A 71,749-nucleotide genomic window follows, 5' to 3' on the forward strand; every position below is an offset into this window, starting at 1 on the left:
CTGGTGTATTTGGGCTTACATCTGTCATGATCCTATGTGTTATCTATTTGTCTTGCCTATTTATATTCTTTTTCCCTTGCCTTCTTTGAGATTAATCAACAATTTTATTTATTTATTTATTTTTTTTTTTGCGGTACGCGGGCCTCTCACTGTTGTGGCCTCTCCCGTTGCAGAGCACAGGCTCCGGACGCGCTGGCTCAGCGGCCATGGCTCACGGGCCCAGCCGCTCCGCGACGTGTGGGATTTTCCCGGACCGGGGCACGTACCCGCGTCCCCTGCATCGGCAGGCGGACTCTTAACCACTGCGCCACCAGGGAAGCCCTAATCAACAATTTTTATTTCTCCATTTTACTTTTTGTTAATTTGTTAGTTATATTCCTCTTTTACTCTAGCGATTACAACATGCACCCTTGGTTTATTAGAACCTAATATAAATTAGTACTTCTACAATCTCTCTGAGAATGTATTTAGTTCCTAACTTTAGGCATTATTATCTTTTCTTACAGTTAATATTCATTTACATTTACCTTCAGATTTACACTTTCCATGGCTCTTCATTTCTTCCTAAACTGTTTTTTCCTTGTGCCTGAAGAACTCCTTTTAGTATTTTTTGTTTGAGTATGTGGGCAATGAATTCTCTCATTTTTGTTTGTCTGGAAATGTCTTCATATTGTCTTTGCTTTTGAAAGTTATACTTCCAAGATATTTCATTATCTTCTGACTTTATGTTGAGAAGTTAAACCTCAGTCTATTTGTTGTTTATTTGAATATAATGTTTTTTCCCTTTTTTTCGATTTTTCTCTTTTTCTTTGCTTTTGTTAGGTACTATGATGTCCCCAGGTATACTTTTCTTTGTAGTTTTTGTTGTCTGTGGTGCTCCTTTAATGCATGATTTGATTATTCATGAGAGTTGGAAAATTCTTGACCACTCTTTCTTTAAATATAGCCTTTGTTCCATCATCTCTTATTTCATTTTGAGACTCAGATATGTGTATGTTAGGCCTTTTTTTCCGTATCAGATATGATTCCTAGGCTCTTTGCTGTAGCTTCTTCTATAATTTTGTTTCCCTCCATGTTTCAGCCTTCATGTTTTCTACTTACGTAGCTTTCACTAACTCCCATTTCAGTGTATCCAAGCTGCTAGGTACTTCATGTAAGTGGGATCATAAGATATTTGTCCTGTGCCTGGTTTATCTCACTTAGCATGATGTCTTCAGTGCTCCTCCATGATGTAGTGTATGTCAACATTTCTTTTCTCTGTAATGCTGAGTAATATTCTATTGTATGTATACACCACATTTTGTTTATCCATTTATCTGTCAATGGACATTTAGGTTGCTTTCAGCTTTTGGCTATTGTGAATAATGCTGCTATGAACATCAGTGTACACATATTTGAGTCCCTTCTTTCAATTATTTTGGGTATACACCCAGAAGTGGAATTGCTGGATCATATTGTAATTCAATGTTTACTTTTTTTTTTTTTTTTTTTTTTTTTTTTTTGTGGTACGCGGGCCTCTCACTGTTGTGGCCTCTCCCGTTGCGGAGCACAGGCTCCGGACATGCAGGCTCTGCGGCCATGGCTCGTGGGCCCGGCCGCTCCGCGGCATGTGGGATCTTCCCGGACTGGGGCACGAACCCGCGTCCCCTGCATCGGCAGGCGGACTCTCAACCACCGCACCACCAGGGAAGCCCTCAATGTTTACTTTTTAAAAAATAATTAATTAATTAATTTTTGGCTGTGTTGGGTCTTCGTTTCTGTGCGAGGGCTCTCGAGCGAAAGCGGCAAGTGGGGGCCACTCTTCATCGCGGTGCGCGGGCCTCTCACTGCCGCGGCCTCTCTTGTTGCAGAGCACAGGCTCCGGACGCGCAGGCTCAGTAGTTGTGGCTCACGGGCCCAGTTGCTCCGCGGCATGTGGGATCCTCCCTGGACCAGGGCTCGAACCCGTGTCCCCTGCATTTGCAGGCAGAGTCTCAACCACTGCGCCACCAGGGAAACCCTATGTTCACTTTTTTGAGGAACCACCATACTGTTTCCTACAGTGGCTGCAACATTTTACATTCCCATCAGCATTGTGCAAGTGTTCCAACTTCTCCACTTCCTCACCAACAATATTATTTCCTTACTTCCTTCCATCCCTCCTTCCTTTCTTTCTTAAATAATGGCTATCCTGGGCTTCCCTGGTGGTGCAGTGGTTGAGAGTCCACCTGCTGATGCAGGGGACACGGGTTCGCGCCCCAGTCCAGGAAGATCCCACATGCCGCGGAGCGGCTGGGCCCGTGAGCCATGGCCGCTGAGCCTGCGCGTCTGGAGCCTGTGCTCTGCAACGGGAGAGGCCACAACAGTGAGAGGCCCGCGTACCGCAAAAAAATATAATAATAATAATAATAATAATGGCTATCCTAATGATTAGTGATGTTGAACATCTTTTTATGTGCTTTTTGACTATCTATATACCATCTCTGGAGAAATGTCTATTCAAACCATTTGACCAATTAAAAAATCTGGTTAGTTTTTGCTGTTGTTGAGTTGTAGGGGTTCTTTATATATTCTGGATATCAATCCCTTATCTGATATCCGATTTTCAAATATTTTCTCCCATTCCATTGATTGCATTTTCATTCTGTTAATAGTGTCCTTTGATGCACAAAAGTTTTTAATTTTGATGAAGTCCAATTTATCTATTTTTTCTTTTGTTTCCTATGCTTATGTTGTCATATCCAAGAAATCACTGACAAATCCAATTGCATGAAGATTTCTTTAATGTTTTCTTCTAAGAGTTTTGTAGTTTTCCTCTTATGTTTAGGGAAGTCCCCTTTGATCCACTTTGAGTTAATTTTTGTATATGATGTAAGGCAATGGTCAACCTTCATTCTTTTGTATGTTGATATACAGTTTTCCCGATACCATTTACTGAGAAAACTGTCTTTTACCCATTGAATGGTCTTGACACCCTTGTTGAAAATCATTTGACCGTTTATGGGTGGGTTTATTTCTGGGCTCTCTATACTATTCCATTGGTTTATACATTTGTCTTTATGCAAGTATCACACTGTTTCTATTACTGTAGCTTTGTAAGTTTTGAAATCAGGAAGTGTGAGATTTCCAACTTTGTTCTTTCTCAAGATTGTTTTGACTATTGAGGGTCCCTTGATATTCCATATCAGTTTAAGGATGGATTTTTCTGTTTCTGAAAAAAATTGTGGGGGTTTTGATAGGGATTTCACTGAATCTGTAGATTTCTTTGGGTAATATTAAACATGGGATATCTTTTCACTTATTGGTGTCTAATTTCTTCCAGAATGTTTTGTAGTTTTTAGTGTTGTTGCCTTGGTTAAATTTATTCTTAAGTATTTTATTATTTTTGATGCTATTTTAAATGGAATTGCTTTCTTAATTTATTTTTCAGGTTGTTTATTGTTAGTGTATTAAAACACAACTGATTTCTGCCTATTGATTTTGTATCCTACAACTTTGCTGAATTGATTTATTAGTTCTAAGAAGTTGTGTGTGTGTGTGTGTGTGTAATTTTAAGGATTTTCTACATATAAGATCATGTTATCTACAAAGAGAGATAATTTTACTTCCTGTTTTCCAATTTCAAGGCCTTTTATTTATTTTTCTTGCCAGTTGCTCTGGCTAGGAATTCCAGTACTACGTTAAAGTGGCAAAAGCAGGCATTCTTGTGAGGAGAAGTTTTCAGTATTTCACCTCTGAGTAGATGTTAACTGTGAGTTTTATTTATATGGACTTTATTATGTTGAGGTACTTTCCTTTACTATGTTGAAGTACTATTCCTGGATTGTTGAGTGTGTTTTTAACTTTTTAATCATGAAAAGGTGTTGAATTTTGTCAAAAAAAATTTTTTTCTGCACCAATTGGGATGATCATGTGGTTTTTATCCTTTACTCTGTTAATATGATGTATTACATTGATTGACCCATCCTTGAATTTCAGAAATAAATCCCACTTGGTCATGGTGTATAATCCTGTTAATATGTTGTTGAATTCTGTTTGGTAATTTTTTTTTTTTTTTTTTTTTTTTTTTACTGCTGTGGCCTCTCCCGTTGCGGAGCACAGGCTCCGGACGCGCAGGCTCAGCGCCCATGGCTCACAGGCCCAGCCGCTCCGCGGCATGTAGGGTCTTCCTGGACCGGGGCGCGAACCCGTGTCCCCTGCATCGGCAGGCGGACTCTCAACCACTGTGCCACCAGGGAAGCCCTGTTTGGTAATATTTTGCTGAGGGTTTTTGCATCAATATTTATAGGAGATACTGGTGTGTAGATTTCTTCTCTTGTAGTGTCTTTGTCTGGCTTTGGTGTCAGGTTAATTCTGGCCTCATCAAATGAGTTTGAAAACATTCCCTCCTCTTTAATTTTTTGAAGTAGTTTGAGAAGGATTGGTGTTTCTTCTTTAAATGTTTGGTAGAATTCACCAGTGGAGCCATCTGGTCCTGGGCTTTTCTTTGTTGGGAATCTCGTTACTAGCTATAGTTCTATTCAGGTTTCCTATTTTTTGATGATTCACTTGGTAGGTTGCATGATTCTAGGAATTTGTCCAGTTTATCCAATTTGTTGGTGTACAACTGTTCCTAGTGCTCTCTTATAATCCTTTTTAATTCTATAATATTCACAATAATGTGCCCTCTTTCATTTCTGACTTTAGTTATTTTGAGATTATACGTTTTTGGAAAGAATATACAGAGCTGAAGTGACCTTATTACATCATACCAAGTGGTTCATGATATCCACACATCACTGGTGCTGTTAAACTTTAAGCAGTGCTTCTCTGGCAGGTGTAATTTTTGCCCTCAGGGGACATTTAGCAATGTCCATTTTTGGTTGTTGTAACTGGTGGGGCAGGGGGAGGATTGCTACTGGTATTTAGCGGAGAAAGGCCAGGAATGATACTTAAAATCCTATAAGCAGAAAAAATAGCCCCCATCCCCAGCAAAGAATTATCTGGCCCCAAATGTCAATAGTACTGAGGTTAAGAAAACTTAGGTTAAAGTAGTTTTTGCCAGGTTTCTCCACTGTGGTTACTATTTTTCCCTTCCCATACTCTATTCCTTGGAAGCAAGTCAACAGGTCCAGCCTCTTCTAGGAGTGGGAGGTGGGGATTAAACTTCACATCCTGAGGGGGGAAAATCTACATATATTATTTGAAATTTTTCCATAAGGAAGATTTGTCTCTTCTGCCATATTTATTTATATCAGTATGGACCCATGTATATTTATTTGGCCTTGGGAACACTTTCACGTTGGCTCCTATGCTCCTTTGACCTGCTCCCAGTGTTTTGTTTCTTGAGTTCTTGCTTACTTTCTGATGCTATAACATGCTCCTGGCTCATCTTGTATTTTCCCTGCCCTAGCCCTAGAATCAGCCATTTCTCAAAGGAGCACTGGTTCCTTTTATTTGTAGAATGCTATCTACAAACCATGATCTAGGTATGCCTATTGATACTGGAGTATCATTGCCCTGGATCCTCTCAGAGAACAGAGCTATGTTATATATGTATGTATATGTGAGATATATATATATATATATATATATATATGTTTACTAATCCATGTATACACACATTCTATAACTGTTTCTGGTCTATCCATCTGTGTGGGTGTGTAAATGTATATTAATGTCTATGACTCTAATGATTCTGGTAGTTTTTGATTTGAACACTGGACATTGTGCATGAAAAGTTATAGTCTCTGGATGAGGTTGTCATTCTCCAGACAGGATTCACCCTCTTCTCTTCTTGTTGGCAGCTAGATTAGGAGTAGATAACTTAATTCACTAAAAGGCTGACCTGACTTGAGATTGCATTTCAGACTTTTTTTAGACTTGGTTCACACATATTTCATTCTTATTCTGAGGGTATATATAGCCTTTTAATGTTTATCCTGAAATTGTGGGGTGTTTATAAGAACACCTCCTACTTGGCATGTCTTGTATTCCCAATTTTTATCCACTATCAAAGTGAGTCTGCTGAATTCCACTTAACCTTCCAGTGTCCTTTGGTTAGATTTCTTGGCCTTTTGCCCTGCCAGTTTGAGAATCAGCAAATAAATGCCTGGGGGAAATCAACTGGCATAAAATGTCAGGTCCAATTCTCTGTGTTTCTCTTCCCATTTTACTCTGTATATTTCACTACTGTTTAAATTTTTACAGTAGGTAGTGTTATTTTTTTAACTCAGAAATGACCTAGTGAGCAAGTAGATTTAGAAAACAGGAGGAGAGTGAGGAGTGTAGGATAGCAACCAGTTATTTTATCTGGATGGCAAGGTGTTTAGTAGGGGATTCAGGAGGAAGATATCATGGGTGTGTGTCAACTTCATGAATTTGAGTTTACCTGTAGGACACTAGATAGTAACGTGTAGTAAGCAGTTGGTTCTTAACGTTTATTCTCAGGAAAGATGGCTAACCTTCAGACATAAATTTGATCATCTTATTTTTTCTTCTTCACTTTTAAAATTCCCTGGGCTTCCCTGGTGGCGCAGTGGTTGAGAGTCCGCCTGCCGATGCAGGGGACACGGGTTCATGCCCCGGTCTGGGAAGATCCCACATGCCGTGGAGCGGCTGGGCCCGTGAGCCATGGCCGCTGAGCCTGCATGTCTGGAGCCTGTGCTCCACAACGGGAGAGGCCACAACAGTGAGAGGCCTGCGTAACGCAAAAAAAAAAAAAAAAAAATTCCCTAAGGAACAGACGATAATTGATTGTACACTTTTTTTCCCTACTCACTTCTCAACCTATCATCATGTCTATGCATTTTAGCTCCTGTACTTCTGGACCTTGTGATTTTATTTCCAGACTTCCCAAATAGTTTTCTTTTCTGCTCCTCCTTTTAATTTTAGACTCTTCTGAAAGCAGGAAGATGATCATGCCATTCCCTGGTTGAGAGATCTTAATGGCTTCTCATTACCTTGAGAATAAAATGCAGAAATATGAAATCTATTCCAACCATACCTAGTACTTTTCTGTTTTACACATAACACTAAACCCCAGAAAGTTGAAGTGTCTGCTTGTTTAGCATCACATTTCTTATATTTTTAATTTTTAAAAAAATTTATTTATTTTTGTCTGCGTTGGGTCCTCGTTACTGTGTGTGGACTTTCTCTAGCTGTGGCGAGCGGGGCCTACTCTTCGCTGCGATGTATGGGCTTCTCATTGCAGTGGCTTCTCGTTGTGGAGCACAGGCTCTAGGTGCACGGGCTCTAAGCGCACGAGCTTCAGTAGTTGTGACACACAGGCTCAGTAGTTGTGGCTTGAGAGCTCTAGAGTGCAGCCTCAGTAGCTGTGGCACATGGGCTTAGTTGCTTCCCAGCATGTGGGATCTTCCCAGACCAGGGCTCAAACCCATGTCCCCTGCATTGGCAGGCGGATTCTTAACCACTGAGCCACCAGGGAAGCCCTAGCATCACATTTCTTAACTGTCTTTTCTCCTTCATTTTAATTTCCACTTTATTCTTACTCTTTTAAGTACATGCTTCAGTCATTATTTTCCTAAACACTTAAGCATGAGGGCAGGAATCATTTTTTCTTCAGCAGCACTCAGTACAGTGCCTGACACTGAATATTTATTGAATTAATGACTAAGCACCATACTCTACATCACTTCTTATATTTTCTTGCTTCTGTGCCTTTGTTGATTATTCCCTCTGCCTTTATGCCTCTACTCCCATCCTTCAAAACTCAAATCTCAGGAGCTCCACAAAGCTTTTCCTTTTCTTTCCAATCAGAATTGAACCCTACCTCCTGTGAGCTCTTATAAGCGTCTTGCCTAACTTTATGATTATATTGAGCCATATATTTTCTGTATACATCAGCCTTTATCACTGTACAGTACATGTTTTTTGGGGACAGTATATTCTTCGTGTATACTACAAAACCTAAAAAAATGCCTTGCACATAATAATTTAACAATGTATGTTAAATTAAAATATTAATTGGATAATTATGGGGGATAGTCAAAGTAAATGACAGTAGCAGGATTTTAACAAATGGTTAATACCACAAAGACAATTTTTCTTATTTTTAAAAACTATTTGTTTTTCAGTTGAAAACATTGTGTACACATGGCATATTATCAATATATATGTCAGAAATCAACAAACAAAACAAAGTCTGATGAATGTTGCCATTAAAAAAAAGATCAATAGGTCTTTTTATTTTTAGACAGAATATGCAATATCAATTAGTCATGTGGGTGTTACTTTAGCTAACATTTTTGTTCAATCTATAGATGACAGACAGGATAAACATAGTAGTAGAGAAATATTCACACTTTAACATATGGAATTATTTTTTAAAAAATTGTTTCACATATTTAGAAACTGTAATTAAATGGTAGTGTTGAAGAAGTAATTCCAAACCACTAAAGTTTATGGATGGGCTACATTATTAAGGCAAAATAAATTCATGTTTGCTGTGAACACCACAGGAACTTGAAAACTCATGCTCACTAGGAAGACCAAAACTTGGCCACCCCCACAAAAAAAAGGATATTTCAGAAAATGGGGCACTAGAGTTATGCAGTTAATAAGTTTAATTCCAGAATAGCATAGCATGTTCACACAGAGGGAATTTAATAACTAATGTTTGCATAAGGTAGGATTCTCCAGCTTTCAGGAGATAAGTGGTATGCGAATTATCAGAGTGAATGCCAATTAAGATATGGGAAGGGTTTAAATTTTCCCTACATTCGCTAAAATAACTTCTGTGATATGCAATAGGTGATCTGGGCTCACAAAAGGTTTGAGATTATAACACTAATACATTTCCTTCTGATTGCACACAACACCACACTGGTTTTTACAATATCTGATAAGGTTCTGCATTAATTTGGTTAGACATTTCTTATAATGATAAAACTTTCCTCTTGTGCAGTATTTGAATAAAAGACTAGAGCTTTTCTTACATTACAGCAGATAGAATTTTTTTCCATTGTTTCTGACATTCAGTAAAAATTTTTTCACATTGAGGGTTTTTCCAACAACTCACAGGATTCCTCCTCAGAATTTTTCTTTAGTAATGTCTGAGCTCTGAGTTAAACTTTCATTATAAAAATTGAATTAATATGTTTTCTCTCTAGTGTGTGTGGTCTTTTTTAATGTAGCACAAGAGTTGAGCATTGATTAAAACCTTTTTCATAATCATCCATAGCGTTCATAAGATTTTTTTCTGGCAGAGTGTCTCTGGTACTGAATAAAGTTGGTGTATACACTAAAGGTTTTCCCATATTCATCACATTTAGAGTGTCTTCCCCAGAATGGACTTTCTCATGATTAATAAGATCAGAGAGTTGGCTAAAATTTCTGCTGCACTGAACACACCTGTGGGGTTTCTCTCCAATGTGGATTCCCTGGTGTTCAGTAAGATCAGTGCATGCGCTAAAGGCTTTCCCAGACACATCACATTTATATGGATTTTCATTAGTGTGGCTTCTTTGATGGTTAATAAGATCAGAGCGTCGACTAAAGCTTTTGCCACATTGATCACATGGATATGGTTTCTCCCCAGTGTGGATCCTCTTATGTAGGACAAGAGCTGAGCACTGACTGAAAGCCTTCCCACATTCATTACATTTATATGGTTTTTCCCCAGTGTGGATCCTCTGGTGCTTGATAAGGTCAGAGTTCTGACTGAAACTTTTGCTGCACTGTGTGCATGGATATGGTTTTTCTCCAGTGTGAATTCTCTGATGAAGAATAAGGTCAGAACTCTGACTGAAGGCTTTCTCACAACAATCACAATGATAGGGTTTTTCCCCAGAGTGTACTCTCTGATGTTTAGTGAGGTCTGAGCTTTGACTAAAACTTTTATTGCACTGATTACATGCATACGGTTTCTCTCCAGTGTGTATTCTCTGATGTTTCACAAGGTCTGAACGACGACTAAAACTTTTAGTACAATCGCTACATGGATAGGGTTTCTCTCCAGTGTGGATTCTCTGATGCAGAATAAGGTTTGAGCTTTGACTAAAGGTTTTCCCACACTCATCACATTCATAGGGTTTCTCACCTGTATGAATTCTATGATGTTTAATAAGGTCTGATCTTCGACTAAACATTTTATTGCACTGGTTACATGGGTAAGGCTTCTCTCCAGTGTGAATTCGTTGATGATTAACAAGATCTGAAAGTCTACTGAAGGTTTTGCTACACTGATTACATGGATAGGGTTTCTCTCCAGTGTGAATTCTCTGATGCAGAATAAGGACTGAGCTCTGATTAAAAGCTTTCCCACATTCATTACATTTATAGGGTTTCTCTCCAGTGTGGATCCTTCGATGTTTAATAAGGTCTGAGTTCTGACTGAAACTTTTGCTACACTGATTACATGGATATGGTTTCTCTCCAGTGTGGATTCTCTGATGTAGAATAAGATCTGAGCTCTGACTGAAGGCTTTTCCACACACATCACATTTATATGGTTTCTCACCAGTATGGATTCTTTGATGTTTTATAACATCAGAACTCTGACTAAAATGTTTGTTACACTGGTTACATGTATAAGGCTTCTCTCCAGTATGTATTCTTTGATGTTTAACCAGGTCTGAGCGCTGGCTAAAACTTTTACTACAATGACTGCACTGATAGGGTTTTTCTCCTGTATGTATTCTCTGATGTATAATAAGATCAGAGCTCTGACTGAAGGCTTTCCCACATTCATCACATTTGTAAGGTTTTTCACCAGTGTGGACTCTTTGATGTTTAATAAGGTCTGAGCTCCGACGGAAACTTTTAATACACCAATTACAAGGATAGGGTTTCTCCCCAGTATGGATTCTCTGATGCAGAACCAGGGCTGAGCTCACATTAAAGGCCTTTCCACACTTATCACATTCATAGGGTTTCTCCCAATGGGTTCTTTGATGCCTAATAAGGCCTGTACTACAAGCAAAGTTTTGCCCACATTCATCACAGTTATATTGTCTTCTTTTGAAGAGGTTCTGATCCTTTTCATTGAATTTATCCCCAAATCCACAGAATTCCCTGCATTCAGAATCCTGGAGAACATCATCTCTGGGGTTACCAGACTCTTCAGTCAATGGTTCAATTTTTGCTGTAATTTCCTCCTCGGAAGCCAGCTCTCCAACCTTGGCCTTAGTCTCACCATCTAGAACAATAAAATATAAATGGAATATGTTCTCCATACTGTAAGAAAGTTTCAGGTGAAATATATTAGTATTTTCCTATGAAAATACTGAAAATTATCTTCTGAGAGGGAAACTAAGAAGAATCAACAAGTAATGGATAATCGTCTATTGAAGTGGCTTATCAGATATGTTCTGTATATGTCTGTCACAGGAGATCTGGGAATACTGAAACCTAATTACAGTGATTAGGAAAGTTTGACTATATTAGAGCTAACACATAAACAACTTACTGACATATATAAAGTAGGCAGTATGAATGAATACTTGGGTGAAGGAGTGGGGGAGGAGGTGAAAGGGAGGGAGAGGAGGAGGAGGCAGTGGCAGCCAGGCTGTCACTGTGAGTGTATACCAACCAGGCTGGTCACATGTTGTCATTAGTGGAAAGAAAGAAGCATTAAGCTCAGGAATGGTTAGAAAAGAAGCCTGAATTTTCAAAAAGAGGTCTACATAGTCCTCCACCTCTTTTGCCCTGATTATTAGAAAGAAGTGGCCTAGAAAACATGATCCTTTTGGGAACAGCCATATTCAGTGACCAAACTTCCTTACTAAGGTATGTGGACCAGAAAAAGGTTAGGGAGGTAGGATCAGAAATCTCTTTTGAGTTGATTTTTGAGGAGATTATTCCTCTGCTCAACAATACCAGAGGCCTGTAATGGTAGAGAACATGGGCGCTCCATTGAAATTCTTGAGACTATCAGTCCATTATTAAGTGGTGTTTACTATAAAAGGCACACCATTCTCAGACTGCAAATGGTCTAGAGAGCTGAAAACATGACAAAGATTAATTTCAAGGGCTAGAGTCCAAAATCCCAAGCCTCCAAGTGGAGGCTTATCCTCTTTGCCAAAGGCAAAGGGTACTGGAAAAAGTAAAGTATTGCGGTAAATCTAAATGTGTATGTACTGAATGATATAAGCAATATGAATGTCTCATGGATTTTACAATATATATGTAGAGTTAAAATATATGGCAAAAATAGCACAAGAGGAGGGAGGTAAATAGAACTATAATATTACAAGGTCTTTGGGTTATCCTAGAAATAATAAATTAAGATAAACTGTAATAAATCAAATGTGTATGTTGTAACTTCTAAGGCAGCCTTTTTCAACTAGGGTTCCACAAGAAAATAAAAAGAAAATAATTTGCCTGACTGTTTTCTTAATTCTCCCAAAGATGGTAGATAGCAAGTAAATCAATAGATGTACAGAAGAAACATTAACATGTAACTTACAGTGGATGCCTCAGAGCATTTTGGCTTAATTCTCTCACAGAATCACATTTGAGAAAGGCTGCTATTAGGTGACAATTAAATAACAATAAAAGGATGTATAAACAATAAGCTAATAGAGAAAAAAACAGAAAAATAAAAAACTTGATAACATAATTAAATTAGGCACAAGGGGAGAAAAAAGAAAAACAAAAAAGAAACAAAATATGGGAAAATAACAAAAAATAAGATGGCACATTTAAATCCAAACATCAACTATGTTACATGTAAATTAACTACTTCAATAAAAAGCAAAGAAAGACCAACAGCTAACATCATACTTAATGGTTAAACATTAAATGCTTTTGTCCTAGGAACAAGGGAGGAAAATAAGGATGCCCTCTCTTAACTACATTTATTCAATATTGTACAACTTTTACTCAATATTCATAGTAAATGCAATATGACATGAAAAATAAATGAGGCATACAAGAAGTCAAACTGTCTTATAGACTATGCAGTCACGTATACAGAAAATACTAAAGTGTCTTTAAAAAGTTATTAGAACTCGTAAATGGTTTTATTAGTGCAATACACAAAACCTGATTTTATTTCTGTATACTAGCAATGAACAATTAGAACCTAAAATTAAAAACAATTTTTTTCAATTGCACCAAAAAAATGAAATAATTAGAAACAAATTCAATGAAATATGTGCAGTATCTGCATAATGAAAACTACAAAATGTTGCTGAGAGAAATTAAAGATCTAATAAATAGAAATATATGCCATCATTTACGTATAGGAAGATTTAATATTGTTAAAGTGATGAAATTCTCCCCAAACTGATCTATGGATTCAATGCAACCCCAATCAAAATCTCCGCAGGGCTCTTCATAGAAACTGACAAACCGATTCTAAACTTTGTGTAGAAAGGCAGAGAAGGGTCTAAACAATTTTGAAAAAGAAGAACAAAATTAGAGAGCTTATACTCCCTGATTTCAAGCTTTACTACAAAGCTACAGTAATCAAGGCAGCGAGGTACTGGCATAGGATAGACATATCCATTAATGGAACAGAACAGAGTCTATAAATAGATCCAAACATATATGTACAACTGACCTTCAACAAAGTTGCCCATATAATTCAAGGGTGAAAGGGTAGTCTCTTTTCAAAAAAAGTGTTACAACTGGATATCATAATAACAAAAATTAACTCTGACTCTTTCTTTATGCTATACACAAAAATTAACTAGAAATGTAATATAAACCTAAATATAAAAGCTAAAACTATAATACTTCTAGAAGAAAGCAAAGCATAGATGACTAAAATTAATGCACAGAACTGAGAAAACAAATTTGTGTTGTTTAAGCCACCTAGTCTGTGGTTTTGTTATAGCCCTAGCAGGCAAATACAGCATGTTTTTTAACTTTATACATTTATGGAATCATACCACACGTATTCTGTGACTTGTTTTTTTACTCAACATTATGTTTGGAAGATTCATCCACAGTCATGTGTGTAGCTGTAGTCCATTCATGTTCACTATTATAGTGTGACATACACCACAAGTGATTTATCCATTCTTCTTCAATGGATAAGAACATTTTGCTATTTCAAACAATGCTGATATGAATATGCTGGTACGTCTATCTTGATACACATATCCAAATGTTTCTCTACGTTATATAAATTTAGGATCAGAACTGTTAGGTCTTCAACTAGACTTTTCCAAAGTGGTTAAGCCAATTCACACTTCCATCAGGTGTATATAGTTCACATTGCTCTATATTCTAACCAACATCAAGTCTATTCTCTTTTTAACCCAGTGCAATCAGGCTTTTATCTCCGTAACTCCATCAAAACTGCACTTATTAAAGTCCCTAATATGCTTTATCTTGACAAATCCAGTGGTCAATTTTCAATCTTATTCTTGATTTGTTTGACATAGTTGACTACTCTCTTAAATCATTTGCTTTCTTCCTGCTAACTTACCTTTCTCCTGCTCTCCATACAACAGTCAGAGTGATCTTTACATGTTATCCTGTGTAAAGAGTTCCAATGGTTTCCCATTTCACTGGGAATAAATTCTAAGTCCTTACCGTGACTTAGAAGGTTCCATATGATCTGGTCCCTTTCTTTCTCTCTGCCCTCATTTCATTCTAAACCACCCCTATCACATGTCTACCCCAGGCTTATTACTCTGTTCCTGCTATATCTATGGGCCTCTGACTTTTGCTATTCCCTCCACCTGGAAGACTCTTCTCTCAGATGGTTACATGGCTTATGCTTTCACTTTGGTTATCTCTCTAACCAACTGTTACCACCTCAGAAAGGCACAATGTTGGTGGGCCCTGCATTTTTGAGGCAACAGATACCACAGTAAATGTGCTGAAATGACCAATTTGAGTAACTTGCACAGTTGCTACTTTTGAGTGAGGCTTAGAGTAAAAAAACGTTCTGCAGTAGGACCATGTTGCAATGCAAGCTGTCCTGTCACATGACCCTTATTAACCAGGATAACCAATGGTATTGGAAGTGTCTGCAGCAGTCACGGTTGCTGTATGAAGCCTCTTGCAAGCCTCTATAAGAGAACCACACTGGAGTAAGGCCATACTGTCTTCTGCCAACAATTTTCTAAGTGAAAAGCAGATCCTGGCTTGCTTTTGGGCACTAACAGAAACTTAATGCTTGACCACAGGGCACCAAATAACTATTGCAAACTGACCACTATGTATTAGTTGTTATTTGACCCATCAATTCATAAAACTGAACATACAAACCAGTATTCCATTATAAAAGCATATCTGGAAGACAAGTATATTCCATGTGCTAGTGACTCAGATTCCCATGGTACTTGTTCCTACTGCTCCACTACCTCTCCCCCTCAACCTATATTCATGGCCCTATGGGAATTCCCTATTACCAGTTAACAGAGGAGGAAAATGTACAGAACTGGTTTGTAGATGGGCCTGCCCAGTGTGTGGGCACCACCTGAAAGTGAGTACCTTTCACTTACACCCCTACTCAGGGGTGGCCTTAAACATGCTGGTAAAGGCAAATCCTTCCAGTGGGCAGAATTTCAGGTATACACCTGGTGGTCTACTTTCCATGGAAGGCAATATAGTCTAAGACACATGTATATACTGATCCATGGATAGTGACTAATGGGTTATTTGATTAGTTAGGTACCTGGAAAGAACAAGATTGGAAGACAAGAAATAAGAATTCTGGAGGAAAAGTATGAGGATAAACCAAAGAATGACTATGTTTGTGGCCCATGTGAATCCTCACCAAAGGGCATCCACTGTGGAGAAGACTCTCAATCAGAAGGATGGACTTGGTGATCTATATTATGAATGTTAATCAGCCTTTTTACCAATGTTTGCCCAATGGACTCATGTACAAAGAGGTCATGGCAGCAGGGATGGAGGCTATATATGGGCTCAACAATACGGACCTCCACTTATCAAGATTGATATGCCTATAATCATTGCTATGTGCCCAAGTAGCCAACTGCTAAGGCCCTAATAAGGTACCATTCCCTAGAGAGGAAACAGCTAGCCACTTGGGGACAGATTTATTACATCTGACCCCTTTTATTATGGAAAGGGCAGCAACTTCAAAGGACTAAATACATAGTCTAGATACAAATTTGCATTGACTTAAGAGAATGCCGTATATATTATCATGGTACTCTCTATAATATTACCTCCAAAGGAGTCATTTTACAGGGAAGGAAGTTAAGCAATGATCTAATACACATATAATTCATGGGTCTTACCACATGTCCCATCATCCAGAGGTAAGTGGATTGTGATAATGGTGGAATGATTAAATGTAGGCTTAGTTACAGTACAAGCTAGACAACAACACCTTGATAAGTTTGGGGTGCTGTCATACAGGATGCAATATACGCATTAAACTAAAGGGTGATAAACAGTGTTGTCTCCCCCATGGCCATAATACATGGGTATAGGAACGAAGGGTGGTAGAGAAAATAATAATGTCTCTTCTTACTATATACCTCATAATCCACTTATATTATTTTTGCTTCCTATCCCTATGATCTTGGGCTTGGTGGGTTCAGGGTTCTGATTCTCAAAGGAAAAATACTTCTACCATGGGACAAAGTCATAATTTTGTTAAATTTGAAGTTGAGACTGCTTCCTGCTTCAGCATTTTGGGCTCCTTAAACTGCCAAACCAGCCCGCAGAGATGGGGTCCCTCTACCGGCCAGAATGACTGATACCAATCACCAGTGGGGAAATGGTTGCTGCTACTGGAACTCAGAGGACTCAGTGGGGGTGCCTCGTAGTTCTCTCATGTCTAATAGGCCCAGTCAATGGTTCACGGAAGTAACCTGAAAGAGACAGGATCACCAAGGACTCAGGTCATCTAGAAAAGGTTTATTTTATTTGACTAGATAAAGAACTCTGTGCCACTGAGATTCTGGCAGAAGGTAAGGGCAATATGGAGTGGGTGATGGGAGAGGATAGTTACGACTATCAGCTTAGGCTTTGCGTATGCTGTTCTCCATCCCTTGTTGATTTCTGTAATCCTTCCCATCCTCTTTATGAAACTTTGAATTACCCAATTTGAATGAGCCATCTGTTTCCTGCCAGAATCCTGACTGATACATCTTATATAACCATTATCACTATCTGACACTACACTGTATACTTATATATTTCCTATTTCCCCTACTAGAATGTAAAGTCCTTGAGGGCAAAGGCTTCTCTGATTAGTTCACTGCTACATCCCCAGAACTTAGAACAGTGGCTGATACAAAGTAAACCCTCAGTAACTAATAATATTATTATTAATGGTTAATAATCATTAATAAGCTATGATCTTATGAACTAATAAACATTTATCAACAATAAATATTTGTTGAACAGTTAATTAAATGATTTGAAGGATACATTAATGTATTAATGTATCCAGTGACTACCTCTAAATGGTGGAGTTGTAGGTTATTAAAATTTCTATTTTGTGCCTTTCTATATTTTATAAATGCACTTTAATATAATTATATTTCTTTATCATAAAAAAAGTATTTTATACACATTCTAAGAGACACAAACACATATAGTATGTATGTCAATTTAAGTAAAACAACAAGGAGGAGGCAGTGATTCTCAGGAAAGAAGACAGCTAGATGCCTTAGAATAGACTCTTAAGGAAAAACAAATTCTAAATACAGGAGAGAGAAACTAAATAAAATAAAATAAAAGATACTCCAGCGCTTCCCTGGTGGCGCAGTGGTTGAGAGTCCACTTGACGATGCGGGGGACGCGGGTTCGTACCCTGGTCCGGGAGGATCCCACATGCTGTGGAGCGGCTGGGCCCGTGAGCCATGGCCGCTGAGCCTGCACGTCCGGAGCCTGTGCTCCGCAACGGGAGAGGTCACAACAGTGAGAGGCCCGCGTACGAAAAAAAAAAAGATACTCCAAAACTAAAGACAGGCAAAAGATTTAGAGTAAAAGAAAAGAACAACAGGTTAATTTCATAGGCAAAACAGCAGTAATGGAAAGACCAAAATCAAAAAGCAGCAAAATATGATGTGGAAATGAGAGCCTGCAGAACATCTGAACAAAGTCAGCACCAAGATTATCTTACTAAAAATAACAGTGACTACCATTCGTAAAGAATTTACTACCAGCCAGGTATCTGCTCAGAGCCGTATATATGGAATCTTATCTAGTGCTTGTGGTATCTGTTATAATAGTAATGGACCCCAATGATCCTATCTCCTAATATATATATCCTTGTGTGGTTTTCTCCCACAATGACTCTGGAATTGGTTATGTGACTTGCTTTGGTCAATGAGATAATAACAAATGTAACGCAAACACAGGTTAGAAAAGTGCTTAGCATCCCTCTCTCTTTTTAAAGACTAGCTGCCCCGTGAAGAAGTCTAGGCTAGCCTGCCGGAGATACATGACCCAAGCTATAGCCAGCACCAACAGCTGGACATGTTATGATTGATACCAACATAGACCCTGGCCCTAGTTGAGCATGAGTGATTCCAGAAGAAAACTGCCCAGCTGAACCCAGCCCAAGCCAATGACCTACAGAACCATAAGAAAATAACATGGTTGAAAAATGTCTTAGTGTTTTAGGTCACTAAGTTTTGGGGTCCTTTATTATGGAGTAATAGATAGACACAACCCTCAAAATAACTTCCAAGGTATGAGTTATTATACACTTATAAAGTGAGGAAACAGGATTATTTTTAAAAAATGTAAGTAACTTACTGAAGCTAGTAAATGACAAAGCTAGTATTTGAATCCAGGTGTCAGACTCCAAAACTTTTAACTATGCCCCAACAGTACATGAGAAAGATGACTTGAAAAGATTTTAAAGGGCAAATACCAAACACTGACAGATTGGTAATAAGGTGATTATAATGGGAAAAATGGATGACACTGGGTACTTAAGGAGAGGAAGGAAAACCAAGAGAATTTGATTGACAGAATGTACAATAAAGCCATGGGCTTGGAGCACAAAAGAAATGGTACTGCATAATACAGTGAGGGGTAGGCAATGAGGCATACCAATAGCACTTGAAGACACTAACATAGCAAGGTAACACGGCGCCCACCCCCCAACCCACCCAAACCACTAAGAAAGATACACACTGCTTCTCACCTGACAGAAGGTAGTGTTCTTGAGCTTCATAATTGAATTGGATCTCCATAGACTGCCACTGGACACTTGACACCTCAGGGAGCAACTGGAGATTTACCATTTCCTCACTAAGCTTTTCTTGTCCACGTAGGAGTCTGAGACCTGGAGGCAACTGGGCACCACTGGACTTGGAAGGGAATCATTGCGGAGACTGGAGATATAAGTCCTGAGACTAGACCACCAGGAGCATCCTCTAGATATAAAAGAAGTTAAAGAGAAAACAAAATCTCATTTAACTTTCAAGCGCTTTTCTTTCAAATTTACTACGCTTCTTTCCCTATCATTCAGGAGTCAGGCATCACCCCTCTTGGACATACATTCTCCATTCCAAACCTAGAGATCTTCAAAGATAATCAGGGGGTTAATGCTACCAAAATCAGGATATAACTGTAAAGATAAGGCAGGGGAGGGAATTTCAGAATTTTGCCCTAGCGATTAGCTAGCTCTATGTTATTCGCTGCCCCTTCTACACCGAAATGACACTACTGATCCATCATCATGATCTGTCTCTCCCTCCTTCCGTTCTTATCACACTCACGCATTCGTCCGCTGATTCGTGTGAATGCATGCAAGCTCTGGATTCCACCCGCCCCCAAAGTTTCTGGTGTTCATTCAGCTGAACCCAACGCTAGTCAAGGGCTGACCGCGTACCAAAAGCACACCAGGCCGAGAACCGACCAGCTCGCAGTGCCCAGGAGCCGCGCCTGGGGGCCACGTCGGCAGCCTCGACCCCCCACGGACTCAAGAAACAGCATACGGTTCCCCGGTGGCGCTGCAAGGCCGCTGGGGAGGGCAGATCACCCGAGTTCCTCCGCCTTCCGTGAGCCGACATCACCCATACCTCGATGTATTCTCTAAGTCACCGTCAAGCCTCACACCCTGTAAACCGGCCATCACCGCCGACCGCTCTAGGAATCTGGGAGGATTGCTCAGCTCTATGGCGCGTAGCTTCGCACGTGCGCACGCGCGGGGCGGGGGGCGGCGAGGTGAGCTGGGGGCCGGGAGTTGCCGAGATTTAACCCTGAACAGCTGCGGATCTGGCCCTAGCGGAGCCGTAGCTAGGGGCCTGGCTGGCACTATCTTCCAATTCCTTTTTTTTTTTTTTTTAAATACGTGTGTGTGTGTGTATATATACATGCACACACATAACTTAATCACTTCGGATTTTTAAAAATGAATTATTTTGGCTGCGTTGGGTCTTCGTTACTGTGAGCGGGCTTTGTCGCGGGCGAGCGGGGGCTACTCTTCCTTGCGGTGCGCAGGCTTCTCATCGCGGTGGCTTCTCTTGTTGCGGAGCACGGGCTCTAGGCATGAAGGCTTCAGTAGTTGTGGCTCGCGGGCTTTAGAGCACAGGCTCAGTAGTTGTGGTGCACGAGCTTAGTTGCTCCGCGGCATGTGGGATCTTCCCAGACCACGGATCGAACCTGTGTTCCCTGCATTGGCAGGCGGATTCTTAACCACCGCGCCACCAGGGAAGTCCCCCTATCTGCCAATTCTTGACGTGAATGTCAGAAAACATCTTTCTAGAAAGCTCCCTGGGGGCAGGGTAGGTTTTCTGACTACAAAATGAGTTCTTCCTTAATTATCTCTCTCTTTTTTTTTTAATCCCTTCCCCCACCCACCCAACCCCAAACCTGTCAATCAGATTCGCTGGTGTGCTTCCATTCTAACTTTCTTCCTGTCCTCTCTGGTTTTCCCCCCAGCACAGTGGCATGCCTCTAATAAAATACTGATTTCTGGGCCCCACGCCGGTTTAGAATCAGTAAGTCTGTCATGAGAGCCCAGGTTCTCAGGTGATCCTGATGCTGCTGGTCCTGGGACCACACTTTGAGAACCACTGCCTTAAAAATAAACAATGCTCAGGAATTAATCCCTAAATTGCTGCGAAGCTGGATTTTCACCTACTTTGCTATCAAGAAAGGCCATGGGGTCTCCTAAAATGTTTGCTTGCCAATACAATCCTCATTGTGGCTAAAGGATCAGGGTGAGAAGGACCTGAAAGGGGGTGGGGGAGGGCATCAGGGTAGGAAAGGATATTGCTGTTTCCTTGGAAATATCTTGGGAAATAAGGGTGGGGGGCAGGGGGGGAAGATATAGAAATAAGAAATAATAGAAGTATTGAGACCGGTGAGACATGTGACTTGGGTTAAGATGTCGGAGGAAAAGGTATAGGTTTGAGAAAATGGTGACTGGCTGAAGTAATGATTGAGGTAGAGGAAGAGGGTTTTCTGTTCCAGCCTAAGACCCTGTTCTGATTTATGAAATCTTAGGGATGTGTGAATGAGACCCTGATAAAATGTAAGGAGCTCGTTTGTGTCCAGCCCTCCCAAGTAGGGAGTACAGATGCTTTTTAAAAAATAGCTTTACTGATGTATAACAGGCATACAATAATCAGCAAATATTTAAAGTATACAATTTGGTAAATTTTGTCATATGTATACAACTGTGAAACCATCACCACAATGAAAATTGTGACCACATCCCCAAAAGTTTCCTCCTTCCCTTGATAATCCCTCCCTTTCCTACCACAGCCCCCAACCACTGTTCTGCTTTCTGTTACTATAGATTAATTAGCATTTTCTAGAGAGTTATTTAAATGGAATCAAACAGAATGCACTCTGTTTTGAACTCAGACTTCTTTCTAAGCATTATTATTTTGTGATTTGTCTATCTTGCTGTGTGTATCAATAGTCCACTCCTCCTTTTTGTTGCTGAATAATATTCCATTGGATGTACACACCACAATTTGTTTATCCATTCACCAGCTGATGGGCATTTGGGTTATTTATAGTTTTTTCACTATTACGAATAAAGGTGTTATGAACATTTGTGTACAAGTCTTTATATGGACATATGCTTTTTTCTCTTTCCTGGTTAAGTGTATGTTTAACATTTTAAGAAACTGCTACACTGCTTTTCAGAGTGGCTGAATCATTGTGCATTCCCACCAACAGTGTATGAGAATGCCACAGCTGACATACTTGTAATAGGTTTCCAGTAAAAGAGAATGGGAAAGTCAACCAAAGGTTAATTCTCACGTACAAATGTAAGGGTTTTGTTAATCTTTTACCCAGAAGTGATGAAGTGAACATAAATTTTCTGGGTGTTTAACCAAGAAAACCAAACTGTTCTTTCAGATTATGCTAGATTTGTTGCTTTGTGGAGTCCTACCAGAGATGTTACATTCTGTGAGTGAGTCTGAGAAACCAGCTTGGAGTTCAACAGTTCGATGGATTGGCCAGAACAAACCTAGACCCAACTGTGGTCCACTCCAGCTGACACTGAAGAGGCTCATCTCAGTAAGGTAAAAGACATTCAGAGGTTTCCAGAGAGATCGGGGTGGTAATACAGGCATGAAAATGATATCAGAGCCTCAAGAATGAAACTGATATGTTACCCCCGACCCCCAATATTCTACCTGATTTCTATTTCCTATTCCATTTCCTCTTGGGAGAAACTAGGCCAAACTAACATATGTCTGATTTAGGCATGGTTTGTAGAGTAGTGGTTCTTAATCTTTGAGATAATATAATTCCTTTGAGAATATGATGAAAACTATGGACCTCTTCCTCAGAAAGTTGAACATGAAGACCTACATGAGAACTTTTGCTTACCATGTATTACAATGCATTGGAAATTAATTTCCTTCAATACTTAGACTATATAAGCAATCTTCACAAAGAATGAACCTCAACTTAAAACTCAATCTCTAGGTTTAGGTAAAAAAGGGATATAAATCCAAATTGTGAAGGCAAATTTAAAAAAATTAACTTTCGTTTTGATCAAGTATGTATTAATGAGTAGGCTGCTGCTGTTTGTTTTGAATAAGACACCTGAATTACAACAATACAACACCTTTGAAATGTTAATGTGCGTGTCCAATTGACTTTGACTTTTCAAAAACAGAACAAGTGCTGAAAACTCAGATTCAGAAGGGGAAATAATGGCCAATATAATCAGAGTTCCCTAGGTTCACTTTGCAGAGATGGGTAGGCTTGTATCAGAAGCACTAGAATTCTCCAAGACCTTTAGTGTTGAATTCAGATCAAATCATTTCTTTTGTCTTCAATCAAATGAGGTCATTGGCAACAATTTGAAGTCTTCAACTTCAAAACCAAGTCACAGTGGTTTAAACAACTCTTAGTTTGTACTTACCACACTGTTGTGTTGAATTGTGTCCCCCCCCCCAAAAGATATGTTCAACTCCTAACCTCTGTTACCTGAGAATGTGACTTTATTTGAAAATAGGGTCTTTGCAGATGTAATCAAGTAAAGATGAAGTCATACTGGTTTAAGGTGGGCCCTAATCCAATGACTGGTATCCATATACGAAGAGATGAATTCAGACACAGAGGGGACTCACAGAGAGAGGAGGATGCTATGTGAATGTGGAGGCAGAGACTGAAGTGATGCGTCCATAAGGGAAACAACGCCAAGGACGGCAGCAACCACCTGAAGTTAGGAGACAGGCATGGAACCAGTCCTTCCCCAGAGCCTTCAGAGGAGCATGGCCCTTGCCAGCACCTTTGATTTTGGATTTCTAACCTCCAGACTGTGACAGAATCAATTTTTGTTGTATTAAACCACTCTGTCTGTGGTACCAGAAATGGGGTGCTGCTTTAACAAATACCTAAAAATGTAGATGTGGCTTTAGAATTGGGTAATGGCTAGAAGTTAGAAGAGTTTTGAGGCTCATGATACAAAAAGTCTAGGTTGCCTTGAAGAGATTGTTGGTAGAAATACGGACATTAAAGGTGACTTTGGCAGGGTCTCAGAAGGAAGTGAAAAGGACAGTAGAGGAATCCTCTGTCATCTTAGAGAATACATATATTGTCATGAACAGAATTTTGCTAGAAATAATGAGCATTAAAAAAATACTTCTATACAGAGTGAAGTCAGAAAGAGAAAAACAAATATCGTATATTACTGCATATATGTGGAATCTAGAAAAATGGTATAGATGACCTTATTTGCAAAGCAGAACTAGAGACACAGATGTAGAGAACAAATGTATGGATACCAAGGGGGAAGGGGGGATGGGAGGAACTGGGAGATTGGGACTGACACATATACACTACTGATACTATGTATAAAATAGAGAACTAATGAGAACATACTGTATAGCACAGGGAACTCTGCTTAATGCACTGTGGTGACCTAAATGGGAGGGAAGTCCAAAAGGGAGGGGATATATGTGTATGTATGGCTGATTCATTTTGCTGTGCAGTGGAAGCTATTACAACATTGTGAAGCAACTATACTCCAATAAAAATTAAAAAAAAAAAAACTTCTGGTGGGGGGAATTCCCTGGCCATCTAGTAGTTAGAACTCAGCACTTTCACAGCTGGGGCCCAGGTTCAACCCCTGGTCTGGGAACTAAGATCCCACAAGCCACGCGGCGTGGCCAAAAAAGAGGTCTTAGGCAGAAATGAAGAAAACATTACTGGAAACTGGAGAAAGGTGATAGATGTTAGAAAGTAGCAGAAACTTTGCTGAATCATATTCTGCTGTTGGACAGAAAACAGAACTTGTGATGACCTTGGGTAATTAACTGAGGATATTTCCAAGCAAAATGTGTAAAGTGGGGCTTGATGTTTTTTCCTTGCTGATTATAGTAAAATGTGAGAGGAAGAGATAAATTGAGGAAGGAACTGTTAAGCAAAAAGGAATCAGTACTTGATGATTAGGAAAATCCTCAGCCTACACAGATAGCATGCTCTGGAGACAAGGCCATAAGTGTAGCTGGACAACCTTTTGGTGAAGAGGTTGGATGTGTGATTCATGGATCCAATCAACCATCTCAACAGAAACCAGGAATAGAAATGGGGTTATCCATAGGAAGGATCTGTGGAGGACCCTTGTATCCAATTGTGTGGATCCCCTGATATCCATGGAAGACCAACGTGGCTCTTGAGAATGTTATAGCACCAGAAACAACACCGCCATCTTGGACCGAATTTTTTTTTTTTTTTGGCTGTGCTGCAGGGCATGCAGGATTCTAGCTCCCTGACCAGGGATTGAACCCACGCCCCCTGCAGTGGAAGCGCAGGGTCTTAAGCACTGGACAACCAGGGAAATTCCTGACAGAGACAGGACAAAATAAAGGAAAGCTGTCAGACTTCTGGGATTCTACATCCAGGGAATGGACTACCCAGAGGGTGGGTCCACTACTGAGGGCTGAGACACCAAGGCCACCTCAGCTGAGAGTGGCTCAGGGGCCAATGGGACCTATGTGGCCCAGAGACTGGGGTTGATAGTGTTTTCACTGACCCAGAGGGCATATCAAGCCACAGAGTAATTTGGGAACTCTAAAATATTTAGAAATTAAACAACCCATATCTAAATAACCTATGGTTCAAAGAAGAAATCACAAGGGAAATTAGAAAATGTTTTATGCTGAATGAAAATGAAATGCAACATATAAAATTTTATAGGGTGCAGCTACAGCAGTGCTTAGAGGAAATTTTTTAGCTTTGAAATGCCTATATTAGAAAAGAAAATCTCGTATCAGTAACCTAAGTTTCCACCTTAAGAAACTTAAAAATGAAGAGCAAACTTAACAACAACCAAAACAAGCAGGAGGAAGGAAGTAATAATGATTTGAGTAGTAATTAATGAAATAAAAAGCAGAAAAACAATTTTAAAAAAACAAACCAAAATTTGGTTCTTTGAAAATACCAACAAAAATTGACAAGCCTTTACTAGACTGACCGAAGAAAAAAGAGAGATTAACAAAATCCGAAAAGAGGGGACATCACTACCAACCCTATAGAGATTTAAAGGGATTATTGTTATGCCAACACATTACACAACATAAGTGAAATGGGCAAATTACTAGAAATATACAAATTACTAAAACTGACTGGAAAAGAAATAGAAACTGTGAATAAATATATGAAAAGTAAAGAAATTGAGTTAGTGATAAAAATTTTTCTATCAAAGTAAAGCACAAAAGCACAGGCTCAGATGACTTCACTAGTGAATTCTATCAAACAGTTTAAGAATAATACCAATCCTTCACAATCTCTCCCAGAAAATAAGTGGGGCCAGTAATTACTCTGATACCAAAGCCAGCAAAGACATCATAGGAAAAGAAAACTACAGACCAATACCTCTAACAATATGGACACAAATATCTCAATCAAACAATAGTAAATTAAATTCCTTAATATATTAATAAATTATACACCATAATCAAGTAGAATTTATCTTAGTAATACAAGGTTGGTTTAATATTCAAAAATAAATTAATGTACTTAGAGACTTAAATACTTCACTCTGAATAATGTTCACCAATAATAAAATGTCTGAGTGTTGGCATAATCACACAATATAATATTATTAGAAGTGAAAATGTACAGTGTATATCTATAAAACAATATGAACAAATTTCACAAACAATGTTGAAGTCTGACTTAAAAGAGTGCATATTGAGTTCCATTTATATAAAATACAAAAATAGGCAAGGCCAACCTATCGTGCTCAATGTTCAGTGTAGTCTATCTTTCAGGGCTAGAGGAGGGTAGCGGCTTGAGGAGAGCACAAGGGGGTTTTCTAAGGACTGATAATATTCTGTTTTTTTATCTGAGTGCTAGTAACATGAGTGTGTTCAGTTTGTGACAATTCAACAAACGGTACATGCACATATTTACTGGTAAAATCAGCATTACTAACTGATACTACTTGGCTGGTCTGCACTCAAAGCATGACAACATAGACCAAATGCACCATTTTTTATTATAATGCTTCATCTTATTTTCTGAGACCTATCCAGTCTTATTCTCGCCCTGTCAGCTATTCCTCTTTTCTTTTATCTTCAATTTTTCTCCCCATTCACACTTTACCTTTTTTCTACAAATATAATTAGGTCTCTACCCTCCTCAGAAAACAAAGAAACACCTTTCAATCCTGTTGCCTAGACCAACCAGTGTCCTCTCTTTTTCCTTCCTGCATTATCACATTTCTTAAAAGGAATTATTATCTATTCTCAGGGCCTTACCATACACTTCTTAACCCCTGGCAAGGACATTCCTCAGGTAACATCTCTCTCTGACCCTTCTTCTGCCCTTCGCCTTAATTCCAGCATCACCTTAGTTCTCATCATCTCCAGCTCTCTGGCACAACTCCTAGTCACCTGTTCCCTCTCCTGAGATGCTCTCCTGGCTTTGATGTTTGATCCAGCTGGGCCCAACTTCTCTGAGAAGCCCCTCTTCTTTACCAACTCTTCCTCTTCCCACCCCCAGGTACTAGTATTTCATAATTCCCTGTTTATTTTCCATAAGATCTCCCTTGGTAATGTCATTCCCTTCCCCATCTTCAATCATATTTTCAGATACTAGCAAATCTTGCTAAGTTCACATTTTTAACCGCCTCTCCTCTTTTTTGCCCTTTAATCCTTTCTACAAAGTACTGTCAGATACTGCCCTGAAGTACAGTTCTGGCCATCTCACATATAAATGGTCTGCACCGTTCCTAAATGCTTTCCTAATTCCTTAGCCTGGCATTTGAAACTCTCCAAACTTGACCCCAACCCATCCCTTAGCCTAGGTTCCGGCCAACCAAGATGCTGGGCTAACTCCCCAGCGTGCCCTGTACGTCCCACCGCTGGGCTCTCGCTCCTGCCGCTCCCTACCTGGGAAACCTGCGCTCCTCCAAATCTCCGTTTTAGCCGGTCGGCAAGGCTCAGCTTGGGTACCGCATTCTACGGGAAATTACTGACCTTCTTTGGCTCGGCCCGGGTCCCCACGCCCTTGCAGTCGACGGTAGGGTTGATCTCCGCCTTGTCCCCTCGCCATGCCAGGGTACAGCCTCTTCCCCTACAGTCATCCCCGTAACTTCTAGAACTGTCATTGCAGACAGTCAACGTGTTTGTGGTGTGTGAATGTGATCTGGTCCTCCTCCCCAAATTTACAGATGATGGGTTCTATTTTTATCTCCTCGATGCTATACTAACCTCTATCTCTATTTCTTTTTTCCTCTTTCAGTCGCCTGTCAACCGTTTTCGACCTGGTGCTCTCCCCACCAGGTCCCACCCAGAGACGCGCTGCTTCTCCCGGACCCCGCACCGGTTCTCCGAACCCTGCCGCGCGCCCGCCACAGAGCTGCAGTCCTCCGGGCGGCCTAGAGGGGCGCGCCGCTCTCACTTCCGGCGCGCGCGGCCAGAGGCCGATCTGCTCCCCTCCTGGGGTCGGTCCCCGCAGCCCGCGGAGCGAAGGGTGAGTGTGGTGGTCCGACAGCACGGCCCTGGGTGTTTCCCAAACCGCCCTTGACCGGCCTCGGCCTTCCTCGGCCCCGGGCAGAGCCTGCGGCTGCACCAGGTGGCCGCCCCTCGATGCTACCGTCCGTCCGCCCATCTGTCCATCAGCCCATCAGTCCGTCCGTCCATCTTTCATGCCTTTGTCCGTTTGCCGGTTCATCTACCCGCCCTTGCGTCGACTGACTCCACAAGCACTTACCGGGCGCCTCCTGTGTGCCAGGCCGCTAGCAGAGGAGTCGGAGAGGCACTAATGGAATCTCTCCTCCCACTTCACGCGCCCAGAGATCGCTTTTGAGTCCGCTCTCAGCCGTCCTTATTGACTTCCCAGTCTAGGTTAGATTTTTTACCACTTTCAGAGCACTTTCTGCTCTCCCTTTTGTAGTTCTTATCACGATTAAATCAGGTAGTTCCGTGCGATTTTTGTTTGACATCTGCTTCTCCTTACTATTTTTAAGTTCTGTAATGCAGGGACACTGTTTATAACTCTTTGCTCAGTGCCTAGCACAGTGCCTGCACAAAGTAGACACTCAATAAACATTGTTAGAGAAATGTGCGAAAACCACAGGCTGTCCTTAGAAGTGCTCTTGGTTTGGTGGGGGAAGGCAGATGTGAAAGGGCAGTTCAGCAGAACACATCCAAGAGTATGGACTCTGGAGTCAGACCATGTGGTTTCAAAACAGTCCAGACTACATCACTTACTAGCCATGTGACCTGAGACAAATTACATAACTTCTCTGTTTCTCTTCTGTAAAACTGTAGAGCATAGAGTGCTATGAAGGTGAAATGAAGACACTTAAAACAGGTAGACAGCACTTGACTATAATAAAAGCTCAATTAGTGTTTAAGTAAGCAGACAATGCAGATACATTATACTGCAGTAAGCAGGATTGTCCAAAAGTGCCGTGGAGGTTCTTGGGTTGAATGGACTAAGAGGTAACTGGAACCAGGATCTTATCTCCCAGAGGTGCTTCCAGCCCCCCAACTGGGTTCCCTAGACAACTCCATAAACAACTGACACTTAAATCCACACTTCTGGTCCAAAGCAGTCAACTTATGCCACACATTGGATTGGGTGTATACCACATATTGGATTGGGTGATGGTGATACAGTGGTGAGCAAAAATGTTGGTGTAGCTTACAATCTAATCATGGAGAAGATATATATTACCCCAATAGTCCTACTGAAGTATATATACTGACAAAATGAGAGAGGTGCTCTGAGGGAAAGGAATGCAATTCTCTTTCATTGTGTCTCTCATGACTCCTTGACTGGCCCAGGGTTCTCAAGCCTGCCTACACAACAGAATCACTTGCAGAATGTTTTACAGATCTAAAACCCCACCCACAAGTTTCTAGCTCAGGCTGGGATGAGGCCCAGGCATCTGCAAAGTGAGGTGACTGCAGTCAAAGAAAGCCTCACCTTGGCTAAAGGATTTTGTTTTGTTTGTCTTTTATAATTTTTATTTTATACTGGAGTATAGTTGATTAACGATGTTTTGTTAATTTCAGGTGTACAGCAAAGTGATTCAGTTATACATATACCTGTATCCTTTATTTTTTTTTGGCTATCAGATTTTTTCACACACACACACACACACACACACACACACTGTATTTTATTTTTACAAGAGATAAATAAACAGACACCAAGCATTGTAAATGGATGACCACAACAAAATCAACAATGATTCCAATTACCAAACACGAAACACTCATACTATGTCATAATATTGACATTCAGTCCAGTAATCCTCCACTGTAACAGCTCCTTTACTTTGCAGTGAAAATTGATTTGTATATTTTTTGCTTCTGAGTCCTTGTGGAATGTTTTTTTTTAATATTCAAACAGAAAGTCACAAAAATTATAATCATCCTCATCAGTTCACTCGGTCCCATGTAATTAATTTTTTTTATCTTGATCTTTTGTTAGCACTTTTATGAATTCATCAATTTTCCATTAGAGTTCTGAAAATGCTTATTCATTCAGTTCAGCAATATAGTCAGTTACCAGAAACCTGTACTTGTCAGAGTCTTTTCCATGAATTCCTTGAACATGAAACCCTCTTATAGGAACATTTTTGCAAAAGCATCAGAGTACACCCAGAACTGTCTGTAAATGACAAAAGACTTAAGAATGACCACGGTTAAAGATTTGATGAAAGTTCATAATAATGCAATTGACAAGGAAATTTAGTTATTTCTGAGATATACATTTTAAAGTAATAACTAGAATTATGACATAAAATTATACTAGAACATATAAGATTTTTAGAATTTTCACGTAATGTCTGAAACAGTTATATTAACATATTTCCATACAAATAACCCAAAGAAAGTTTAGTATTAGTTGCTTTTTCTGTTTGTTTGTTTCTTTGTTTATACTGCAGTTTCTTATTAGTCATCAATTTTATACACATCAGTGTATACATGTCAATCCCAATCGCCCAATTCAGCACACCACCATCCCCACCCCACCGTGGTTTCCCCCCCTTGGTGTCCATATGTTTGTTCTCTACATCTCAACTTCTGCCCTGCAAACCGGTTCATCTGTACCATTTTTCTAGGTTCCACATACATGCGTTAATATACGATATTTGTTTTACTCTTTCTGACTTACTTCACTCTGTATGACAGTCTCTAGATCCATCCACATCTCTACAAATGACTCAGTTTTGTTCCTTTTGATAGCTGAGTAATATTCCATTGTATATATGTACCACATCGTCTTTATCCATTCATCTGTTGATGGGCATTTAGGTTGATTCCATGACCTGGCTATTGTAAATAGTGCTGCAATGAACATTGGGGTGCATGTGTCTTTTTGAATTATGGTTTTCTCTGGGTATATGCCCAATAGTGGGATTGCTGGATCATATGGTAATTCTACGTTTAGTTTTTTAAGGAACTTCCATACTGTTCTCTATAGTGGCTATCTGTATCAATTTATATTCCCACCAACAGTGCAAGAGGGTTCCCTTTTCTCCACACCCTCTCCAGCATTTGTTGTTTGTAGATTTTCTGATGATGCCCATTCTAACTGGTGTGAGGTGATACCTCATTGTAGTTTTGATTTGCATTTCTCTAATGATTAGTGATGTTGAGCATCTTTTCATGTGTTTATTGGCAATCCATATATCTTCTTTGGAGAAATGTCTATTTAGGTCTTCTGCCCATTTTTGGATTGGGTTGTTTGTTTTTATTAATATTGAGCTGCTTGAGCTGTTTATATATTTTGGAGATTAGTCCTTTGTCAGTTGCTTCGTTTGCAAATATTTTCTCCCATTCTGAGGGTTGTCTTTTCATCTTGTTTATAGTTTCCTTTGCTGTGCAAAAGCTTTTAAGTTTCATTAGGTCCCATTTGTTCATTTTTGTTTTTATTTCCCTAGGAGGTGGGTCAAAAAGGATCTTGCTGTGATGTATGTCATAGAGTGTTCTGCCTATGTTTTCCTGTAAGAGTTTTATAGTGTCTGGCCTTACATTTAGGTCTTTAACCCATTTTGAGTTTCTTTTTGTATACAGTGTTAGAGAGTATTCTAATTTCATTCTTTTACATGTAGCTATCCAGTTTTCCCAGCACCACTTATTGAAGAGGCTGTCTTTTCTCCACTGTATATTCTTGCCTCCTTTATCAAAGATAAGGTGACCATATGTGCGTGGGTTTATCTCTGGGCTTTCTATCCTGTTCCATTGATCTATCTTTCTGTTTTTGTGCCAGTACCATACTGTCTTGATTACTGTAGCTTTGCAGTATAGTCTGAAGTCAGGGAGCCTGATTCCTCCAGCTCCGTTTTTCGTTCTCAAGATTGCTTTGACTATTCGGGGTCTTTTGTGTTTCCATACAAATTGTGAAATTTTTTGTTCAGGTTCTGTTAAAAAGGCCAGTGGTAGTTTGATAGGGATTGCGTTGAATCTGTAGATTGCTTTGGGTAGTAGAGTCATTTTCACAATGTTGATTCTTCCAATCCAAGAACATGGTATATCTCGCCATCTGTTGGTATCATCTTTAATTTCTTTCATCAGTGTCATAGTTTTCTGCATACAGGTCTTTTGTCTCCCTAGGTAGGTTTATTCCTAGGTATTTTATTCTTTTTGTGGCAATGGTAAATGGGAGTGTTTTCCATAATTTCTCTTTCAGATTTTTCATCATTAGTGTACAGGAATGCAAGAGATTTCTGTGCATTAATTTTGTATCCTGCAACTTTATCAGATTCATTGATTAGCTCTAGTAGTTTTCTGGTGGCATTTTTAGGATTCTTTATGTATAGTATCATGTCATCTGCAAACAGTGACAAGTTTTACTTCTTCTTTTCCCACTTCGATTCCTTTTATCTCTTTTTCTTCTCTGATTGCCATGGCTAGGACTTCCAAAACTATGTTGAATAGTAGTGGTGAGAATGGACATCCTTGTCTTGGTCCTGATCTTAGAGGAAATGGTTTCAGTTTTTCACCATTGAGAATGGTGTTTGCTGTGGGTTTTTCATATATGGCCTTTATTATGTTGAGGTAGGTTCCCTCTGTGCCCACTTTCTGGAGAATTTTTATCATAAATGGGTATTGAATTTTGTCAGAAGCTTTTTCTGCGTCTATTGAGATGATCATATGGCTTTTATTCTTCAATTTGTTAATATGGTGTATCACATTGATTGATTTGCGTATGTTGAAGAATCCTTGTATCCCTGGGATAAATCCCACTTGATCATGGTGTATGATCATTTTAATGTGTTGTTGGATTGTGTTTGCTAGTATTTCGTTGAGGATTTTTGCATCTATATTCATCAATGCTATTGGTCTGTAATTTTCTTTTTTTGTAGTATCTTTCTCTCGTTTTGGTATCAGGGTGATGGTGGCCTCATAGAATGAGTGTGGGAGTGTTCCTTCCTCTGCAATTTTTTGGAAGAGTTTGAGAAGAATGGGTGTTAACTCTTCTCTAAATGTTTGATAGAATTCACCTGTGAAGCCATCTGGTCCTGGACTTTTGTTTGTAGGAAGATTTTTAATCACAGTTTCAATTTCCTTACTTGTGATTGGTCTGTTCATATTTTCTATTTCTTCCTGCTTCAGTCTTGGAAGGTTATACCTTTCTAAGAATTTGTCCATTTCTTCCAGGTTGTCCATTTTATTGGCATAGAGTTGCTTGTAGTAGTCTCTTAGGATGCTTAGTATTTCTGCGGTGTCTATTGTAACTTCTCCTTTTTCATTTCTAATTTTATTGATTTGAGTCCTCTCCTCTTTTTCTTGATGAGTCTGGCTAATGGTTTGTCAATTTTGTTTATCTTCTCAAAGAACCAGATTTTAGTTTTATTGATCTTTGCTATTGTTTTCTTTGTTTCTATTTCATTTGTTTCTGCTGTGATTTTTATGATTTTTTTCCTTCTGCTAACTTTGGGTTTTGTTTGTTCTTCTTTCTCTACTTCCTTTATGTGTAAGGTTAGATTGTTTACTTGAGATTTTTCTTGTTTCTTTAGGTAGGCTTGTATAGCTATAAACTTCCCTCTTAGAACTGCTTTTGCTACATGCCATAGGTTTTGGATCATCGTGTTTTCATTGTCATTTGTCTCTAGGTATTTTTTGATTTCCTCTTTGATTTCTTTAGTGATCTCTTGGTTATTTAGTAATGTATTGTTTAACCTCCATGTGTTTGTGCTTTTTATGTTTTTTTCCCTGTAATTCATTTCTAATCTCATAGCATTGTGGTCAAAAAAGATGCTTGATATGATTTCAATTTTCTTAGATTTACTGAGGCTTGATTTGTGACCCAAGTTGTGTTCTATCCTGGAGAATGTTCCATGTGCACTTGAGAAGAAAGTGTAATCTGCTGTTTTTGGATAGAATGTCCTATAAATATCAATTGAATCTACCTGGTCTATTGTGTCATTTAAAGCTTCTGTTTCCTTATTTATTTTCATTTTGGATGATCTGTCCATTGGTGTAAGTGAGGTGTTAAAGTCCCCCACTATTATTGTGTTACTGTCGATTTCCTCTTTTATAGCTGTTAGCAGTTGCCTTATGTATTGAAGTGCTCTTATGTTGGGTGCATATATATTTTTAATTGTTATATTTTCTTCTTGGATTGATCCCCTGATCATTATGTAGTGTCCTTCCTTGTCTCTTGTAACATTCTTTATTTTAAAGTCAATTTTATCTGATATGAGTATAGCTACTCCAGCTTTCTTTTGATTTCCATTTGCATGGAATATCTTTTTCCATCCTTTCACTTTCAGTCTGTATGTGTCCCTAGGTCTGAAGTGGTTCTCTTGTAAACAGCATATATATGGGTCTTGTTTTTGTATCCATTCTGCGAGCTCGTGTCTTTTGGTTGGAGCATTTAATCCATTCACGTTTAAGGTAATTATCAATATGTATGTTCCTATGACCATTTTCTTAATTGTTTTGGGTTTGTTTTTGTAGGTCCTTTTCTTCTCTTGTGTTCCCCACTTAGAGAAGTTACTTTAGCATTTGTTGTAGAGCTACTTTGGTGGTGCTGAATTCTCTTAGCTTTTGCTTGTCTGTTAAGCTTTTGATTTCTCCATCGAATCTGAATGAGATCCTTGCCAGGTAGAGTAATCTTGGTTGTAGGTGCTTCCCTTTCATCACTTTATATCATTCCACTCCCTTATGGCTTGTAGAGTTTCTGCTGAGAAATCAGCTGTTAACCTTATGGGAGTTCCCTTGTATGTTATTTGTCATTTTTCCCTTGCTGCTTTCAATAATTTTTCTTTGTGTTTCATTTTTGCCAATTTGATTACTATGTGTCTTGGCATGTTTCTCCTTGGGTTTATCCTGTATGGGACTCACTGCACTTTCTGGACTTGGGTGGCTATTTCCTTTCCCATGTTAGGGAGGTTTCGACTATAATCTCTTTAAATATTTCTTGTGTCCTTTCTAGCTCTCTTCTCCTTCTGGCACCCTAATAATGTGAATGTTGGTGCATTTAATATTGTCCCAGAAGAGTCTTAGGCTGTCTTCATTTCTTTTCTTTCTTTTTTCTTTAGTCTGTTCCGCAGCAGTGAATTACACCATTCTCTCTTCCAGGTTACTTATCTGTTCTTCTGCCTCAGTTATTCTGCTATTGATTCCTTCTAGTGTAGTTTTCATTTCAGTTATTGTATTGTTCATCTCTGTTTGTTCTTTAATTCTTCTAGGTCTTTGTTAAATATTTCTTGCATCTTCTCTATCTTTGCCTGCATTATTTTTCCGAGGTCCTAGATCATCTTCACTATCATTATTCTGAATTCTTTTTCTGGTAGGTTGCCTATCTCCACTTCATTTAGTTGTTTTTCTGGGGTTTTATCTTGTTCCTTCATCTGGTATATAGCCCTCTGCCTTTTCATCTTGTCTATCTTTCCGTGAATGTGGTTTTTGTTCCACAGGCTGCAGGATTGTAGTTCTTCTTGCTTCTGCTGTCTGCCCTCTGGTGGATGAGCTATCTAAGAGGCTTGATGGGAGGGACTTGTGGTGGGTAGAGCTGACTGTTGCTCTGGTAGGCAGAGCTCAGTAAAACTTTAATCCACTTGACTGTTGATGGGTGGGGCTGGGTTCCCTCCCTGTTGGTTGTTTGGCCTGAGGCAACCCAAAACTGGAGCGTAAGTGGGCTCTTTGGTGGGGCTAATGACAGACTCTGGGAGGGCTGACACCAAGTTGTCCTTCCCAGAACTTCTGCTGCCAGTGTCCTTGTCCCCACGGTGAAACAGAGCCACCCCCCGCCTCTGCAGGAGACCTTCCAACACTAGCAGGTAGGTCTGGGTCACTCTCCCCCGGGGTCACTGCTCCTTCCCCTGGGTCCCGATGTGCACACTACTTTATGTGTACCCTCCAAGAGTGGAGTCTCTGTTTCCCCCAGTCCTGTCGAAGTCCTGCAATCAATTCTCACTAGTGTTCAAAGTCTGATTCTCTAGGAATTCCTGCTCCCGTTGCCGGACCCCCAGTTGGCAAGCCTGACGTGGGACTCAGAACCTTAACTCTAGTGGGTGGACTTCTGTGGTATAAGTGTTTGCCAGTCTGTGAGTCACCCACCCACCAGTTATGGGATTTGATTTTACTGTGATTGCACCCCTCCTACCGTCTCACTGTGGCTTCTCCGTTGTCTTTGGATGTGGGGTATCTTTTTTGGTGAGTTCCAGTGTCTTCCTGTCGATGATTGTCCAGCAGCTAGTTGTGATTCTGGTGTTCTCACAAGAGGGAGTGAGAGCACGTCCTTCTACTCCACCGTCTTGGTTCTTCCTCCCCTGTATCTATTCTTTTTCAAATGCTTTTCCCATTAGGTTATTATAGAATATGGAGCAGAGTTCCCTGTGCTATACAGTAGGTCCTTGTTGGTTATCTATTGTTTTTGTTTTTGTTTTTGCTTTTGCTTTTTTAAAACTAGTCAGAGGAACAGGATGAGATTTGCAATTTGAAGAAGTCACTGTGGTTACACTATAAATAGACTGTGGGTTATTGTACAGTGTAACAGGAAGGATAGTTGCTGGAATGAAGAAGGTGGTGGCAGAGATGGGAAAGAGCAGATTCTGGAAATAGGAAATAAAATCAATAGGACTTAATTTGCATTAAATACAGGAAGGAGGTATTAGGAATGCTTCCAGGTTTCTGGCAGTGCAGCCGTATTGTTGTTCCTACTTCCGAGAGGGGAATCACTGGGAGAGGAGCAGGTTGGGGTGGGAGGAATCATCAGTTGATCATGGATGTGCTGAGTTTGAGGTCCTTTTGAGAAATTCAAAAAGAGTTATGATGAGGCTTCCATGGTGGCACAGTGGTTAAGAATCCGCCTGCCAATGCAGGGGACACGGGTTCAAGCCCTGGTCCAGGAAGATCCCACATGCCACAGAGCAACTAAGCCCATGTGCCACGACTACTGAGCCTGAGCTCCAGAACCTGTGAGCCAGAACTGCTGAAGCCCGCACGCCTAGAGCCCATGCTTCGCAACAAGAGAAGCCACTGCAATGAGTAGCTCGTGCACCGCAACGAAGAGTAGCCCCCACTTGCTGCAACTAGAGAAAGCCCGCGCGCAGCAACAGAGACCCAACGCAGCCAATAAATAAATAAATAAATAAATTTTAACAAAAAGAAAAAGAGTTGTGATGGATGTGAGTCACAATGGATAAATAGGGCTGGAGCTCAGATGAGAGGTCCAGACTAGAGATCGATGGTAACCGAGGGTAAGGATGAGATTGCCTGGGAGAGCATGAGAACAGTGGTGGACTAAGGGCTAACCTGTGGACCTCTGATGTAAAGGAGGATGGACTTGCGAAGGAGATGGAGAAGGAACACCGATAATTCCTCAGCCCCCCAATGGAGGACAAGTTGCTGAGGCATAGTATTTATACTGATGCATAGATCTGACAATGCATCATCATGGGATTTCTTAAATGTCAATTGTTGTAATAAGAACTAAAGAAATGTATTTAGTATTTTCCAAATACTACAAAATTAAGCAGAAAAATGTCCCCAAGTTTCTCTGTGTTTAGGTTCCTCCTCTCATTATTCCTTAACTCTGCCAAGGCTCTGGCCCAGGGTTTTTACCCTGGCCGCACATCGGAAGCATTTGTGGCACTTATTGAAGCCCCACCCATGGAGATTCTGATTCAACAAGTCTGAGGGCCATGCATGGCTGTTTCTGAGCCATAGCCATGAGCCTGGCCTTTCTGAATCACCTGCAGTTTCCTCAGTGGGCCACATCCTCTCATACCTACTGCTCCTTGCCTGAATGACCTCCCTCTACAGCTCCACCCAGCTCACTCATACCAGACTCTGCTGAGATGGTTCCCCCAGGCAGTCAGTTCTTCCTGGTCTTAGTCATCTTACCGGGCTACCTTGTCTGCTTCCCTCCATCCTTGGATGTATTGCACTGTGTTTGCCTGTTTCCCTGTCACTTTCCCTTATTAAACTAGGAGTCCTTGAAGACAGACCTCTGAATCCTGAGAGTCCTGTTCAGTACACTGCCTAGCACATAGCTCAAATATTGTTGAGATAGTGGATGAAGGAATCCATTCCTCTTTCCTTTGTGCTGTCTCAGAACCTTGTGACTTAAAGTCAGGAAAAATTCTTCCGGGCTTCCCTGGTGGCACAGTGGTTAAGAATCCGCCTGCCAATGCAGTGGTCACAGGTTCGAGCCCTGGTCTGGGAAGTTCCCACATGCAGGTGGAGCAATTAAGCCCATGTGCCACAACTACTGAAGCCTGCACACCTAGAGCCCATGCTCTGCAATGAGAGAAGCCACTGCAATGAGAAACCTGCGCACCACAACGAAGAGTAGCCCCTGCTCTCCGCAACTAGAGAAAGCCCGTGCACATCAACGAAGACCCAACACAGCCAAAAATAAATAAAGTAAATAAATTAAAATTAATAAATAAAGAACTAAACATTTAAAAAAAACAGAAAAATTCTTCCTTTTTTTGTACATTCACCCTGGCCATTCTCCATGACCTTTTCCTAACATTTTCACCCTTATTTTTTTATTTTTATTTTTTTTAGAAAGCAGATTTTTTTTTTTTTTTTTTTGTGGTACGCGGGCCTCTCACTGTTGTGGCCTCTCCCGCTGCGGAGCACAGGCTCCGGATGCGCAGGCTCAGCGGCCATGGCTCACGGGCCCAGCCGCTCCGCGGCATGTGGGATCCTCCCGGACCGGGGCACGAACCCGTGTCCCCTGCATCGGCAGGCGGCCTCTCAACCACTGCGCCACCAGGGAAGCCCTAGAAAGCAGATTTTTAAAATTTTTATATATTTATTTATTTATTTTTGGCTGCGTTGGGTCTTCGTTGCTGTGCGTGGGCTTTTTCTAGTTGTGGCGAGTGGGGGCTACTCTTCGTTACAGTGCGCAGGCTTCTCATTGCAGTGGCTTCTCTTGTTGCAGAGCACGGGCTCTAGGCGCACAGGCTTCAGTAGTTGTGGCACATGGGCTCTAGGGTGCAGGCTCAGTAGTTGTGGCACACGGGCTTAGTTGCTCCGCGGCATGTGAGATCTTCCTGGACCAGGGCTTGAACCTGTCTCCTGTATTGGCAGGTGGATTCTTAACCACTGTGCCACCAGGGAAGTCCTTCACCCTCATTCTTTTTCTTTCTTTCTTTTTTTTTTTTTTTTTTGCGGTATGCGGGCCTCTCACTGTTGTGGCCTCTCCCGTTGCGGAGCACAGGCTCCGGACGCGCAGGCTCAGTGGCCATGGCTCACGGGCCCAGCCGCTCCGCGGCATGTGGGATCTTCCCAGACCGGGGCACGAACCTGTGTCCCCTGCATCGGCAGGCGGACTCTCAACCACTGCGCCACCAGGGAAGCCCCACCCTCATTCTTAATTTTTAGTAGCAACCAAGATTGTCCTGGGCATTAACCCATTCTGTAATTTAAAAAAACAAGTGCTTTAGAGTTGGGCTACTCTAGGTTCATGTCTTGACTTTGCCATATACCAGTTTGGGGCCTTGGGCAAATTACTTAACTTTCAAGAATCTCAGTTTCCTCATCTGTAAAGTGGAGCTGATAATACATACCTATTAGTGTTATTTACAAGTGTCAAAAAATTGTATTTGTAAAGTGCCTGGCCCATAGTAGGTTTATTAAGTGCAAATTCCCTTCTTTGGGGAGACCCTATGGCTTAATAGAAAGAGCTAATAAGTCCTCTGGTTGCAGAGAGCCATTCTGCTGCTTACTGGCTGTGTGTCTTTGGTCCCCTTGTGATTCTCAGTAGCCTCATTTGGAAAATGGGCATAATTATGATTATCCTTATAGAATTATTAGGGAAATTATATTAAATTTATGTCAAGTATCTAGCTAGTGCTTGGCATCTAGTAGGTGCTCAGTAAAATGGTGGTTATTATTCTGAGAGCTGATAATATACTATAGTATTTTTCCTGATTTCCATGATTTGTAAGCATTAGTTATTATCCCTAATGTTGTCTCTAACATTGTTACCAAAAGTTGAATTTATATCGGTGGTACTTTAACTTTTCCGTTTTACATCCTGAGAAAAATCCTGAATCATCTATAAATGTATTATTTACACGGAAGCTCCCTTTTAGTCAGTTTTCTTTACAGTGCTACACTTGGTGGCAACTGGTTTTCAAACACCTGAATTTATATTCTAAACACATTTTTTTCCCTGTGTGATATTAGCATTGTCCATCTCAGGAGCTCTTTGGAGAACTGGAATTCAGAAAGAATCTCTCAGACACTAGACGTCCATCCCCTCCCCGCTTCAACTAGGCAGCCTCTTCAGACTATCTCTGCCCAGAATGGCAGGAAAGTCGGCAGCCTTGGTCTACCATGCTCCAAAAGAGCAGGAAGGACTCATAATTGTGAAGGTCGAAGAAGAAAATTATGTTTGGGGGCAGGACTTTGGCCTTCAGGGCAATGCCTATAGTCAGGAGGCCTTCCGCCAGCGGTTCAGGCAGTTCGGTTACTCTGACTCCGCGGGGCCCCGGGAGGCTCTGAACCGGCTCCGTGAGCTGTGCTGTCAGTGGCTGAGGCCAGAGGTGCATAGCAAGGAGCAGATCCTGGAGCTGCTGGTGCTGGAGCAGTTCCTGAGCATCCTGCCAGAGGAGCTGCAGACCTGGCTTCGAGAGAACCAACCAGGGAGTGGAGAGGAAGCCGTGGTGATGCTGGAGGAGTTGGAGAAAGAGCTTGACGAACCAAGGCAACAGGTAAGTAGGTGTTTTATTTGCTTGTTTTACTGACTGTAAGTTAATGAGGAAGCCATTCTGAGCGGCCTTGACTGGGCTCCCCGAGAATTATAAAATTTTTGTCCTTTGGGTTATTATTTGTGCACTGGGATCAAGTCACTAGAGCTTTTCGTCTTGTTTTCTATCTAATCATCTGAATGAGTTTCTGATTCTGGCTGCCCTGCCCTGTTAATCTAGGGGTTTTCCTCTTGTATGTCCTCAGGATCATAGTGTTGGTACTTGATTACTCCTAGGACACAGCTCATGGCCAAGGAATGATCTGGAAGGAAATGACATCTGTGGAAGCACTGAAGTCGCTGAGTATCCAGCTCGAGCCCTTGGAGAACCAGGGCAAGAATGAGATTCAGGAGCCCCAGGGTTACTGTGAGAGAGGTGAGGCGCCACAGTCCATTAGGGGTTGAGGGCGGAGGTGAGGGCTTAAATCCGTGGCGTGGGTCATTTTCTTAATAACTGCCTCTTATGACTGTCATTAAGTGCTGTGAAAAAGCCCCCTTGCCTAGTATTCTTCCATTGGCTCTGCCTAGAACCTGAAATTCCAATATAATTTCTAATTTGGGGTTAAGAATTAAGGTCTCTAATAAAATTCTCTAATAACCTCCATAATATTCAAAGAGCAGTATTCTGGTTTTTTAATATTATGGTCCTACTGACAAGGCAGTCCCTAAGATGGAGATGCATAATGTATCAATAAGAGAAACCACATAGTAACTTGAAAAGGGAAAATTTAATGTTAAGAATTATTAATTATGACAGAGGATTACTTACTAATTAGTTTTTAAAACCCCCATAAAGTATGCAGAAATAACACATACAGGGAGTCTCTAGGGTTGAGGCAGAGCGCCCAAGAAAGGAACAAATCTGCAAGAGGGTGCTGCATCTTCCCCCTCCCTTGGCAGAACTGAGATCCAGATCTCGTTGGAGAGGACACAGCTATGGCCCACTGGATGGAGATGTTCCCTGAGTGCTTGCTGGCAGATTTGCTGGGAAACTGCTCTTTGGGGTATGAAGGAAAGCCATTCATGGGTGGGGGGAAAGTGTGTGTTCTAGAGGGCAGAACTCACTGAGAAGCTACCCTCTGGGGTGCCAGGAGCGCCCCCCCACCATGGGGAGGTGCCATGACACAGAACTTGCTGCAAAGCCACCCTCAGGGATGGTGCCCCTGAAACTGATTGGCACTGCTGGGTGCCCCACACGTTGCAGGGAAAAAGAGAGCACACCAGCACCAGGAAGAAAAGCCCCTTCCTCCTCCAGGGTCTGTTCAGCCCCTACTGTTAAAGTTCACATCGTTGTCAGCTGGCCAGGGAGAAGTGTAGCACAGGCAGGGCACTGAAGGGTGGATTTGAAGCTGACCAAAAGGGCTTCGATTATGTTATTGGCAAAATCATCCCTATGGGCAGCATGTACATCAGGCCTATTAACTTGTTCTCATTAACAAGTTTGTTACAGCCAACTACCCTTCTGATTTCATCTTTACCAAGCAATCTTATTAAATTCCTATGAAGCTTAGCTATAATAAAAACGTACATTAGTCTAGTCTGGTCTGTGTGACAGTTAAATTACTCATTGATTTTTGTTATGGTTTTATTGCTCAGTTTCATGAGCTTGGCTAATGAGAGTTAACCCCAAGAGGTAAATCTATGCATTGTATGATGATAAAGTTAGGTTTATGAGGCCACAAGGTCAAGGGCTAGATCTTGGACCTTGGCATTCACCAAAGGTATCCATGCATCTGTACACTGAGACCTCCTAGGAAACTCCCTCCCAGCCCCTCCCCCCCACATCATTAGCCAAGTAAGCCCACTTAAATATTTTCCACGTCAAGCAAAAACTACATTCAAGTGGATTTAAAAAAATCATCTCCTCAAGTCCCCTGCCTTAAAGTAGGTAAATATCTAAATCAGTTAGGGTCGATTACTTCTATTTCCTTCTTTTAAGGTCTTGAGGAACAGAGACTGTGCTGTAATTTTTTAAGTCGTTCTTGAGCTTTTCATACTGATATTTGTTGTGGCCTGAATTATGTCCCCCCAATTTCTATGTTGAAGCCCTACCCCCACCCAGTACCCCAAAATGTGACTGTATTTGAGATAGGGCCTTTAAAGAAGTAAATAAGTTAACCTGCGATTGTTAGGGTGAGCCCTAATCCAATATGACGGTGTCCTTGTAAGAAGCGGAGATTGGACCATAACACAAATCGAGGGACAACCGTATAAGGACACAGTGGGAAGGAGCCACTGCAAGCCAAGGAGAGATAGACCTCAAATGATACCAAACCTGCCAACACCTTGATCTTGGACTTCCAGCCTCCAGAATTGTGAGAAAATAAATTTCTGTTGTTTAAGCCATCCAGTGTATGGTATTTTGTTACAGCAGGCAGACTGGCAAACTAAAACGGTATTAAACTTCTTCTCTGTGTCCATATGAACTACTTCCAGTTTTAATTTAATTCCATTTTATTTTATTTGTTTAGCAGAATCCTCATAAAACACACCTGTTCTTGAAGGTAATGAGTACACTGCCCTTTGACTTTGTTTTAACTAAGCATCTCACTGCCTCTGATTCCATCTGTGTTCCATCTCTCCGGTCATCACAGCTCATTCCTCTGGATGTGCTTCAGTTTCTCCACATTCATTTGAAGTACAGGGATAAAAAAATAAAGTACTCTAATGAAGATCTGGTCAATTTACAAGGTAGATTCACACACAGCCCCAACTCTTATTTGTTGCACTCTATATATTTTTATTTGTTTGCCCCTTCACAGTGGTATTATGTTGTTGACTCAATCAACTTATGGCCACAGTGATTCCATCTTCCAGCCTTCCTTGGCCTTAGCAAAATGTCCTCATCCTCCGTTTATGCCTGACTCCTAAGTATATGATCTTGAATGGCCTTGACTGGGTTTCTGATAAATCTCATTATGCTGATCTTTTTTTAGTCTTGAGGGTCTTAGCTCCACCTCTGAAGAATTAATGTGGATCATTTCATATCTTTTACCTAGGTCAATAAGGATTAAATCATTGGAGGAATCCACCTTGATAGGATTGTAAGAGTTGCCATGTCATTTTTATAACCTTACATTCTTGGTTATATAATATAATATATAATTTTCCTTAGCTTCTTCACTAGCCTAGCAGTATGTTTTGCTAGAAGAAGAGCCTGAGATGGAGATTTGAGTGCAGGTGGTTTACTGAGGGCATGCTCCTCAGGAGAACTCTGTGATGGAGTGAGAGAGGTAGGGTTAGGAAGGGAAAAGATCAAGCAATGATATGGTCTCGGGTAAAACCTAGCCTTGGCTTAATCCATGAGGTGGGGCTTTGGGAGGACCCCCTGGAGCATAATTGTACTGCTGAGCTGTTCCTTCTTGAGGCGGGGTTGGGGGGCAGTGAGGGTGGAAGTAATTCCCTAGGCCAGGTGGCTTTCATCAGCCAGGGCAACGCTCCAGAGAAGAGGGAAGCTGTGGGTTGTTAGGAGCCAACACTCACAGCAGCTGGGGGAAGGAGGCACTGTGTTGGTGAAGGGGATCTGAGTGGGTAGTGGAGCATCATCTATATAGTATTAAGGCTGAATCATATTTGTCCATGTGCAATTAAAGGCCAAGTTTGAGTTAAGATGATTTTAGACCATACAGGTCACTGAAAAGGTAGGGAAGTAGTGGGATGGGGTGAGGGGATGTTATATAGAAGAGCTCTTCTACAGAGGAACCTGTGGCTTATTTCTCTTCCAAAGAGCTTCCTATAATCTGTACTCTGCCCTCCAGCATCTGGACTTTGGGGCTTGATTGTAAATTATCATTCACTCTTGGAAGATATCAATTAGATTATTTGGATTATTTTTGTACCAATATTTCTAAATATTCAAGTAATCATCTCATATTCTACTTTTAATCTCTGTCATTTCCAGGAATTACTCTAGTTAACTGTTTATCCTAATTTTTAAAAATGTAATATACATATATAGTTGAAAGAATAAGAGTCTTGGTATTTTCCTGATCGATACATCTAAGATCAAGATTTTTCTCTGGTCTCATAATTTGTCCTCATGTGATTATAGAATTTGAAGAAGTATTTTAAATCCTATAAATTACATTGCTTTTCTAATTTTCACAGCCCTAAATTTGTCCCTACACAATTTTATTGCCACTTTATACCCTTTATAAGGTATACTCTTTATAATTTGACCTATTTACTACTTTCACAAGATTTCTCATTAGGTTGTCAGGTCTCTGACTTTAACCAAGTTGGTGCTTATTATTCTTCTGCCTTTTTTTATATATTATGCTTTTATTCATAAATTTTCCCTTTTTGAACGAGCATAGCCTTGAGTAATTTAAATTTCTATTTAAGATCCAAGAACAGTGTGAATTTTAGTGTTCTGTCCTGATCTAAGAGGCAGTGTTGTCCATCTGTGATTTCTGGTAAGGAGTGAGGAAAAGGAAAGCTGGATAGCCCCCTGCTTTGGTCAGGTAATCATTGTGAGCCTTTATTGTTGTGTTTGAAGTGTGATGAACTCCAAGAATATCAAAAAGAAGTATTTGTTTTCATAGAAAAACATGACTTTTCTGAAGCTAAATAAAAATGGTTTTTAAATTAATTTTTTTTCTTAGTGCAACTACAGCCCTGCTTCCTTCCAGTAGGGAAAGCAGATGACATAGGGGGAAAGTGCAAGCCTTGATGTTAAGCATCTTTGTTAGAATCCTGACTCTATACCTCAGTGATATAGGCTATACCTCAGTGATATAGCCTCTCTGAGCCTTCATTTCCTGATCTGTAAAATGCATATAAGTTTAGAGGGCTTTGGGGGGGGACGAAAGTAACTTAACAGTTCTTCAGATTTTCTTCACTCAAAATAATTGAAGTTACCTCAGCCATCATCCAGTAGTCTCCTATTCTGAGTTACTAGAAATCTAGAAATGAGAGGGGCGTGTCATGTGAGAGCGGAAGGTTTGGCACCAGGCAGTCACATCTGCCTCTTGTTTCCATCCACCATCTTTGACCATTTATACATAAAAAAGTGAACATAGAAGACTCCCACCTGGCCCCAGAATGAGTCAGGAACTCACAATATTACTTTTCTTATGCTCTGCATGTCTTATTCTATTTGCTTATAATCATTTGATCAACTTAGAACCTGCCAGAATCTGCAATTTACCTTTGTACCACCTACCTCTGTCCAATTCTAACCTCTAAAGCATTTCCTAATTGTATCTCCTGCTCTCCTATTTTTGTAGAAGCACTGCTGATTCAAGACTCTTAGACATCTGTCTTTATTCTAATTACTCTTTATCTCCTCATTTCCTTTCCCTCACTACCTAAAAGCACATCTTCTCCTCTAACCCAAGATTGTCTCCCAGCTTCCTGGTCTCTCACTGCTACTCCTGTTTATCACTATCTCCTTTAACTAATTTCTTGCCCTGTTCACCATCCCTCCTTTCGAATGCTGACTCTCATTCTAGTCTATATTACTCTCTGAGGGTGCCAACTCTCCCTACCACAGGCCACTTTTCTAAATTCTAGGTTGGGAAGCTAGTTTTTAAGAGTTTTCCTTCTAATAGGTAAATACCTATTTCATTTGGTTTATTTTCTGTTTCTGCTACAGTAAGTTCTTTTCTTCCAACATGGGAAGCAAATGACACTTGCATTTTCTGTTCACATTTTTAGATGGCAAGCTGGTGGCTGACAAATTGTTGACAGCAAAGCAAGAAATTATTGAATGTGTGGCATCAGCAGCCATGATATCCTCAAGACGACTCCCTGGGGAAACTCCTTCAGGACAGGTAGTTGAAGAAGCTTTGGGAGGTCTGGACAATTTTGAGAAGCCAAAAGGAAGTGCTTCAGGGGACAAAATGAGTCAGCTCCCTTCCCAGGAAAGACATTTTAGCCTGACAAGCTTCAACAAGGAAATCTCCACAGAAGAGAGTGTCCTGGAATGTAATGAAGGTGAAGGAAGTCTCAGTCTGAACTCAAATGTTATAACACAACCGAGAATTCACGCTGGGGGAAAGCTCTATGAGTGCTTCGACTGTGGGAAAGCCTTTTGCCAGAGCTCAAAGCTGATTAGACATCAGAGAACTCATACTGGAGAGAGACCTTATGCATGTAAAGAATGTGGCAAAGCCTTTAGTCTGAGCTCAGACCTTGTTAGACATCAGAGAATTCATAGTGGTGAAAAACCCTACGAATGTTGTGAATGTAGAAAAGCTTTCAGGGGCAGCTCAGAGCTCATCCGGCATCGGAGAATTCACACTGGAGAGAAACCTTATGAATGTGGTGAATGTGGGAGAGCTTTCAGCCGGAGCTCAGCCCTTATTCAGCATAAGAAAATTCACACTGGAGACAAAGGCTATGAATGTATTGAATGTGGTAAGGCTTTTGGTAGAAGCTCTATCCTTACTGAACATCAAAGAATTCATACTGGAGAGAAACCTTATGAATGTAATGAATGTGGAAAATCCTTCAATCAGAGCTCAGCCCTCACCCAGCACCAGAGAATCCACACTGGAGAAAAGCCTTATGAATGTAGTGAATGTAAGAAAACATTTAGGCATAGATCAGGCCTTATGCAGCATCAGAGAACTCACACCAGAGTTTAACTCTTTGGGTAAGAGTTGTACAACTATGAAATACTAGGAATTCACTTTGGGGGTGAATAATGGGATATGTATATATGATATATATGTGATATATGATATATATATATGGTTCTGTTGAAATGCATGTATGGCAGGGGAGTACCTAGCCTGGTCCATGAGTCACTAAAGGCTTCCTGGATGTGATGAAATCTCAGTTGAGGCATAAAACATGGGTAGAAGTTAGCCAGACCAAGGCAAGAAGGAAGAGAAGAATGTTACAGGCAGAGGTTATAGCACATGCAATGGCATGAACAGAGGATCTGGAGACATCCCTTCCTCTGAACTCTTCTCTCTGGCAGGAATTTTTTCTTGGGGGCCCCTGGTTCAGAAGCCAGGGTAGGTGTTTGTTCCTCTCTTCCTATTTAGTCACTGAGTTGGGTGGCCTATCCCAGTTCTCTTGGAGTACTTAGGAGAATTAGTGATGGAAGACTTTGCTGCGTTGTATGGAAAAAGGCATGTTTGTACACCAAGGAAAGAATACATGTTGGAGGCTAGAGGGACAGTGGGGACTGAAGTGCTTGTGTCCCATGACCCTGGGGCCCAGGAAATGGCAAGCTGACAGGAACACGGGAATGGGAGGTCTGCCTTCCTCATTCCCTGTTCCCTCCTCTCATCACCAGACTCACAGATGCTAAGCTACGTGAGGGCCATGAATATTTGTTGAATATTCCTCAAAACTCTACTTCTCCAATTTTTATTTTGGCAGTTTTAATTAACTCACAATTGCTGAGGGCAGTTAATACCTAAGAGGAAGTTTGAGTCCTCTTCTAAGATGTCCTGATTTCCCTTCCTGATACTGTCACTTCTGAAGAAGATGTGATAATCAAAGCTGTTGTGGGTAATAGGAGAGGTGAAATTAGGGAGACAGTTTTTGTGTCCAGAGGTTGTAGGATTATTAGTGAGGCCAGTCAGAAGTCTTAAAAGATCCTTCAAATGGATAGAGAGTTGCCTTTTCCTATGGGTGACAATCAAATGATTTCATGTTTTTAATACCACTTAATGTTTTTTTAACTGATTGTGAATTAATTGTAAATGTTGATAGTACAGAAAATGAGAAAGTATAAATCACCCACGATCCCACTATCCATAGAAACTTTCTTAACATTTTGGAGTACTTCTAGATTTTTTTTTTACCCCCCATCCCTAATATACGTGTACTTTTTTTGGTGAAAATCTTGTTTGGTAAATCATTTTTAGTAACTGATTTTAACACTTATACTTTTGATTATATACTTCAACTGTTTGTTTAAAAAAATTTTTTGAAGTATAGTTGATCTACAATGTGGCGTTAATTTCTTCTGTACAGCAAAGTGATTCAGTTATATATATATATATATATATATATATATATATATACACACACACATATATATATATACACATTCTTTTTTAATATTCTTTTCCATTATGATTTATCTCAGGATATTGAATATAGTTCCCTGTGCTATACAGTAGGACCTCATTTTTTATACTTTAACTATTTAGTATTAGAATGTAATACAAGACGTCTTCTAATAAATTTGAGTTTTAAGTTTTGCTTTGAAATTAATCATTCAGTAATAGGGAACACCGTAACACGAATGGAGATGTGCTGGGAGAATGGGGGAAGGAGTTGTGGGAAGAAGGCAGGGAATTGGTGGTCTTAGCTTTGATTCCTGGGCCAAAACATGTCTGGAAACGATGCCTAGTCCCTGGGGCTGCAGTTCACCAGTTGAAGTCACAAAATTGAGGGGGCATCTGGAGCTGCACTGTGGTTGAAAGAACATGGGAACGAGAGCAAGTAGCCTCTACAAACAGAAGCATCATCCACAAGAATCAGGACGCTTCCCCACCTTGGGAGCAAGAGCCTGGGAGAATGCCACAGCTTTCCCCTCCCCTCTCAGCAGGTCCTTAATAGACACACATGTGCAGGAACACCCCATGACCCTTTAGATCTATCATCGTTTGTGTCTGCCAACAAGAGACCTGTGAACGATAAAGTTACTGAGCAGCAACATCTGGTTTTTGGGCCATCAGAGAGCAGGGGGTAGGTCTGCCTACCCCGCTCACCCTTCCTCTTGACTTTGCAGAAATGCTCTTCAGGTCAGTTCCTTCTGCATGGAAATGATTGGCAATCCTCCTTGCTCTGAGGATTCACTTTACGGGGCAAAAGAAGCAAAGTTGTTCACAGGGGGGCTTGGAGAGACCAAGGTCAGACTTGCTTAAATTTCTAATCCTCTCATCTGGACAGTGTTAACTGCAGCCTGTGGAAGTGAGGAGGGAGGAGTGGAGAGGTAGGAAACTGATATTAAGCACTTTACCTAAATTCCACATCTTTTTAAATCCATGAATCTGCACAGGACCCATTTAAGGTAAACAGTGGACTGCCTCTACGCCAAGAGAAATGAGGGCTCTGAGCAGAAAGGAAAGGGATGGATTACTTTTCCTCAGGCAACTCTGGTGAAGGAAAAAACAATTACCTTTGACATCCACCTACTTGGTGCCCCCTCTGTTTCATATAGACTGTTGAAGCTTTAACTGTAAGAGATCACCTACTTCAGCTTTCTTAAACTGAGGGTCCAGAGTTGTCAGGTGACTTCCTTATGGCTGCAGAATTCACGGAGAAGCACTAATGAGAACAGAAGTCTTCACTTCAAGGCTATTGCTTTTCTCAACTATAATCACTTTCATGCAAATAACTTATATTTGCACAGAGATTTATAATTTGCACTTTTTTTGTTGTTGTTGTACACTAGTCAGATGAGTATATCTGCCATTGTCACTTACCAGTTAGGAAGTCACAGATCAGTTAACGAGTTAGCTAACTGCCTAGGACTTGGAAGGCACAAAGATGCCATAGAAAGCACATGCTTTTCTTGATAACTTCTCAGCTATCCTGGGCTTCCATTCCCTTTTAAACCTTTTTTTCTCTAACTTTAGAAATTTTAGGTATTTATTGTAGAAAAAATTGGAAGACACAAACACAAGAAAAAATTAAATCTCCTATAATCTTATTATTCAGATATAACCAGTATAGCATTAAGATTATATATATTTCCAATATTTTTAATGCATAAATATATTTTTACACAAATCGTATTGTACATATCGTCTTATATTTTTACTTAAGATATGAACGCTTTCTTATTTAATATTAATCAACATCACTTTTAACAGCTTTTAAGACTTTGTATACATTCATGATGGTTTCTGAAGCATACATTTCCAGGTAGAATTTTAAAGTCAAAAGGCAATGTTTAAGGCTTCTGGTATTGATTGCCACAGACAGCATCTACTCACATCTCACCAGCAGCATTAGAGCCCCAATTTCCCTGAATCTTTGTTAATTTTATGAGGGAAAAAAAGCGCCATCTCAACTCTTGCTTTAATATACATTTTTAATTCTAGCAAGGCTAATATTTACTGTCCATTGGCATTTATTCTTTTGTGATTTGCCTATCTAAGTACTACTTTTTTCTACTGGGACTTTTTCATGGGGAGATAGTAGAGTAGTGGCTCCCCAGACACGTTCTGGATTCCTACTGCCTGGGTCTAAAGTCTGAGCTCACCACTTTGTAGCTACATGACCTTGAGTAAGCCATGACCTCAAGCCTTCATTTCTTCATCTGCAAACTATGGGCTAAGAAGTAATACATATACACAAAGCCCTTTGCAAGTACCTATTGTTTCTTACCGATATATGTAAGAGCTCTCTACATAAAGAATATTTGCCTTTTGTAATATATGTTGTATCAATTCCTACTTAACATTTGTTCTGCCCTTTTCAGTTTGATTGGATCTTCCTCTGTGGAAGAGGAATATGAGTTGAATAGCTTTACCACGCTATTTTGTTATTTAACCTAGCCCTTTCTTTTCTCACATTCTCTCCAAGCTTGGGCATCTAGTCCTCCTGCCATTCTTACTGGTTAGTACATGCTCATGCCCCAACAGAAGCATTACTTCTCTATTTATCCTCATGAAAACTCTTCCTATGTGCAGGACTCGAGATTCCCAAAGGCTTGAATTTTTGGTAAGGTGTGTTGTAACTCTGACCTATTAGGTATTTTAAATAACATGTCTTTCTGTTGCTGACTAACCTATACACCTTTCTGCATTGCACTGAGAAGCACCAGTCTAGGGATCCTTTTCCTGCTGGGTCCCTCAGAAGAGGGCAGTCTCTCTGGATGGACCGTGACTATTACTGTTATTTCCCTTTAGCATGGTCTTTAACAAAGTTCACAAGACTGAAATACTGCTGATATGACAAAACTGAACACATGTGAGGCGCCTGGAGAGTAACAGACCCAGCAGTGGAGGAAGTTTTTAGTGCCTGAGCCTAGGGGTGTGCACTAGGAACTGTGGGAGTACAGACCCAGAAACCAATGATACGGCAGCCGGCAGCCGTAGCGGCTTCCGACCCGGAGCCTGGGGAGTTAGGAGGAAGCCGACAGAAGCGCTGGTCACGTCTCAAGAACCAAAGGAGTCCTTATGTCTGCGAGGGTGAGATTTGGAACTCTTAAGACTCTTAACTTCTAGACTGGGCTCTGCCCTCACCCACATGGAAGGCCTAGCCTCCAGGTTGGACAGGAAGCTACGTTTTAACCCTTCCCCTGGGGTCATACAAACCAAGACAAAGCTCCTCACCACGCCATGCTCCAAGGACTCCAGGTTTTGTCTATTTACAAATTTCTCCACTGGCTCACGTTTCACTATAGGCACTGTAGTAAACAGAGATTCTGGCCACATGCATGCTTTTCCTACAGACAGGAATCCACTTCAAAAGGAACTCATAAAGGAATACTCCAGGCAAAATGGCCTTTTCCTTTCCTCAGATGTGCCAGACTTTCTTCCTGGCCGGCCTACCTTCCTGGCCACTCATCCTTCAGATAATTTTTCTCAGAAGCCTCCCCTGATCCAAGGTTGGGCCAGGTACTCCTTAACATCACACAGCACTGATTGTACCATAGTGTCACTCCCTGTTTGTGTTGTCCGTGAAACTGAAGGTATGGTCTTATTTTCCACTGTATCCCTAGTGCCTGGCACAAAGCAGCCACTCAAAAAATAACTGTTGGATAACTTAATTTGTATTTCCTTTTCACTATCTCACTTCTGGTCTGCCATGGGCTCAATAAGTCATCGATGAAACTGTTTCCCCATATCTCGCTGCCCTGCCACTGTTCTTAACTGGTCAGTACAATTTTTGCATTCCTGAGACAAAACGTCCCTCATACTCTCCACACCACCCTCCAAATCTGGCCCACTGACAATTAGATGCAGTGACAGAGTTGCTGTGCCCTTTGTGACATTCTCATGGAAAAAGATGTTTCAATGCTATAGTCCCATCTTTCACAGTTCCTGAGTATTCTTACTGGTAAGAGAAAGGTGGAAGCAATGATTCTTCTGTCTGCTCTTCTAATTAGTCACAGGAAAAGCTTTCAGGGGACAATGTGCATGAGCACTGGCAAGTGCTGTATAAAGTCAGATTGATTCGAGACCTAGTACTGTACAACCACCTCCATGGAGTCTTACTCCAAATTAAATTAAACCCTTTTGACTAACAAAGATAGAAGCCTGACTGAAGTATGTACAGTATTCATTGTATTCATAAGTCACTTTACAGTGTGGACTCTCTGATGGCGCATGAGGACTGATCTGTGCCTGAAAGCCTTCCCACATTCACTACATATGTAAGCCTCATCCCCAGAGTGGATTCTCTGATGTTGAACAAGGGCTGAGCTCCTTTTGAAGGTTTTGCCGCATGTATTACACTGATAAGGTTCCTCTCCACTGTGAATTCTCTGGTGTCTGATGAGGTTTGAGCTCAGACTGAAGGCTTTTCCACACTCACTACATTCATAGGGTTTCTCCCCACTATGTATTCTCTGATGGGTTATCAGCTCTGAGCTCTGCCTGAAAGCTTTTCCACACTCATTACATTCATAAGGTCTTTCTCCTGTATGAATTCGCTGGTGTCTAATAAGCTTTGAGCTTTGGCTAAAGGTTTTCCCACACTCATTACACTCGTAGGGTTTCTCACCAGTGTGAATTCTTTGATGGATAATGAGATATGAACTTTGACTGAATGCTTTGCCACATTCATTACATTTACAAGCTTTCTCACCAGTATGGATTTTCCGATGTCTAATGAGGGCTGAGCTCTGGTTGAAGGCCTTCCCACATTCACTACATTCATATGCTTTCTCACCACTATGAATTCTCTGATGAATAATAAGATAGGACCTCAAACTAAAGGCCTTCCCACACTGGCTACATTTGTACGGCTTTTCTCCAGTATGGATTCTCTGATGTTGTGTTAGAGCAGAATGCTGTTTGAAGCTGTGCCCGCATACATCACACCTGTAAGGTCTCTCTTCTGCAGGAACTTTCTGATACGTTATAGAGTTTGTATTTAGAATCAACCTTCTCTGGGGCTCAGGATGGTCTTTGTTTCCTAGAGATTTGTGTGTGAAGATTACTTGACTAAAACTGCCCCCTTGGGAAGGGGATCTTCTTAACTTCTCCCCTGTAGCACTTCCTTGCTGCCACTCTGAACTGCTTTCATGTTCACTAATTCCTCCAAATGAAGGCTCCTGGGGAAGTCTTTGCGATTTCTCTCCTGAAATGTCCTTCTTTGTTGCTGATCCATTGTTCTCACAATCTGAAATGATAACAGCAAAAAAACAATTTTTTATTTCTCCACTTTCAATACTCTCTTTCTATGTGAGAGAAAATAGATGCTTCCACTTACAAACATAAAGCCATCTGCATGTATCTTTTCTTTAACTGGTCAAAATAGGGTCCCTCCTCCTTTCTAATACTAAGGCCTATATCTACAGTTTGAAATTTATCCTTTCCTGCTTCCTCTGAGACTTCAGTTGATCAGTTACCCACTATTCCTTTCCTATTGTTTTCAATCTCTTTCTCTGCTGACTCCTGTTCGTCAGCATTTAAATAAATTCAAGTCTCTCTCATTTTTTTAAATCAAGCTCCTTGCCTACACATCTCCCTCATGCAACATCACTCCCACTGAGAATAAACTTCTTCAAACGGTTGTCGGTACTCGTTCCCATTCTGCCATACCTGTGCACCTCCCACCCCCCAAACTACTCTCATCAAAATCAACTTCATAGCTGCTAAATCCAATGGCTTCTTTCTGGATCTTACTTAGTTGGCCTCTCTGTAGCACTGACACTGGGGACCACATCTTCCTTCCAGAGCCATTCTCTTCCAAATACATTAGCCTGATTTCTGTGGTTGTTCCTTCTTAGATTCAAGGTCAATCACTCGAACACGAGTTCCTCAGGGTTCTGTTCTGAGCTCTCATATATCCTCACTCCACCAACTCTCTATGTTCTAAGCTTCAATCACTACTTATGTTATAAGCTAATATCTCCCCAGATCCCCAATTCTATCCCAGTTCTATGAAGCTCTAGACTCTCGTATCCAATGCTAATTGGCCATATTGCTTGTAAATATTTGACAAGCACCAAAATGTCCCAAACTAAACGCATCATCACATGTATTTTTTTCCCTTATGTTTTCCCACTTATATGAATAGCACCGCCATTAATCAAGTTGTTCAAGACCGAAACCTGAGTATCACCCTCAACTCCTCTCCCACATGCTCCACGTTTAACAATGACCAGCTACTGCAATTCAAGTTAAATGCAGAAGAACAGGAGTCAGCCGTGATCTTTCCCACCTCTCACAATACATCTTGATTTATTCACTGTGGCCACTTGGATTACAACTGTCTCTAACCAGACTCTACTCTTGCCTTCCTCAAATCCATTCCCGCTCTGCAACTGAGTCCTAAAACACAAATCTGATCATGTCACTCACTCGTCTAAAACCCTTCAACTGTTCCCCACTGTACTGTACAAACGAATAAGGATGACAGACACGTTTTCACAACCTGTGTCCCAGTTTCGTCTCTAGTTTCCCTCTAACCAGCTCTCCCCTACGAGTTCTCTCTTCAAGTTAAATTGAATTACCTGCAATTCCCGGAATGGACTGTAATCTCTCACCTTCAGGATTTTGTGGATTTTGCTCATGTGATACTGTAATGTGGGAAATATAGATTTGGCCTCATCGCCAGTTCCTGGCACAGAGATTTTAAAACCCCTGAAAATTTCCTCTGTGGTAGAGACGAGAAGGTGCCGGAGGTTATGCTAATGAGTTGACTCTTGGAGGGCAGGGCGGCTGGTTGATTAGAGTGTTAGAACTTTTGGACCCATCCTCTGACCTCCAGGGAGAGGGGCTGGAGATTGAGTTAATCAATCACCAATGGCCAATGATTTAATTAACAAAACCTCCATAAAAACCTTAAACAAAGGGGTTCAGAGAGCTTCAGGGATGGTGAATGCACCCAGGAGAGTGGTGAACCCCAAACTCCAGAGAGACAGAAGCTCCTGTGCTCAGGACCCTTCTGGACCTTGTGCTATGGACCTCTTCATCTGGCTGTTCATTTCTGTCCTTTATGATGAACAGGTAATGGTAAGTAAGGTGTTTCCCTGAGTCCTGTGAGCCATTATAGCAAATTATGAAACCTGAGGAGGGGGTTGTGGAAGCACCAATTTGCAGCCATATCGGACAGAAGTGTGGATAATCTGGGGACTCATTACATGCAACTGGCATCTGATGTGGGAGGCAGTCTCTTGGGACTGAAACCTTAACCTGTGGGGTCTGCACTGGTTCTGGGTAGTTAGTGTCAGAATTGCTTGATGGGAGGGAAAACCCCACATATGCAGTGTCAGAAATGTTGTGAGCAGAGAAACAGTTTTTCCCTTTAGCTCGGGAATCTCCTCCTCCCACCTATTACCTGGCTTTCTTCTACTCAGAGTTCAAGTCCTAGCTTAGATGTCTCTCCCTCCAGGAAGTACTCCTTGGACCTCTAAGGTGGAGTTAGGGTGGGTGCCTTTGTATGTGCCCCCATAGTACATTAATTGTTCTGTAATTTACTACCCTATACTGTATTGTAATTGCCTTTTTGCTTGTCCACCACCCCATCTAGGCTTGAAAGTTCTTTCAGGATACAGACCCAGTGCCTACCACAATACAGACGTGTATTAGCACCTTATTAAGTCATGAAATGAAAGAATAAGTGGATAAATGATGGGGAAACTGACAAAAGGAGGGCTGACTGCAATTCATCAGGATTGCTGAATACAAAGGTGCTCAAGAGTGAGCACCTCCACTCGAGAATAATAAACGTGAGGCTCACATGGGGCATGCTGTAAAATGTTGTTAATTCTCTACCCTCAAGACCAGAGGCCTGATAACAGTTCCCAGATGAGTTTCTATTTCTTACCGCTTCTGGGGGAAAGGCAAGCTTCCCAGGGTTTCAGCTGTGTCTTTAAAGGCTGGAGTTCGATGTTTGTTAACCCCTGGGATGCTCCAAGACATGTCAAATCCGTCCATGGCACTGCTGGTCCCTGTGGACTAGCTGGGACCTGAAATCAGTAAAATTTGTGAGAAAATTTCTTTGTGAGAAAATCCCTAGGGAAAATGCTTAGTAAAAATCTCCAAGAGGTCACCGAAGACATCTCCAGGGATGACGGATAGGAACAAAAGAACTGTTGAAGGACAGAGACAGGTATGGCCCTGGTAGTCACTTCAGGGTTATGGTTCAGTAGAGACAAATTCTCACCCCATTCTTATGATGCCGCCACATGCTCCAGGAAGTAGATTTCTTTTCCCAAAACATATCACATCTCCCTGTTCTCACCTGCTGCCCTGGATCATCAAATTCCCTCTCCAAATCCTCCAACAGAGTCACAGCTTCCTCGCCACTTTTTGGACTGTGTTGCTGAACCCAGATCTGCAGCTCCTCAGGCAGGATGCTCAGGAACTGCTCCAGCACCAGCAGCTCCAGGATCTGCTCCTTCGTATGCAACTCTGGCCTCAGCCACTGACAGCAAAGCTCCTGGAGTCGGCCCAGAGCCTCCCGGGGCCCAGGTGTCTCCTGGTAGCAAAACTTTCTGAACTGCTGGCGAAACAATTCCTGGCAGGATCGGGTACTCCCATTCTGCTTAAGTTTCTGACCCCAAGAAAGGCTTTCTTCTACTTTCACTAGTATTAGCTCTTGTTCCTGAGAATTCTGAGGTACTGGGGTTGAAACTGCTCTGGATTCCATAGCCGTTCTGGGCTGAAACAGCTTAGCAAAAAGCTCACTACAACTGGGCCCTCTACTTCAGTTGCTTTTGAGTAATCTCTTCTTTCCTGAAGGATATAAAAGCACTGTTAACTTACAGCAATGAAAAAAACCTCTAAGAGCTTACAATAATAAAGATCAGTCATCGCTCTAAGAACTTACAATAATAAAGATCAGTCATCGGAGTAATATATGGAAAGGGATCAGGTTTGAGACTGTAACTAAGTAATAATCAAATGACAAAACTAAAAATCACCTCATTCAACGTCTCTCATTTTGTAGAATTCCTACCACATTTATGCTATGAGAAATTATTTTAGAGGCAAAAGAATGCAATATTAACATGAATCACATATTGAGAAATTTCCTTTTCAATTCTCTTTCAATCCTGTTTGTATCAAGCAGAATAGTCTGTCTTTAACACCTTCTGAAGATGTTACTTACAGAATTCCCTTTTAAATAAACTATAGGCCTCAGACTTCCATGGGTAACAGTATCTAGCTAGGATTTGATATGCTGATTTTTAAACGTTTATTTTTAGTTACCTTTAACCTATGGCACATAATGGTGCTTTTCATTTAGGTAGTAATAAAACATTTTTAAAAATCCATATTAAACATGAGTTGATTTAAATAAAAACATTGTTGGACGTTTGCCATTTGATTAAATTTAGTATTTAATGCGCTTCTTCAACATTGAGGCACTTATTATGGGCTCTGTCCCGAGCCAGGTATTAAGATACAAAGGTTTTTGCTCGTGAATAAATGAGTCTACCTAGAAATTAACCAAGAAGTATTTGTTAAATGCTTACCATGTGCGCAAATGTCAGATATTATAGAGACACAAAAGCAAAAACGTTAATCTCAACTCTCAAAAAGCTTAGAAGATAGGGGAGTAAACATTTTAAAAAGTGAAATATGGCAACAAATAATTGTTTTTAATTTTGTAATATATAGACCGATCATGATCTGATCTTTGGATGGGAGATTATTGATAGATAGGTGTACCCCTGAATTAGCAAGACAGATCAGTACATCTGAACACTAACACTACAGTTAACTTTAGAGAACAGAATATTTAGCCTACAAATCCGTGGTTTATTAACCAGCCCTGCCGCACTAGCCTTTCTATTTTTATATCCCGGTTAAATCGCAGCATCTGCGAAATCACGGCGGTAGAGGAATAACTGCCCTTTCCGCTGGAAAGCAGGGACAGTGCTGGTCTCCTCTGCGTCCCCAGGACACTCGGAGACGCCGCCCGGACAAGGTGCCGAGACCCGGAGATGGGCAGGCCGAGGAGCGGGGCTCCTCCACCCAGCACCCACTGCCCCGGCCACGCGCCCTCCCCGCCCCCGCTCCGTCTCAGGCCCCGTGTCCCTCACCGCGAAGCTCAGGAGCCGCCAGGGTACGAGCCCCGGACCTGCAGCTGCGAGCCACAAAGACCGGAAGTGCGCGCTCGCGGCCTTCCGCTCGCGCGGCCCCCCCACCCCCGAACCTCCATCCGTCCCGCCCCGTGCTCACAGTCAGCCAATCAGCGCGTGACTCCGGCCCTCCCACCGCTTTCCCGGGGTGGCTGCGGGCCCCGTGGAGTATCTACGCCAGGGCTCGGATGCTCTAGAGGCGGGGATCTTAGGGGGACGTCGCCATCCCCTAGGGCACTGTTGCACGCCTCGGCCACCTCCTACCCTGGCTTTCTTCCTCTTGATTTGTGTCGTGTCATTTTCCTGTAATTCCTGTGCATTTCCCGTACTGCCGACAGAAGTAAACCCGTGGATGAACGCGCTGAACAAAAAGTAGCAACCATTTATATTCCTTTTCCCTCTGCGTATCGTTTGAGCCTTCCAACTGCTCTGTGTGATAGCTATTTATGCTCATTTTACAGCCATAGACTCTGCCCAATGTCAGGCAACGTGTGACAAGAGACGCCGAAATCGCCGTAGTTCAAGGACACTCTGGGGCCCCAGACATTGCACCTCTAATGCAGGACTTTTCCATTTTTCACTGGAACTTAGCTGGCTTAAGTTTTATGGTTTACATTTTTCTTTGGCTGTTCAGTAGATTAAAAAATGGTGCCTCATTTTTTTTTTTTTTTTGTGGTATGTGGGCCTCTCACTGTTGTGGCCTCTCCCGTTGCAGAGCACAGGCTCCGGACGCGCAGGCTCAGTGGCCATGGCTCACGGGCCCAGCCGCTCCGCAGCATGTGGGATCTTCCCGGACCGGGGCATGAACCCATGTCCCCTGCATCAGCAGGCGGACTCTCAACCACTGTGCCACCAGGGAAGCCCACCTCATATTTTCCTCACATGTTTACTGACCATTTATGGTTCTAAATGGAAATGGCTTTTCCCTTTTTTTTTTTTACATCTTTATTGGAGTATAATTGCTTTACAATGGTGTGTTAGTTTCTGCTTTATAACAAAGTGAATCAGTTATACATATACATATGTTCCCATATCCCTTCCCTCTTGCGTCTCCCTCCCTCCCACCCTCCCTATCCCACCCCTCTAGGTGGTCACAAAGCACTGAGCTGATCTCCCTGTGCTATGTGCTGCTTCCCACTAGCTATTTTACGTTTGGTAGTGTATATATGTCCATGCCACTCTCTCACTTTGTCACAGCTTACCCTTCCCCCTCCCCATATCATCAAGTCCATTCTCTAGTAGGTCTGTGTCTTTATTCCTGTCTTACCCCTAGGTTCTTCATGACTCTTTTTTTTCTTAGATTCCATATATATGTGTTAGAATATGGTATTTGTCTTTCACTTTCTCACTTACTTCACTCTGTATGACAGACTCTAGGTCCATCCACCTCGTTACAAATAGCTCAATTTCGTTCCTTTTTATGGCTGAGTAATAGTCCATTGTATATATGTGCCACATCTTCTTTATCCATTCATCCGATGATGGACACTTAGGTTGTTTCCATCTCCGGGCTATTGTAAATAGAGCTGCAGTGAACATTTTGGTACATGACTCTTTTTGAATTATGGTTTGCTTAGGGTATATGCCCAGTAATGGGATTGCTGGGTCATGTGGTAGTTCTATTTGTAGTTTTTTAAGGAACCTCCATACTGTTCTCCATAATGGCTGTACCAATTCACATTCCCACCAGCAGTGCAAGAGTGTTCCCTTTTCTCCACACCCTCTCCAGTATTTATTATTTCTAGATTTTTTGATGGTGGCCATTCTGACTGGTGTGAGATGATATCTTGTTGTAGTTTTGATTTTCATTTCTCTAATGATTAATGATGTTGAGCATTCCTTCATGTGTTTGTTGGCAGTTGGTATATCTTCTTTGGAGGAATGTCTATTTAGGTCTTCTGCCCATTTTTGGATTGGGTTGTTTGTTTTTTTGTTATTGAGCTGCATGAGCTGCTTGTAAATTTTGGAGATTAATCCTTTGTCAGTTGCTTCATTTGCAAATATTTTCTCCCATTCTGAGGGTTGTCTTTTGGTCTTGTTTATGGTTTCCTTTGCTGTGCAAGAGCTTTGAAGTTTCATTAGGTCCCATTTGTTTATTTTTGCTTTCACTTCCATTTCTCTAGGAGGTGGGTCAAAAAGGAACTTGCTGTGATTTATGTCATAGAGTGTTCTGCCTATGTTTTCCTCTAAGAGTTTGATAGTTTCTAGCCATACATTTAGGTCTTTAATCCATTTTGAGCTTATTTTTGTGTATGGTGTTAGGGAGTGATCTAATCTCATACTTTTACATGTACCTGTCCAGTTTTCCCAGCACCACTTATTGAAGAGGCTGTCCTTTCTCCACTGTACACTCCTGCCTCCTTTATCAAGATAGGGTGACCATGTGTGCGTGGGTTTATCTCTGGGCTTTCTATCCTGTTCCATTGATGTATCTTTCTGTTTTTGTGCCAGTACCATACTGTCTTGATTATTGTAGCTTTGTAGTATAGTCTGAAGTCAGGGAGCCTGATTCCTCCAGCTCCGTTTTTTGTTCTAAAGATTGCTTTGGCTACTCGGGGTCTTTGGTGTTTCCATGCAAGTTGTGAAATTTTTTGTTCTAGTTCTGTGAAAAATGCCAGTGGTAGTTTGATAGGGATTGCATTGAATCTGTAGATTGCTTTGGGTAGTATAGTCATTTTCACAATGTTGATTCTTCCAATCTGAGAACATGGTATATCTCTCCATCTGTTTGTATCATCTTTAATTTCTTTCATCAGTGTCTTATAATTTTCTGCATACAGGTCTTTTGTCTCCTTAGGTAGGTTTATTCCTAGATATTTTATTCTTTTTGTTGCAGTGGTAAATGGAAGTGTTTTCTTGACTTCACGTTCAGATTTTTCATCATTAGTGAATAGGAATGCCAGAGATTTCTGTGCATTAATTTTGTATCCTGCTACTTTACCAAATTCATTGATTAGCTCTAGTAGTTTTCTGGTAGCATCTTTAGGATTCTCTATGTATAGTATCATGTCATCTGCAAACAGTGACAGCTTTACTTCTTCTTTTCCGATTTGGATTCCTTTTATTTCCTTTTATTCTCTGATTGCTGTGGCTAAAACTTCCAAAACTATGTTGAATAAGAGTGGTGAGAGTGGGCAACTTTGTCTTCTTCCTGATCTTAGTGGAAATGCTTTCAGTTTTTCACCATTGAGGATGATGTTGGCTGTGGGTTTGTCATATATGGCCTTTATTATGTTGAGGAAAGTTCCCTCTATGCCTACTTTCTGGAGGGTTTTTATTGTAAATGGGTGTTGAATTTTGTCGAAAGCTTTCTATGCATCTATTGAGATTACCATATGGTTTTTCTCCTTCAGTTTGTTAATATGGTGTATCACATTGATTGATTTGCGTATATTGAAGAAACCTTGCATTCCTAGAATAAACCCCACTTGATCATGGTGTATGATCCTTTTAATGTGCTGTTGGATTCTGTTTGCTACTGTTTTGTTGAGGATTTTTGCATCTATGTTCATCAGTGATATTGGCCTGTAGTTTTCTTTCTTTGTGACATCCTTGTCTGGTTTTGGTATCAGGGTGATTGTGGCCTCATAGAATGAGTTTGGGAGTGTTCCTCCCTCTGCTATATTTTGGAAGAGTTTGAGGATAGGTGTTAGCTTTTCTCTAAATGTTTGAAAGAATTCGCCTGTGAAGCCATCTGGTCCTGGGCTTTTGTTTGTTGGAAGATTTTTAATCACAGTTTCAATTTCAGTGCTTGTGATTGGTCTATTCATATTTTCTATTTCTTCCTGATTCAGTCTTGGCAGGTTGTGCATTTCTAAGAATTTGTCCATTCCTTCCAGGTTGTCCATTTTATTGGCATAGAATTGCTTGTAGTAATCTCTCATGATCTGTCGTATTTCTGCAGTGTCAGTTGTTACTTCTCCTTTTTCATTTCTAATTCTATTGATTTGAGTCTTCTCCCTTTTTCTCTTGATGAGTCTGGCTAATGGTTTATCAATTTGGTTTATCTTCTCAAAGAACCAGCTTTTAGTTTTATTGATCTTTGCTATCATTTCCTTCATTTCTTTTTCATTTATTTCTGATCTTATCTTTATGATTTCTTTCCTTCTGCTACCTCAGGGGTTTTTTTGTTCTTCTTTTTCTAATTGTTTAGGTGCAAGGTTAGGTTGTTTATTCGAGATGTTTCCTGTTTCTTAAGGTAGGATTTTATTGCTATAAACTTCCCTCTTAGAACTGCTTTTGCTGCATTCCATAGGTTTTGGGTTGTCGTGTCTCCATTGTCATTTGTTTCTAGGTATTTTTTTTATTTCCTTTTTGATTTCTTCAGTGATCACTTCGTTATTAAGTAGTGTATTGTTTAGCCTCCATGTGTTTGTATTTTTTACAGATCTTTTCCTGTAATTGATATCTAGTCTCATAGGGTTGTGGTCGGAAAAGATACTTGATAAAATTTCAATTTTCTTAAATTTACCAAGGCTTGATTTGTGACCCAAGATATGATCTGTCCTGGAGAATGTTCCATGAGCACTTGAGAAAAATGTATATTCTGTTGTTTTCGGATGGAATGTCCTATAAATATCAATTAAGTCCATCTTGTTTAATGTATCATTTAAAGGTTGTGTTTCCTTATTTATTTTCATTTTGGATGATCTGTCCATTGGTGAAAGTGGGGTGTTAAAGTCCCCTACTATGAATGTGTTACTGTCGATTTCCCCTTTTATGGCTGTTAGTATTTGCCTTATGTATTGAGGTGCTCCTATGTTGAGTACATAAATATTTACAATGGTTATATCTTCTTCTTGGATCGATCCCTTGATCCTTACGTAGTGTGCTCCTTTGTCTCTTGTAATAATCTTTATTTTAAAGTCTATTTTGTCTGATGTGAGAATTGCTACTCCAGCTTTCTTTTGGTTTCCATTTGCATGGAATATCTTTTTCCATCCCCTTATTTTCAGTCTGTATGTGTCTCTAGGTCTGAAGTGGGTCTCTTGTAGACAGCATATATATGGGTCTTGTTTTTGTAACCATTCAGCCAATCTGTGTCTTTTGGTGGGAGCATTTAATCCATTTACATTTAAGGTAATTATCGATATGTATGTTCCTATTCCCATTTTCTTAATTGTTTTGGGTTTGTTATTGTTGGTCTTTTCCTTCTCTTGTGTTTCTTGCCTAGGGAAGATCCTTTAGCTTTTGTTGTAAAGCTGGTTTGGTGGTGCTGAACTCTCTCAGCTTTTGCTTGTCTGTAAACGTTTTAATTTCTCCATCAAATCTGAATGAGATACTTGCTGGGTAGAGTAATCTTGGTTGCGGGTTTTTCTCCTTCATCACTTTAAATATGTCCTGCCCGTCCCTTCTGGCTTGCAGAGTTTCTGCTGAAAGATCAGCTGTTAACCTTATGGGGATTCCCTTGTGTGTTATTTGTTGTTTTTTTGTTTTCTTGCTGCTTTTAATATGTTTTCTTTGTATTTAATTTTTGACAGTGTGATTAATTTGTATCTTGGCGTGTTTCTCCTTGGATTTATCTTGTATGGGACTCTCTGTGCTTCCTGGACTTGATTAACTATTTCCTTTCCCATATTAGGGATGTTTTCAACTATAATCTCTTCAAATATTTTCTCAGTCCCTTTCGTTTTCTCTTCTTCTTCTGGAACCCCTATAATTCGAACGTTGGTGTGTTTAATGTTGTCCCAGAGGTCTCTGAGACTGTCTTCAGTTCTTTTCATTCGTTTTTCTTTATTCTGCTCTGCAGTAGTTATTTCCACTACTTTATCTTCCAGGTCACTTATCCGTTCTTCTGCATGAGTTATTCTGCTATTGATCCCTTCTAGAGTATTTTTAACTTCATTTATTTTGCTGTTCATCGTTGCTTGTTTCATCTTTAGTTCTTCTTGGTCCTTGTTAAATGTTTCTTGCATTTTGTCTATTCTATTTCCAAGATTTTGGATCATCTTTACAGTCATTATTCTGAATTCTTTTTCAGGTAGACTGCCTATTTCCTCTTCATTTGTTAGGCCTGGTGGGTTTTTATCTTGCTCCTTCATCTGCTGTGTGTTTTTCTGTCTTCTCATTTTGCTTATCTTACTGTGTTTGGGGTCTCCCTTTTGCAGGCTGCAGGTTCGTAGTTCCCGTTGTTTTTGGTGTCTGTTTCCCAGTGGCTAAAGTTGGTTCAGTGGGCTGTGTAGGCTTCCTGGTGGAGGGGACTAGTGCCTGGGTTCTGGTGGATGAGGCTGGATCTTGTCTTTCTGGTGGGCAGGTCTACGTCTGGTGGTGTGTTTTGGGGTGTCTGTGAACTTATTGTGATTTTAGGCAGCCTCTCTGCTAATGGGTGGTGTTGTGTTCCTGTCTTGCTAGTTGTTTGGCATAGGGTGTCCAGCACTGTAGCTTCCTGATCGTTGAGTGAAGCTGGGTGTTGGTGCTGAGATGGAGATCTCAGGGAAATTTTCACTGTTTGATATTACGTGGAGCTGGGAGGTCTCTTGTGGACCAGTGTCCTGAAGTTGGCTCTCCCACCTCAGAGGCACAGCACTGACTCCTGGCTGCAGCACCAAGAGCCTTTCATCCACATGGCTCAGAATAAAAGGGAGAAAAAGTAGAAAGAAAGAAAGAAGATAAAATAAAGTAAGGTAAAATAAAATAATGTTATTAAAATAAAAATTACTACAAAAAATTTTTTTAAAAAGTAAAAAAACCCGGACAGATAGAACCCTAGGACAAATGGTGAAAGCAAAGCTATACAAACAAAATCTCACACAGAAGCATACACATACACACTCACAAAAAGAGGAAAAGGGGAAAAAATAATAAATCTTGCTCTCAAAGTCCACCTCCTCAATTTGGGATGATTCGTTTTCTGTTCAGGTATTCCACAGATGCAGGGTCCATCAAGTTGATTGTGGAGCTTTAATCCACTGCTTCTGATGCTGCTGGGTGGGATTTCCCTTTCTCTTCTTTGTTCTCACAGCTCCCGGGGCTCAGCTTTGGATTTGGCCCCGCCTCTGCGTGTAGGTCGACGGAGGGCGTCTGTTCTTAGCTCAGACAGGACGAGGTTAAAGGAGCCGCTGATTCGGGGGCTCTGACTCACTCAGGACGTGGGGAGCGAGGGGCACGATGCGGGGCGAGCCTGCGGTGGCAGAGGCCGGCGTGACGTTGCACCAGCCTGAGGGCCACCGTGCATTCTCCCGGGGAATTTGTCCCTGGATCCCGGGACCCTGGCAGTGGCGACCTGCACAGGCTCCCCGGAAGGGGGTGTGGACAGTGACCTGTGCTCACACTCAGGCTTCTTGATGGCGGCAGCAACAGCCTTAGCGTCTCGTGCCCGTCTCTGGGGTCCACGCTTTTAGCCGCGGCTCGTGCCCGTCTCTGGAGCTCCTTTAACCAGTGCTCTTAATCCCCTCTCCTCGCACACCAGGAAATAAAGAGGGAAGAAAAAGTCTCTTGCCTCTTCGGCAGGTCCAGACTTTTCCCCGGACTCCCTCCTGGCTAGCCGTGGTGCACTAACCCCTTCCGGCTGTGTTCACGCCGCTAGTCCTCTACCTGCGCTCCGACTGAAGCCCAAGCCTCAGCTCGCAGCCCCGCCCGCCCTGGTGGGTGAGCAGACAAGCCTCTCGGGCTGGTGAGTGCCGGTTGGCAACGATCCTCCGTGCGGGAATCTCTTCGGTTTGCCCTCTGCACCCCTGTTGCTGCGCTCTCATCTGCGGCGCCGAAGCTCCCCCGCTCCGCCACCCGCAGTCTACGCCCGCGAAAGGGCTTGCAGTGTGTGGATACCTTTCCTCCTTCACAGCTCCCTCTCACTGGTGCAGGTCCCGTCTCTGTTCTTTTGTCTCTGTTTTTTCTGTTTTCTTTTGCCCTACCCAGGTACGTGGGGAGTTTCTTGCCTTTTGGGAGGTAAGGGCTTCTTCCAGCGTTCAGTAGGTGTTCTGTAGGAGTTGTTCCACGTGTAGATGTATTTCTGATGTATCTGTGGGGAGGAAGGTGATCTCCTCGTCTTACTCTTCCGCCATCTTAATAAATCTCAGGCTTTTCCCATTTTTAAAATTGAGGTGTTACTATTTTTCTTTTGTATTTGAGAGAGGTTTTTATTTGCTGAGGATATGGACTCTCATGTTACAAATATTTCCCCTCTTATTAGTATTTAATTTTTTTGTAAATGTTAGTACAAGATGATACATGCATAGAAACACATTCTCCTTTGTGAGCTAAGACAATTAAAACACATATTTGGAAAAAAATATTCACTAGCATTCAGAGTGGCTCACTAAATAATTCTTAATCGTTGTGCACAGACTATGGTAATTTTACAAAGCAAGAGAACAAATAATACAACCTTGTGTTTCAGCTGTTGCTGCCTAACAAGGTCCTCCAATAGTTAGTGACTAAAAACAGCAGGTGTTTTATTGCTCAGAATTCTGTGGTCAGGAATTCAGACAGGGCTTAGCAGAGATGCTTTATGTGTCTGTCCTCTTGGCCTAATTGGGACTGGAAGGTCCAAGATGGTGTCACTCACATTGTTGTGGTCTTGGTGCTGCCTTTTGGCTGGAGTTACTTGATTCTCCTCCATAAAGTTTCTTTCCACGTAGTGGCCCATCATTCGGGAGTTAGCCTAGGCTTTCTTACGTCATCCTGGTTTCCAGCAGTGAAGGAGGAAGGGAAGATGCTTGATCTCTTAAGACCTAGGTCTGGAACTGGCATTATATTTATATATGCATAATACTTCTTCTGTATTCTGCTGGCAGGACTAGTCTCATGGGAAGCGTCCTGAAATAGACTACCTTTTAACAGGAAGAACAGCTTGAACATAGGAGGAAATTTAAGCAGTTATTGCATTCAAAATCTACCACACCTGGTTATATTGAGAAGTCTACTATTTAGGCGCGGAGCTATTGAGAGAGAGAAGAAATGCTCTCAATTGCAGTGGTAGAAAACCTTACTAAATATCCTTAATGTTTAAGCCTTTTTATTACTTAACAAAGCTAGGTGCATGGAGGTCAGGCCATCCCCAGGGTTGGTTAATTCAATGAATTGACAATATTGTCAAGGACCCAGGTTCCTTCCCTCCTTTTGCTCCTCCGTCTTTAAGTGTGTTGGCTTGTTCTCCAGTCTGGTTTTCCTTATGGTCCTAAAATGGTCTCAGTTACAGATTACAGATAATACCCAGAGGCAAGAAAAGGGGGACACCCTTATATTCGGTCTCTTTTTAAGACTAAGGAAAACCTTTCCCCCCAGCAGATTTTCCCACATATCTCATTAGTTAAAATTGTTTCACCTGTTCATGCCTATCACTAACAAAGGGGTGAGGCCTCCAAGATAGGCTTGGCCAATTGAGATTCATATCCCAGCCTCTCCTGAAAGACACAGACAGCCTGGGGAAGGTGAACAAAATTAGGATTATGTTAAAAAGACAGAAAAAGGGGTTAGATAGATGAATAATGAGTGTGCAACAGTAGCATCTACTTCAGTAGGTAATCTTATTATAGGTAATAGGCCTATATGGGTAAGAAAGTGAGACACTTTGAAAAAATTCAAATTCCTATCATTCCTTACAAGATGGTACAGATATTTAAAATATAAACCAGTTACTTAGTTGCAAGAGATGTAGACTAGAGATTTATAGCAAATTTCTAGGGCTTGGTTTAAATTCCTAGTGGGATAGCAACTGATTACTTTTAAGAGCCTTAGTCGACAATTTCCACTTACATAGTGTCTTAGCCCATTTTGCTATAACAAAAATACCATAGACTCAGTGGCTTATAAACAACATAAATTTATTTCTTACAGTTCTGGAGGTTGGGAAGTCATGATCAAGGCATCAGTAGATTCAGTGTCTGGTGAGGACCCACTTACTCATTCATAAACTGGTGATTGGTGAGTAAAGCTATTTATTCAGTAAAGTCCGACTGCTTGAATTATGTAAATATCATTTAGCAATGCTATACTTCATGGTCTTCATCAAGTGAGGTAAACTTAACTGTAAACCACTGTTCAGTTGTAAAGATAAAGAAAATGGCTTCTGATGCTTAAAGGAAAATGTATCATTCTTTCACTCAGCAAATATTATTGAATATTAGTATATGTAAGAAAAGTGAGGGAATCAAATGAAATAAAAGATAAGTTTCCTCACTTCACTTAACAACTATAACACCTAGAGTATAAACTTCATGAGGGCAGGGGTTTTGTTTTTCTGTTGTCGTCTCCCCAGTATGACTAGCAAACAAATACACAAGAGAGAGCATTGGTTCTGTTAAAGTGATTCAATAAGGAGGTCGTTTGAGCGAGGTGGCTCTAATGCCTTGGCAGCCTGTATAAGCAAACCAAAACCTAAGCCAGAGTTGATTCGTGTAAATACCTCAAGGTCAAGAAAGTGAAACTTAAGAACAGCTAATCACGAAGAGCCAATTAGGCTTTCTCAAATGAGGCCATCACTTAAGCGATAGTCAATCAATTTCCTTGCTTCGCTTCCACGCCATGTCTGCTCTATAAACCCTTCGCTTTAGCTCCTGCAGTGGAGTGCTCCTAGCCATTTTCAGTTTGGTGCTGCCTGATTTGCTTTGATGTTTGCTCAAATACACTCTTCAAAATTTACATGATCCTTAGTTTACCTTTTAACAATACCAAAACTAGTGATAGTAATTGAAGGATTCAAAGACGTAGAATATTCAGAAAGGAAAATTTTGAATAATCTACTTAGACTCTTTATTTTAACCTAAGATTTATTTTAATCAGGTTTTGACAGACGTGCAGACAACAACCTTTGAAAGAAGAGTTTATGACTCACAGTTACCCAGAGGATGGTAAGCACCACGTGCCACATGGGGCCATACGGCGTCACTTACAGGGAGAAGTAGAGAGAACTGGGACTAAACCTTTGTTATAGTGCTGAGAAGAGCTAGGTGGGGATGTCTCCTACGGAGTGGGAAGCAGAACACACAGCTGATGCTTGTGATTGGAGGGTTTGTGACAGATTTCCGAATGCCTGATGGTGGAGGTGTTTGTAAAAAACCTTGCGTCATTAGCATGGCTCCATGACTCCAAGATGCCAAATCATTAATACAGAATATCAACAATAATTATTACACAATTAAATTCTATTACTGTTACTGTTATTTCACCAATTTAGCTTTGTATTTTTTTAGAGACATAATAGATGTATTAACAGAACAAGACAATGCTTATTTGTAGCACACAAGACAGTAAACAAAGGCCTTATTTACTGAGTTGTTTCTCTTTGCCTCAATGTCAAAGAAAGCAGTTGAGGTTGCTCATGAGGTACATTCTTTCATTTACCATGCCTAGAACAGAGATAAAGCTACAGACAGGCTCCTATTGTTGTTTACTTTTTCTTTTTTCCCTTTATGGGTTAACCACAATGACAGATCTCATCCTAGCTCTTAATCCTGCCAACCACTTCGGAAAGATCTTCCACCAGGATTCTGTTCTGCCTTAGGGGTGATTCAACAAAGAAAGATACATTCTAAGATGGGGGGGGGGCGGGGAAAGGCAATGCCTTTCTAAATGAATGGATTATGAGTAATGAAAAGAACATCTCTACTAAAGAAGCTGAATGAAATATTTTCTAGTGGTTTTGTGGGTAGGAAACATTAAATTGTGGAGGGGAGGTTTTGGTTTTTGTTTTTAAAGCTGTAGGACTTAGGTGTTAAAAGGCACGTCATTTCATTATAACTGTTATTTGTGGTAAGCTGGACCTGTTTAAAAATCTAATTTGGTTGTCTTGAGCTTGTATTATTTACCTATATTCTTTTGTTGTTGTATTAATTGTTACTAGAAGGAGATTGATGTTTTAATTGAATTTTTAATCGAACAGTGAACTTATTGAATCTTCATTGGGTTTCTATTTGGCAACAATGAGAAGTTCATTTCTTTTAATCTTGTTAGGTAACATGGTGGGAAATGACTAATATATATACTACCCATATTACCTCTAGGCCTCCCAAATGCCAACATATACTTTTATTTAAAAAACATTTTTCAGGAGGTACAGTCCAGTTTGCTTACTTTTTCTGGATTTGTATTGCTTTTAAAAATTCCTTATTTTATATCATCTTTTTGTGACTGGGATTATACTGCTGCAGGTAATAACACTTTCATATTGAGTAAAAGAATTTAGAACAGAAAAAAAAAGGAAGTATGTATCCTTATCTCCACACTTCCATAATTCCCCAAAATCATACTTTAATGTAAAAGTAAGTGATAGCTTTAAAATTTTTCAGTATACTCTCTTCTTATTTATTAATCCAGTTTCCTCTTACCATTCCAGTGAAGTTGAACCTTAGAAGATAGTAACCTTGTAATTGCCAAATCCAGTGACCGCTTCTCAATCCTTATCCTTCCTGAACTCAAGCACTTTGTCACTGTTGACAGCCTATCCTTTTTTTTTTTTTTTTTTTTTTTTTTTTTTAGTTTCTAGGGCACTGTTTTTCTCTACTACTCCAGCCGCGCGTTGCCTAGCTAGCTCCTCTTTACCACCTACTTCCTTCCTTCAGGCTTCTGCTGAGCTCATCTTCAACACTCTCCATATGTATTCCCTCTGTTGGGGGAGTGATTTCACTCTTCTACTCATACATAAATGATCTCCCAATTTGT

The 71,749-nt window shown here is 40.9% G+C and overlaps 2 protein-coding genes across 8 annotated transcripts; one reads left to right on the forward strand and one right to left on the reverse strand.

Moving 5' to 3' along the window:
• Positions 1-8,138: 8,138 nt before the first annotated feature.
• LOC115863584 (zinc finger protein 271) lies at positions 8,139-59,174 on the reverse strand. 6 transcript variants are annotated; one of them, XM_030876529.3, is made up of 5 exons: positions 59,114-59,174; positions 57,307-57,800; positions 56,890-57,031; positions 53,246-54,237; positions 8,139-10,823 (listed from the first exon to the last, which is right to left on the reverse strand). In XM_030876529.3, exons 2-5 carry the CDS (start codon positions 57,712-57,714, stop codon positions 9,105-9,107), a joined length of 3,261 nt encoding a protein of 1,086 aa, XP_030732389.3. In that variant the 5' UTR covers positions 57,715-57,800; positions 59,114-59,174; the 3' UTR covers positions 8,139-9,104. The 6 variants fall into 6 exon arrangements, 4 of the variants coding, with proteins under 4 accessions (XP_030732389.3, XP_060167187.1, XP_030732387.2 ...); XM_060311204.2 differs by lacking the exons at positions 53,246-54,237; positions 56,890-57,031; positions 57,307-57,800; positions 59,114-59,174 and adding exons at positions 19,016-19,247; positions 28,008-28,141 and having other exon boundaries at positions 8,139-11,116; XM_030876527.3 differs by lacking the exons at positions 53,246-54,237; positions 56,890-57,031; positions 57,307-57,800; positions 59,114-59,174 and adding exons at positions 19,016-19,247; positions 19,896-20,009 and having other exon boundaries at positions 8,139-11,116.
• On the forward strand, positions 28,132-48,826 carry LOC115863587 (zinc finger and SCAN domain-containing protein 30). Of its 2 annotated transcripts, XM_030876530.2 has the most exons (5): positions 28,132-28,269; positions 35,962-36,043; positions 40,410-40,936; positions 41,209-41,347; positions 46,630-48,826. In XM_030876530.2, exons 3-5 carry the CDS (start codon positions 40,529-40,531, stop codon positions 47,559-47,561), a joined length of 1,479 nt encoding a protein of 492 aa, XP_030732390.1. In that variant the 5' UTR covers positions 28,132-28,269; positions 35,962-36,043; positions 40,410-40,528; the 3' UTR covers positions 47,562-48,826. The 2 variants fall into 2 exon arrangements, with proteins under 2 accessions (XP_030732390.1, XP_060167189.1); XM_060311206.1 differs by lacking the exons at positions 28,132-28,269; positions 35,962-36,043 and having other exon boundaries at positions 40,815-40,936; positions 41,178-41,347.
• Positions 59,175-71,749: the final 12,575 nt, after the last annotated feature.

Source organism: Globicephala melas, chromosome 13, assembly GCF_963455315.2.
Source record: "Globicephala melas chromosome 13, mGloMel1.2, whole genome shotgun sequence".
In the NCBI taxonomy this organism is placed as follows: domain Eukaryota; kingdom Metazoa; phylum Chordata; class Mammalia; order Artiodactyla; family Delphinidae; genus Globicephala; species Globicephala melas.

Excerpts from the sequence above, each read along its gene's own strand:
- LOC115863587 (XM_030876530.2), top strand. The coding sequence starts at position 40,529 with ATGGCAGGAAAGTCGGCAGCCTTGGTCTACCATGCTCCAAAAGAGCAG. Across the intron at positions 40,937-41,208 it reads TTGACGAACCAAGGCAACAG|GACACAGCTCATGGCCAAGG; the intron begins GTAAGTAGGTGT and ends GATTACTCCTAG. Across the intron at positions 41,348-46,629 it reads CCAGGGTTACTGTGAGAGAG|ATGGCAAGCTGGTGGCTGAC; the intron begins GTGAGGCGCCAC and ends TCACATTTTTAG.
- LOC115863584 (XM_030876529.3), bottom strand. The coding sequence starts at position 57,714 with ATGGAATCCAGAGCAGTTTCAACCCCAGTACCTCAGAATTCTCAGGAA. Across the intron at positions 57,032-57,306 it reads TTGATGATCCAGGGCAGCAG|GTCCCAGCTAGTCCACAGGG; the intron begins GTGAGAACAGGG and ends TACTGATTTCAG. Across the intron at positions 54,238-56,889 it reads TTGCCTTTCCCCCAGAAGCG|ATTGTGAGAACAATGGATCA; the intron begins GTAAGAAATAGA and ends TTATCATTTCAG.